The sequence below is a fragment of the Hibiscus syriacus genome, unplaced genomic scaffold (assembly GCF_006381635.1).
Source record: "Hibiscus syriacus cultivar Baekdansim isolate YM2019G1 unplaced genomic scaffold, ASM638163v2 tig00110151_pilon, whole genome shotgun sequence".
Classification (NCBI taxonomy): domain Eukaryota; kingdom Viridiplantae; phylum Streptophyta; class Magnoliopsida; order Malvales; family Malvaceae; genus Hibiscus; species Hibiscus syriacus.
In genome coordinates, this window is record NW_024062603.1 from 1063594 (window position 1) to 1135682 (window position 72089).

Below are 72089 nucleotides of genomic sequence, written 5' to 3' on the forward strand. Positions count from 1 at the left end.
TAAAAAATTATTTTGCTTCCACAAGTGAAAACTAGACTCGAATACAAATCTAACCATATAAGGCAACTCTTCTAGTTCAACTTGTACGATTAATAGAGAATTTTCAAAGTTGATTGACAGAAGTTGTTTTGAGTAGAATCTGCTCCCATATTTTATGACGTATTCACGATTAAAAATTCATATCGTTTTGTGTTTACCTCAAAATCTGTCACTGTTTATTTTAAATGGAGCTAGACTAGCATAAAACTCCAAAGGCGTAGATATCATCCTCTAATAAATTTTGTATAATATATGGTGAATTTCTAAACTCACTATTCGAATTCTAATTTCTAGAGAACTTTCCTTAGTTAGCATCCTTAGCTTAATTTCATAATTATGTAAGCTTTAATAAATGAATATTTAGGCTAGAATCATAATTCAAATAACATTAGGAGTCACTTATGACCAAAATAACTCCGTCATTAGCTAATCGCAAGCCAATGTTTGTATGATAACACAAACACGAATTAAATGCACTCACCTTTGCCTTACTGTCGAATCTCCTCGATAATCTTCTCGATTTTCTCATTTTTCCTTATTTTTTGAGTTACTTAGATCGCTAGATTTATTGAGGTTTGACGATGTCATATAATAAGATAAAATGTTCAAGGTATATGTTAGTATTAAACTAACATAATCTAAGTGTAAATATAAAATTTGATAGAAATAAAATCAATACTTAAATCGATATAAAACTAAATCGTACTTCCATCAAAATTTCAAACTTCTCAAAAATATTTCCTTAAATTCAATATATATATATATATATCCATTATCAACCCTTCAACTTTTGCTAATTACACAATCGAACCACTAATAATGAATTCTTTCTAAAATTCATCTTAACTTCCTATTAAATTCATAATAGCCTTTCACTATTATGGTCATGCCACATTTAATAAAAACTTTAACAATTAAAAACTTTTTGAACATTTAAAAACTTCCAATTTCATCCTTAACTTTTTGAAACTTTTTAATTTCAACCACCCAACTTTATAAACTTGAAATGTGATCCTAAATCAACATTTAAACTCAAAAAGCAGCACATAAATAAAATTTCCAGCAATGTACTATTTACCCAAATGGTACTTTAACATTTAAAATTTGAAATCAAGTCCCTATATTTCTTGAACTTTTCAAATTACACCACTAAATTTTAGCAAACTTGCAATTTGATTCCAAACAACTTTGCAACTTAATTTTCCAGCATCTTAATACTAAATATTATCATTGAATACTCCAAATCTCACATTTATACAATAATGTCCCACAATCCTTAAAACTTGTAAACTACCCCTTTTTCACTTTTAAAGTTCCAAATTGATCTAAATCAATCTCCAATTCACATAGAATACTTATAATATCATTTCTAAAACATATGAAATTTTGCAACATTTTTCCCTTAATATTTTCCCTATGGCCCAATATCTCATGTCACTTTAGGGGGATTTTTTGTTCAATTTCAAGCATGAATTCAACCTCCTTATAACAAATTCATGATATTATAATCATCACAACATCAAATGTAATCCAAATCCAATCATGTCTTAAAACCTTAGCCTTGGCCAAGTGATGTATAAGCACCTACACATCATTTTGGTTATTACACAAGCTTTAGAATTAATATCCAACACCACTAACATGTAAATCTTTCATTAAATCTATAAAATCCATAAACCCTAGTCATCAAATCTCAACATCCAAGCATGTTTTGCAAGAATTTCTTATACCAAAAGATAGAGAATTGAATGTAGAACATTTTTCTATTTCAAAATTTAGTCCAAAATTTGTTCTCACCTTGGAGGGGTTCACGGCAGCAAGCTGATGGAGAAAAAGAATTCTTGATTTTTCTAGCAATTTTCATGATACACATGCAATTTAAACCAATTAAATTTAATTTAAAATTTAATTAATGAAATATCCCCAAAATACAATTAATGAAACTTGATATTTACCAATTACCATTACAATATCTTCCATTTAAATATTCTTTAGTCAAAGATGAACCAATTTGACTTTAACCTTCTACTTTGGCCATTTAATTTTAAAAAATTGCATTTTAATCAATAAAATTCCATTATTCAGTCAAATATTAAAAATTACATTGTTCTGAGACAAATTTCTCTGATCTAAAATATGAAAATACCATTTCCAACCATTTTATAACATCCTTCAAATTTTCGTGAAATTTTGGTTCTATCCGATTATCCGATTCCAATATCAAAATTTTTCGCTTTATAGCTTTTAATACAAATCTCGTACCGAAAATATGATTCCCACGAAAATCCTTGTTTTAGACCAAGTTGATCATATAAGGGCTAAATAAAATATATAACTTTTCAAAATTTTATTTTTTGGTCCCTAAACTTTTTAAAGTATACACTTTAGCCACCAAGCTTTCAAAACTTACCTTTTAGTCACTAGAAAAAATTTGAGGTATTACAATCACAATATATAGAGGCATTTGTAAAAAATGCTTCAAAATGACCTAACCTATTATGACATTTGTAAAATAAACGTCGTTAAATGTCCTAACCTGTTGCGACGTTTTTTATTTATAAATACCGCTAACATTTGCGGTGCCCGTTTTAGTGGCTTTTTTACGACACTTTTTTTACGCTGGAAAGATTTTTTGCAGTGCTTAAAAATGCCACCATAGGCCTAAAAACCCCCGCTATTAAACAATTTTACCTTTGTGAAAGTGGTATTCAACGAGGGTACAAAACCATTGTATAGTACCCTAAAACCAATTTTATCATTGTGTGGAAACATGATTATCTCAAAAACTACTGACAAGCCTTGGTGATTCAATTAACGTACAAAATTTTATTATAATCAACGATGATTAAGTTAATTTTGATCAAGAAATCGAAAAGGTACAACCTTCAATATTTATTTTATGATATTTATATATTGATTATACTTTTTTTTATTAAATTCCCGTCATTCAAAATAAGTTGGTTCTATTTTATTAAATCCTGAAGTTTAATAGTTCAACAAAATGGTGTTTGACTAAACCTCGTTCTGGTTAATATGATACTGAAACGAAATTATGATTTATTGTGAACATAAGTTTTGCTTCAGGATTTTAATCCTGTTGTCCAACAGAATTCATTCCTTTACTTTAATTCTTTATTTATTTTTCTTCGTTTGATTATATAATAATATTTTTATTATTTTTTATGTCTAGCATATTATGATAACTGTGATGATGATGTATCTAAGTTTCTTTATACTTTTTATTTGTTATTATGATTCATGTTTCTAATTTATTAGTGGGTTATCAAACTTGTGTTTGATATATGTGAGATGTTTGAAAAAGATGTTTCTTGTATCATGATTATATGTAATTATACATGCTTCTGAAAGTACTCTGGTTACCATATCATATGCCTTGTGTTGTCCTATAATTTGTATAAGCATGTCACATGTCTTGTTTTATGGGTTGGGATGTGAAGGAGGAAATTTAGTGGTCTACCGCTCATAGTTTAGCAGTTTACTACTCCTGGTGGTGTAACCATTATACATTCTCACAAACTTTTTTTTAATTTTAGCAGTCACCACTCCTGTTTATGTGATTTATCGTATCATGTTTGCCGCTCAGATGACTACGGGTTCTAGGGAACTCGTCATGTGAAGCTTAATGGATGGTTGGATATTTAGGAGCTTAGTAGCTCGTGTATGCATTTTAGTTTGTCCCTAGGATCAAATTTGTTTTGTATGCTTGTATGATTTCCTGAACACTTTGTCTGCCCACACATCTTGATTGCATTGAGCTTTATAGCTCACCCCCTCTTCTCTTCTTTTTAGATCATTCCAAATTCTAGGCACAATACAGTGCTCGGAGGATTGAAGTCTCAATTTTTCTTATTTTTATTCGTATGAATTATTTTAATGATTTTTATTTATCAAAACTTGGCATTAGAGTATGTTTTGATGGATTTTTTTATACTTTAATATTTTTTCTTCATTACAAGTTTTATATTCAAATTTTTATAAGTTTGATATAATGACAAATATACGGTGGTGGCGTAACAAAGTGGTCATAAACTTGATTTTGAATAATTATTTTATTTTTAAAACTCTTTTGGGTTATTTTAGTAACCAATGTGACCATTGGGATTCGATGGTAACGTCTGGGCCGGATCTAAGGGGTTATGGTATGAATTATGATATGAAGCTTGATTTTTAATAATAAATTAAAAATAAAGAATAATGTATTGTTTTATCATTAGATTGAGATTGAAAAAGACTAAGAGTTAAAGAATATTAGTAAAAAAATAAACAAATATGATTAGATTTAATTCAAAATTAAATGAATTAACCAGAGAGATGGAGAAATGGATGAGAAATTGAGAATTTCATGAAATTGAAAAAATTTGAGGGCCTAAATTATAAAAGTAGAAATTGAGATTGAAAAAAAGTAGGGCCTCAATTATAAAGGTATAATTGAGTTTTAAAAAACTTAGGGGCCTCAATTATAAAGGTAGAAAGTGAGATTGAAAAAACTTAGGGGCCACAATTATAAAGTAAAAAAGTGGGATTAAAAAATTAGGGGCCTCAATTATAAAGGTATAATTGAGATTGAAAAACTTAGGAGTCTCGATTATAAAGGTAAAAAGTGAGATTGAAAAAACATAAGGGCTTCAGTTATAAAGTTAAAAGGTGGGATTAAAAAATGAGAGGCATCAATTATAAATGTATAATCGAGATTGAAAAAACTTAGGAGCCTCAATAGTAAAGGCGGAATTCAGATTGAAAAAAACTTATGAGCCTCAATTATAAAGGTAGAAAATTAGATTGAAAAAACATAGGGGCCATAATTATAAAGGTAGAAAACGAGATTGAAAAAACTTGGGGGCCTCAATTATAAAGGTAGAAAGTGAGACTGAAAAAACTTAATTCAATTATAAAGTTAAAAGGTGGGATTAAACATTACAGGCCTCAATTATAAAGATAAAAAAGATGGGATTGAAAAAAATTAGGGACTTCAATTATAAAGATAAAAAAGTGAGATTGAATAAAATTAGTACATCAATTATACATATAAAAATAATATTTAAAAATTTAAGAGCCTAATTATAAAGATGAAAAAATGGAGACCCTAATTAAAAAAATAAAAAGGGGCCCTTAAGCAATCGCTCAGGGCGCTCGCCATAATAGCCCGCTCTGTATACAATTAGAGCTAAGTTGAGAATTTTTTAGTAACAAAAATTGATTTTTATTAATAAAAATAGTTTTTATAATATATACATTTTTATAAAATGTTGTGGTATGGGACCATATAAGGATATTAGGGTTGGAACAAACCTTGAGCGATAGTTGAGGGTAAACTACGTATTAGTACATAAACTATTAATTTTAGTATATTTTAGTACATAAACTTTCAATTTCTCCAAAATCATACCTAACACTGAGTCTTTATTTAATTTTGGTACCCCGTCATTAAAAATGTAACACGTTTAGTACGCAAATTATCAATTTTGATATGTTTTAATACTTAAACTTTTTATTTTTTTCAAAACGTAATGTTAAATTTTGAACGGGGGTACTAAAATGAAACAAAAGCTAAAGTTTTATATTAAAATGAAATAAAAACTAAACTTTAGGCATGATTTTGAAAAAAAATAGTTTACATGCTAAACCAGACTAAAACTAATAGTATAGGTACTAAATGCATAATTTACCCAACATTATTACAATAATTTAGCCCTTAACAATTAGGCCCAAAACTCGGTCCAAGGATCAAATCTCAGCATTTAGGGAATCTCACCTCTCTCGATGCCCAACACACTCGGACAAATCAAATACTTATATACATATATAAATCTCTCAAACACGGATAAATACAAGGAGTAGTGGCATTATTAATCAGATTCAAATTGTCACATAATCGAATGTCATTCAAGAACTCAATAGACATCATTCACAGCAGGTTATGATGCTTTGAGATTTAAGAAGACAAAATAGACTCAAATAACAAGACAACGAATAACAGAGTACAATAAGGAAAAAACTTATCTACAAAATAAAATGGAAGCACAAACATATAACTAGCCAATCTACATATTAGGAGTGTTAAAAAAAATTGAAACCGTTAATCGTAACCGTTAATTGGTATAATCGTTATATTTAACATGTTAATTAATCGAACTGTTTATACTAAACGCTTTCGATTAATCGAACCGCTAAAAATGATGGTTATCGGTTAAGGTTACGGTTACAAATTTTGATAAACGATTAACTAACGGGTAACCGTCAATAAATAAAATTTATAATTATATTTGTAATTTATTATATTTTTACATAAATAACTTGATATAAGTTTATATTATTTATAATATATATATATATATATATATATATATTTAATAAAATTGTAAGCATGTGTTAAGTGTTACACTGTTTTATTTTATTTACGTACACCGGTGTAAGTATGTGTTAAGTGCTACAATTTTTTTTATTCACCTACATAGGTGTAGTATGTGTTATGTGCTACACTTGTTTATTTTATCCACTTACATCGGTGTAAATATGTGTTAAGTGCTAATTTTTTTGTAGTATGAATTATAAAAAAATTTGACAAATATTATAATAGATTAGCCATAAATTAACTTGTAACCAAACCGTTAATAACGGTTAACCATTAGTGGTTAACTATTTCTTAATTGTTAGGTTATGGTTAAAAAAATCTCATAATAATTATAACTGTTAACTAACCATTTAGGCTAAACGGTACAATCAACCGTCCATGAAATGCCTCCTATATATGTTAGTTCCCTTATTTCTAAAAACAACCTTTTTTTATTAATATTATTACTTATAGTTTTTTAACGAAATGCATTGAAGGGATGGTTTTTTGGTGCAAAGGACGAAAATGTCCCCGATTACCAAACTTTACCAACGAAGACAAACAGTTCCTAATCGATCAAAAAGTATAATTGTAGAAATCGCATTAGGGGCCTCTATAAAATCGTGAAGTCCCTCTGATTTTCTAAGAGCAAATCTAGCGAAACAGTCCGTAGCTAGATTTCCTTGATGCCAAATGTGATGAATTTCTGTAACCCGTCCCTCATTTATGAGTTTTTCAGTCTCTAAGTATGATTTCTCCTTGCAGGTCTTCATTCCTCTTTGTTTAGAGTATCAATTACCCATTTAGCGTTAGATTCAAGGATGATGTTGCTTAAACCTAGATTTTTGGCGATGAGTAATCCTTACCGAACTCCCCAGATTTCAGCCACGTCGCTACTTGTTCTTCCAATGTTCATCATAAAGCCGTGAACCCAATCGCCGTTTTCATCTCTAATCAAGCCTCCCGCTGTAGCTATTCCAGTATTTGAGCTTTTGGCCCCATCGGTGTTTAAAGTCCAGCACCCAATTGGTGGTTTACTCCATTGAATCCATTGATTGCATCATAGTGATTTGTCCTTTGTTGTAACGCTCAGTTGTAACATATTTTTTAAATGCTATTTATTTATATTTTAGATAGCTATAAATTGTTCTTGGAAATATCATTTTTACCCTCACTATTTAACCTATAAATAGTAGAGAACTTTACTCATTACATATCATCCTTAAGCAAATGTTTGTTTTAAAACACTCATTCTCTTTTGAGTGTTGTTTGAGTTGATAAAAGAACAATATTATTCAAGCCCACTCTAGTTTTTTTTGGAGAGTTGTGCTAATCTTAAGGGAATATTCGTCCATTGTAGCGATTACACATATCTAGCGAATTCTTTTCTAAGGCAGTAGATTATCACGACACAATTATTGTTTGATTTGATTATTTTATTTATTATTTTTCAGTCAGCCCTAATACCTCGTTTTGCAGCAATCTATTTTCTAACAATTTAAAAATGAATTGATACAACTACTAAAATTTCCATGAACACGATCTCTAACCTGAAATCCAATGTGACTGTTAGAGCCGACAAGACTTTCGTTTGTGAATAAGCATGACTGCTTTGATGTCAATAGAAATTGAGTGATTCAGTAAAGCAAACAAAGGAATTGATTCCATTTTTAATGGTGGTAATTTAGAAAAGTTCATAAGATATTATTAATGATAATTTATCCTTTAAATTAAATGCATGTTTGCTAAATTTAATAGGAGGTTATAATATTATATCATTTAAAGTTAATTCATAATTGTAATTTTATGAAATGGATTTTTAACTTTTTAGTATAATGTTATATCTTTTCAGTTATCATTATATGGAGTTTAATATTGGTTACATTGGAAACAATAATTGGAATTTCTATTTATAAATGGTTATTAAAGGGTTTAATAGTTAGTCTCATTAGGTGCTCATTGTTCAACATTGAAACGATAGGTCTATATTAAAGGTGTCACGGACCACAAGCCCACAACCGAGGTCAGCACAAGACAAGTAGCCCAAAATTACTTAAGTGGTGTTTTGGGCCTTCCTAGACCCATAAAGACTGACCCATTCATTGGAGATGAAAAGTCTTGCACGTTTATGGTAGGAGAATCCTTGGTTTAATGCAAAAATCCTCATGATTCTTTCTATAAAATTTTAATCGTTTTTCTAAGGCAACATATAACTATCTTTATAGAGTTTCCTTAGTTAAGAGAAGATATTGTAGATATAATTCCTTAATTTGGGGAATTTAGGAGATTATATTCGATCTAGGCTGTTGATACACTTAGATCTTAACCATTCATTGAGGGGAGCTTTCACTATAAATAGAAGCCTCTCATCCTCATTTGTACTCACTTTTTCATTTTGAGAAATCATAGAGCATTCTTGTTGAACTATATTTTGATATAACAATTTAAGGCAAAATGCTTACGGATTTGAATTGAATTTATTCCAAAGTTTTCAAAAATAATTCAAAGTCTTTAAAAGTGGAATTGAGCACAAAATGTTTTTCTAGACAAGAAGTACCAATACTATTCTTACAACATCGATACCTCATGAACAATATCGATAGTGTTCATATGGTACCGATACCAAAGGTAAGGGAAGTATAGATACTCACTAGGTAGTATCGATACTACCAGCATTGCTCAAATTCCAGAATGCAAAAATGGTACCAACATCCAAGGGGTATCGATACTACTTTGTATAGTAGTATCGATACCATAGCCATAGTATCGATACCATTAGGCGCCAATGTCTAGTAGATTTAAATATAAGCAAAGATAGTATCGGTACTCCCTTTAGGAGTACCGATACCCTCTTTTTTCGATAGTTTTATTTTGCAAAGATTTCATCCCCAAACGGCTAGAAATCATCCCCAAAGGCTAGAAATGGCCACAACAACATTCTAACATATAAATACAAGTTGAGGACACTGGAAGAAGGGTTAGAACACCTATCTAAGCATTCAAACACAAGAGAAGAGTTCTCCAATATTATATTTCTATTCTCTTGTAAATATTGTGTTTTAGTGAGCTTAAAATTATAAACACCTACCTTGTAAGGGTTTTCTTGTTTACACTATCTTTACTTTTGTAAAAGGGGTTTGGTTCTAGTTTAGCCAAGTGAAAAACTAGGGAGTGTAAATGATATCTCATGATCCTTTAAAAGGAAACAATAAATTAGTGAATTTGTTAGAAAATCCTAAGTGAGGAGTTTAGGTAGTGGAGGTAGACTTAGTTGAGAAGTCGAACAACTATAAATCCTTGTGCCAAATTTCTCTATCTTTTTCTCTCCTTACTCCCTAAACAAAGTTTTATCAATTCTCCCATTTATAAATTTTTCGGTTGATCGATTCAAACTTCTATAATCCTAAGAATTCTCTCAAACTCTCTTATCTTTGTGCTTGTGTTTGCCAAGTTCTCTTGTTCTTTGTTTCCGTTGGGAATCTAAGCAGCTTTACTTGGATTGTTTTCAAGCTGACTTAGCTGCAATCACAAAGAAAGAGACTAAGGTCGCACATTCTAGGCATTGAAGATCCAAGGGCGTGACAAGTGGTATCTGAGTTGGTTTTATAAGAAATGGCACAACAAAACCAACACGAGGCCCCATCAGTCACCGAAGTGATGGAGACTCGTGTTGTTGTGGCGAAAAAGTGAGGAAGCTCAAAGGATGTGGTAGCACCATTTGAGCAAAGGGTTGGCAGGCCTACAAACCTGCAAAACAAAGTCAATGAGACTCAGGATTTGACTGAATCTCGTTTGGAGAATTTGGAGTCTATAAAGGAAGGACTTGGACAGAAAACTCAATCACTCCTCGATGAGATGGCAGAGAAGGTTAACAAGCGTACCACAGGCCTCGAGAGCATGTTCTTGTCCATCAGGATATAAATGATGTGGGAGGTGAAGGAGCTCAAGAGTGAGCTAGTTGTTTACAAGGATACCGTTTTTAATGGGGTGACTGGGAGGTGTAGGAACCTAGGCCCAGGATCGATGTCCCTAAGCCAAAGGAGTTTAAAGGGAGTCAAACTGACCAAGATGTGGAGAACTTCATCTGGGGTATAAAGCAGTTCTTTCGAGGAATGGGTATAGGGGATGATACCACTAAGGTAAATTTTACTTTAAATTATCTTACTGATATCGCTCTCTTATGGTGGTGACGTAGGTATTCCAATGAAAAGGAAAAGGCAATTCTGATCGGGACATGAGAGGAGTTTGTAGGTGAACTCAATGAGTATTTCTATATGAAGAATGCTCCACTTGAGGCTCGAGAAAAACTGAAGCAGTTGAAACATGACCGTATAGTCTTGGAGTATGTAAAGATCTTCACTGAGATCCAGAGTAAGGGAATGACTAAACTCTCCAAGGTTTTAGATGCAGCCGAGGCCATTGGCCCATTTGAAGTGAATAAGACCGACAATCTCAAACCAAAGCCAAAACACAAAGGTAATGGTGGGGAAGAGAAGGCTAAGGGTGGATCCCACAAGCCATCAGGGGGTAATAGGAAGCAAAATGAATGACCCAAGAAGCTCTCCATTCCTTGGGAGAAGAAGGGTGACTTAGCGCATTTCGATTGTGAAGGAAATCACGAAAGGAGGGATTGTCCTTAGATGGTGAAAGTTTCTACCATCAAGGATACTGATGAGAAAAAACCTTGAAGCTTGGTTCCATCATTATTTCCATGGAGATAAAGAAGGGTCGCAAGAAAAAAGGGGTTGGTGTTTGTAGGCATCGCTATGGCAGGCTAGAAGATAAGTGCACTAGTTGACACATGTGTCTCAGAATTGTTCTTATACGAACAAACTGTAAAGAAACTTAATCTTCATGTGGAGAAAACAAATGGGTTTATTAAAACCGTCAATTCCAATGAGGTTCTGATTGTTGGGGAAGAAGAGGAATCAAGCTCTGTATTGGAAAATGGGCCAAGAAAGTCCATAAAGGTAATTCCACTTGATGACTTTGACTTTCTTATTGGGATTAGTTTCCTTGAATGCATTCCATTTCCGTTTTCTGATTGCCTAGTAATTTGTGATCCCAAACACCAATGCATTATTACGGTGAGTTGATAGTCCAGATTTGATCCCAAGATGTTGTCCGCAATCTAGTTCTCAAAGGGGGTGTGTAGGGAGGAACCCACCTTTTTGTCGTTGATACATGCACCACATGCCTTAAAGCTAAGGATTATGAATTTACTATACCTCTTGCCCCTATCACATGAGGCCGGACCAAACTTCTTAAAGATAAACCTCAAATCATAGTTCAAGCATTCATCTGTAAGGGTCTAATAGAAGCAGATTTGAAACAACTTTTTGAAGAGGATCTAGCTGTTATCCAGTCAACATGTCTTCTGGAGATACAACCGTACGTCTCTTATTTTTCCAACTATTCTTGAATCGCATCAATCCGATACCAGGAACTCAAAATACATTAATTTTACTGAAAACAGCGCATGCATAAATTCCTATATGAGATTAATACGTGATTATTGTAAATATTACGAATTTTCAATATTTATATTGATTATTTATAATATAATTCAATATAGGATGATGCATTATCTTTTAGGATTATAGTTATTATTTTATTAGGAATTAAGGATTAGAGTTGTTCTTTAACCCACCACCGCTTCCCTATCAATTGGTATTAGATTTGGGACGATTCTTGGAAAGAAGCAAGCAATCTTGCTTGTTCTTGCACACAAAACCGTCAAGGTACCCCAACGGAGCTAGTTCACAAAAGATTCATCATTTTAGGTTATTTTTATTTAATTTTAATTTAGATTCAAATCTTTCTTGTTAGTTTGATGTTTTTTTTAAAACAAAAAAAAAACAAAAAAAGGTAAAAAAACAAAACAAAAAAGCCAAAATTTAAAAAAAATGCAAAAAAAGGAATTTAGGGCTGATTTTCTCCAGATATCATATTCATCCTAATATTAATCTCCAATCCAAAATTAACCCCAATCAAATTTCATTAGAGCCTTCAAATATAACATTCAAGTTTCATCAGCAGATTCGGTCTAGAATCTTATCGAATTTCTTGAAAATTATACAGGATGAATTTCATGGTAAAAATTCTATATTGAAAATTCATATATTTAATATGATTCACACAAAAAATAAAAATTTTTGGAGATCAAGAACACCTTCGAACAAAGCGATCAAGTAAAATAGATTGTTTAAGGACTCACCGTTCAACAGAGTTTACTGGATACTACTGAATGTATTTGGTTCTGAAATTTTACAGGTGGTTTCTTGACACATCAAAAGACATTCCAAAATATTTCCAAAATTTTTGGACACCGGTAACCCCCTCAAAAACATTGTTCAAGTTGATTCAGCGTTTTCTAGGTTTCTGGGTTGGTTCTTTTTTTTCTTTGACTCTTAGTGCTTTAGGTTCTTTTGTTTTTTTCCTTTTTTATTGTTTTTTTGCATTATCTAAAAATATTTTTTTGTTTTAGTAGGACTAAAGAGTTTGCATACTTCTTCCTTCTTTGCAATCTCGTTCTCTTGGAGTCTAACCCTTGTTTGGCGTCTTAGAGCTTTTAGGTTTTTCTTATCGCCTTTGCTTGTAATCAAACTCCGATACGAACTATGGAAGACTACTTGGTAAAGTGATTTTAAAGAGTACAAAATCGGCTTACTTGCCTCTCGTTGTGTTACTTTCTTGGAGTAACTTGTGAGGTTTCTTTCTTTATTGAATTTACTTTCTTTTTTTATTCTACTTTAAAATCTTCTTTTGAGTATTATAATTGCAGGATGGTCGACAATAAAAATGAGACACTTACGGCTATCTTAGCCGCACTTGAACGACTCACAACTCAATTTGATCAACTTAACAATACCTTGAGAGAACGACAAGAACTACAACTTGATATACCAAAGTAGAATAAAAAGGCCAAACAATGCTGAACTCTTGCCCCCCAGGCGAGCACAACCACGTTTTCAAGCACCCGAACTCTTTGCAAAACCAAAGTTCACGATCTCGTCTTTTAAAAGAGACTACGATCCAAACAAGTACATCGATTGGAAATGAAAAGTTGATCTCATGTTCGCATACCATGAATGCCCCTAAACTAAACAAATTCCCCTCATCACCTTGGAATTCGAAGGATATGCTCATACTTAGTGGATGCAAACAAGGAAAAAGATCGACAACTTCCAAATTCAACCAATCACTTCTTGGACCAAACTCAAACACGCCAGGAGGAACCGATTCCTACTAACACATTATACACGAGAATTTAAACAACGACTTCGACAAGGTATAAGTTTAGTTGAAGATTACTACAAGGAGATGCAACCCTTACTCAATAGGGCTAACATAACCGAAGAGGAAGAGGACACCATGTCAAGATTCGTCATCGGCTTAAACTCAAATATCACCGATCTTCTTGATCTCCATGGATATGAAAACCTTGAAGATACACTAAAGAAAGCAAGGACAATCGAAGCACAAATCCAAAGGAGATTTGGATTCAGAGAACATTACCAAGGTACTTCATTCTCCTACCAAGGTAATCCTTCAAATCCTTCCTCATCTTCTACTCCATCTTCTAAAAAAATCGAGAGATGACAAACCAGACAAGGAGAACCAACGACCAGCAAAGAATGAGACACTTACAACCCCTAAAGGTGACACCTGAGCAAGAGACATCAAGTGTTTTAAATGCTTAGGAATAGGCCATATTAGAGGCAATTGTCCAAACACGAGGACCCTAACCATACTAGGTGATGGATCTTACAATTCTTACTCCGATGACGACATCCCCGACATTCCAACACATATCGAAGCCAAAGAAGATAGTGATGACTATGGAAGCGATGAGTACAATGGCACAATCTTGGTGATCCGTCATACCTTGAACATCCAAGCATCCAACGAGTCTGACATACAACGTTCCAACATCTTCCACACATGCTGCCTAATCAAGGAACAACCATTCTCCATCATCATTGACAATGGTAGTTGTGTCAATGTCATTAGCTCCAACGTTGTTGAATCCCTCAAACGTCATTGCCAATGACATCCAAAATCTTATTGCTTACAATGGCTTAATGAGAGTTTTGTGACGACGTATGGTGTGATGTAATTCTGATGCAAGCATCCCACATCCTTATAGGACGTACTTGGAAATACGACAACAACGACACATATTATGGCTGAAAGAACACTTACATAATTCCAATAAAAGGTAAACCATCCCGACTTAACCCTCTACCCCCCAAAGAGATTCTCATAGGTCAACAACGAATTCTCAAAGAGACATGGAACTTAAATCAAAAGGAAAAAGAGGTCACAATCGATAAAAGCCAAACAAATGACCCACGGGTGGTGAGTGACCCTCAATGTGAAAATAGAAGAGTGTCTCAAAAAATTTATGTAAGTGCAAAAGACATGAGAGAGACCCTTTTTAAAATAGGTCATGCATGCTAGTCCCTTTTAAGGACTCTGTTTAATCAACTATCACTAACATCAAGATTTTCCTAGTGTATTTTCTTCTCTATTGCAGGATTTTCAAGATGTCTTAAGCAACCCACCAGATGGTTTACTACCTACAAGAGGAATCGAACATCTAATCAACTTCATCCCTGGATCAACCATACCAAACCGCCCTGCTTATCGATGTAATCCTGAGAAAATGAAGGAATTGGAACGACAAATAGATTCATTATTACAAAAAGGACACATCCGTAAGAGTCTTAGTATTTGTGCGGTTCCCGTCACCTAGTTCCAAAGAAAGATGGCACATTCCAAATGTGTATAGATTGTCGACCTATCAATCGGATAACAATCAAGTATAGGCATACTATTCCATGCATAGATGATATGTTGGATGAACTACATGGTTCAAGTATCTTCACCACAATTGACTAGAAGAGTGGTTACCATCAAATTCGAATGAAAGAAGGTGACGAATGGAAAACAACATTCAAGACAAAGTTCAACTTGTATAAATGGCTTGTTATGCCCTTTGGACTCACAACCACTCCAAACACCTTCATGAGATTAATGAATCACGTTCTTAAGGAGCTTATAGGTAAATTTGTTTTCGTTTACTCTGATGACATTCTTATATACTCATCTTCTATTGACTCTCATGTCATTCACATTTGAATGGTTCTCGAAGTTCTTCGACGACAACATTTATATGTTAACATGGATAAGTGTGTGTTTTGCAGTGATAAGCTTATGTTTTTAGGCTTTATAGTTAGTGTATAGGGTATCCATATAGATAAAGAGAAGGTCAAGGCAATTTAAGAATGGCCCACACCTACTTCCATCACCGAGGTAAGATCTTTTCATGGTTTGGCAAGTTTCTACCGTCACTTTGTTAAAGATTTCTAAACCATTGCTACACCATTAACTGAGATCATAAAAAAGTCAGTTGAATTCAAATGGGGTCCCCTACAACAAAAAGTATTTGAATTTCTTAAAGATAAGTTATGTTCTTCCCTTATTCTTCGTCTTCACAATTTTTCTATCACCTTTGAGCTAGAATGTGATGATTCAGGCATAGGCATTGGTGTTGTCCTCATGCAAGAAAGACAACCTATCGCTTACTTTAGTGAAAAGTTAAAAGGTGCACAATGAACTACTCTACCTACGACAAGGAACTTCTTGCACTCGTCCGAGCACTCGAAGTGTGGCAACACTCTCTTCTCCCTAAAGAGTTTGTCATTCACATAGACTATGAATCACTCAAATGGTTAAATGGATAAGGTAAGTTAAACAAATGACATGCTCGATGGGTTGAGTTCATTTAATATTTTCCTTACATTATCAAATACGAACAAGGGAAAGATAACATCATAGCTGATGCATTCTCTCGACGATACACACTTATTACTCAAATGCATGCTACTGTTCTGGGTTTTGCACATATCAAAGAACTTTATCCTAATGATCCAGATTTTTCTGAGATTTATAAACAATGTGTAAAAGGTGCTTTTAACAAGTTTTATCTTGTAGATGGCTTTCTTTTTCGCATAAACAGGTTGTGTATACCACAAGGCTCTTTGAGAGAGTTCTTGGTTCATGAGTCACACGTCGGAGGACTCATGGGACACTTCGGTGTTCACAAAACTCGATATGGTCATGGAACACTTCTTTTGGCCGCACATACGTAAAACAATGGAAAAGATTTGTACATCATGCATCACGTGCAAACAAGCAAATTCAAAGGTAAATCCTAATGGTTTATACCTGCCTTTACCGATTTCTTCTTCTCTTTGGATCGATTTATCGATGGAGTTTATACTTGGCTTACCCCGCACTAAGAAAGGACGAGATATTATTTTTGTGGTTGTGGATAGATTCTCAAAGATGTCACACTTTATTCCTTTCCATAAAACGGACGATGCCACACACATTGCTGATTTATTCTTTCGAGAAATAGTCTGCCTTCATGGCATTCCTCGCACCATTGTGTCCGATCGTGACACTAAGTTCATAAGCCATTTTTGGAAGGTATTATGGGGTAAGATTGGCACAAAACATCTTTATTCCACTTCTTGTCATCCTCAAACCGATGGACAAACCGAAGTAATAAATTGGATTCTAGGATCTTTGCTAAGAACTTTGGTAGGTAAGAATACTTGTAATTGGGAAGAATGTTTACCTTTTGTTGAGTTTGCTTATAACCGATCCATTCACTCCACAACAGGTTATTCTCCATTCGAAATAGTTTATGGTTTTAACCCATTACCTACTTTGGATCTTATTCCCTTACCTTTAGATCAGGTTGCCAGTGTAGATGGTGTAAAGAAGGCCACCCTTGTGAAAGACATTCATGCCAAATCCAAACTCAAGATGGAGAAAACCTACGAGGCAATTACAAACCGAGTTAACAAGTGCCGAGGACGTGTCACCTTTTAACCAGGAGATTGGGTATGGGTTCACATGAGAAAAAAGAGGTTCCTGACAAAAAGGAAATCCAAGCTAGACCTACGAGGAAATGGCCCATTCCAATTCCTTGAACGAATCAATGACAATGCATACCGTATTGATCTTCCCGGTGAGTATAACGTGAGTGTATCCTTTAATGTTTCTGACTTATCTCCTTTTGATATTTCAGATTCGTGGATGAATCCTTTTAAGGAAGGGGGAGATGACACATGCACTACATGCCCTAAAACTAAGGATGATGAATTTACTATACCACTTGGCCCTATCACACGAGGCCAGACCAAACTTCTTAATGATAAGCTTCAAATCGCAGTTCAAGCATTCATCCGTAAGGGTCTTATAGTAGAAGATTTACAACAACTTTTTCAATGGGATCAAGTTGTTATTCAGTCAATATGTCTTATGGAGATATAACCGTATGTCTCTTATCTTTCCAACTGTTCTTAAATCGCATCAATCTGATATTGGGAACTCAAGATACATTCATTTTACTGAAGATATCACATGTGGAAATTCCTATACCAGATTAATACGTGATTATTGTAAAAATTACGAGTTTTGAATATTTTATTGATTATTTGTAATATAATTCAATATTGGATGATGCATATCTTTTAGGAATAGAGTTATTATTTTATTAGGAATTAAGGTTCAGTTAAAACATTATTTTTAGTTATTATTATTTTATTAGGAATTAAAGTTTAGATAGGTTTAGTTTGTTATTATTTTATTCCTTAGTTATTTAGGACCTTTAGAACTCACCCCCTATATAAAGGAGGCTTCACTCAACTTTTTAAATCAGATTTCTTTGATTAATAATACAACGAGAGTTCATTTTTGCAAGTGTTGATTGCCTTGTGCCTTCGAAGCTTCTTCTCCGAGAGTTCTTTCAAGTTCTTGTGAGGGAGATTAATCTTCACACTCTAATTTGCCTTTTTATCGTGACTAGGAGGGTTGGTTAGAGCCATATTATTGTGTTTTCCTTTTCATTACGACTAGGAGGGCTCAATAGGACATTATTCATTGATTTTCCACATATCCATCCATACCATCAATCATCTTTACCGTTCACCTTAATAAGGGAGATTTTTTTATTTCCCCTTTTCATTCCCCATTGTTCTTCATCAAGTCTAGAGCTTTTCTAGGTTTGATTCTTCAATAAGAGCAACATTCTTTAACCCACCACCGCTTCCCTATCAGTCGTCATTGGTGGGAGATGAGCTCACAATGACCGAGAGAGTCCTGAACGAAGTGGGATAAGTTTTGGCAGAGTTTAGGGATATGATTCCAACTGACTTGATGAAGTGTTTTCCACCAAAGAGAGAGATGGACCACAAGATCGAGCTCGTACAAAATATGAAGCTACCTGTTAGAGCACCCTACCGTATGGCTCCACCGGAGTTAGATAAGTTTCACCAACAGTTGAAATATCACCTAGATGCTGGGTATATCCGACTGTCAAAGGTGCCTTTTGGTGCACCGGTGCTATTTCAGAATAAGCATGATGGCTCCCTCTGAATTTGCATTGATTATCGAGCTTTAAACAAGCTTATCATGAAGAACAAGTACCCGATTCCATTATTTACTGACTTATTCAATCAACTTCATGGTGTGAGGTGGTTCCCAAGTTGGATTTGCGATCCGGATATTACCAAGTTAGGATAGCCGAAGGTGATGAACCAAAGACTGCTTGTGTGACGTGTAATGGTTCGTATGATATTCTTGTGATGTCATTTGGCATCACAAATGCTCCCGCTACCTTCTTCACTTTGATAAATAAGTTACTATAACCCTTCCTCGATCGTTTCATTGTAGTTTACCTTGATGACATTATGGTATATAGTAAGACCATGGAGGAACACTTTGAGCACTTGAGAAGAGTATTGCAACTAATACCGACGGTTCGTGAAGGGCTATTCCAAGATTTCTATACCTTTGACCGAGTTTCTCAATAAGAACAAGGTATGGAGTGGAGCACAGAGTGTCAGGAGGCTTTTGAGTAGATTGAGGAAGCCATGGTGAGTGAGCCCGTAGTGGTCTTTCGAGATTATTCCAAGTCTTTTGTAGTTTTCACCGATGCATACGATGTTTCCATTAGTGGAGTCCTTATGCAAGAAGGACATCCAGTTACATATGAGAGCCTAAAGCTCAATGAGACTGAGAGGAGGTACTCTATTTATGAGAAGGAGATGACCGTAGTGGTGCAGTGTTTACGCACTTGGAGTCACTATTTGATTGGTTCCAGGTTTGTGGTTTTTACCGACAATGTTACAAATAGTTATTTTCTCATCCAAAAGAAGCTTTCTCCCAAGCAAGCTCATTGGCAAGAGTTTATTGCCCAGTTTGATTTTTCCATGGAGTACAAGCCAGCGAAGGTGAATTGTATTGCAGATGGATTAAGCCGAAGATATTCCATCGAGACTGTCGAGGGTAATTTTCTTGAAAGGATTAAAAAATGGTAACCTCATGACCTTATGGCTGAAAAAATCATTGATGGAGCCAAGGAGGGGCGAACTAGGGAGTTTTGGATCTAGGGGGAGTTACTTTATTATCGAGGACATCGTCTCTTTGTGCCTCGATATGGAAAGTTATACAATAAGCTCATGAGAGAATGTCATGACTCCAAGTGGGCGGGACATCCAAGAGTTGATCGGACTTCGACACTACTTTCAAAGCAGTACTATTGGCCACACATGATTAAAGATATGAGCCCTATGTGAAGACTTGTCTTGTGTGCCAACAAGAAAAAATCGATGTGAAGAGACCAACGGGATTACTGCAACCTTTGCCCATTCTTGAGCGCCCATGGGAGAGTGTATTTCCATGGATTTTATCACTGGTTTGCCCAAGACTGGTGGACTTTTGACTATACTGGTTGTAGTTGATAGGTTTTTAAAGTATTGGACGTCTATTCTACTGTCTAAGTTGTGTTTTTCCATGGAGGCGGCTCAAATTTTCCTAAAGCAAGTGGTGAAGTATTGGGGGATGCCGAAAATCATCATTAGTGACTGATACACACGGTTCACGTGAAGGTTTTGTTTAAGCTGATGGGATTGAGCTTGAGCTTTTCCACCGTAGTTCATCCACAAACTAATGGCCAAACTATGCCACTGAATGCTCTATTGGAGATTTACTTGAGGCTTTATTTGAGTGCCAACTAACGTGATTGGCCGAAGTTGTTGGATATGTCCCAATTTTCCTACAAGTTACAACGGATTGAGGTTACAAACCAGAGTCCGTTCGAGATCATGACAGGGTAAAAACCGTTGACACCCAACATAGTTTCCGAATCCATCAATATACAGGGTTGCCAAGGAGTGGCATGAGGAACATGACTTAGCCCGAGCTTGTTTATACAAGGTGGGGAAGCGGACCAAGAAGTGGTATAATTAAAAACGTAGGATGTGAACTTTGAAGTTGGTGATCTTGTCCTTGCAGAATTGACCAATGTTTTGTGCAATTCAGCTGTGCACAATGGTCTTGTGCGGGAGGTACTAGTTCCATTTCAAGTTATGAAGCGGGTAAGCACCATGACCTACAAATTGGAGTTGCCTTCAACCATCCGAGCACATCCCATTATCCATGATAGTCTAGTCAAGCCGTAATATCAGGATACAGAGGATGTGAATCGAGGTAAATCACATCGAGCGCTAATTGGAGTGAAGATCTCTTATGACAAGGAAAATCAAAGACATACTGGTGGAAAGAGTTCTTCGGCAACAAGGACACCACTTGAGGCCTCAATACTTTGTTATGTGGAATGAACAACCTGTGTGTGAAGGGAGTTGGGAGCATGCTGAGGGACATTGGCAATTCAAGACCATGATAGACCAGTTTCATGGCAGACGAGTGATGAGGGCATCATCAAAACTAGCGGGGGAGAATTTCACAGACTACGAGCCCACAATCGATGTTAGGACAAAAGAAGTAGTCCAAGATTACTTAAGTGACATTTTGGGCCTTTCTAGACCCATGAAGACTGGCCCATTTCGTGGAGATGAATAGCCTTGCAAGTTTATGCTACAAGAATCATTGGTTAAATGCAAAATCCTCTTGATTTTTTTTCCATAAACTTTGTAATATTTTTTCTAAGCTAACATATAACTAGCTTGATAGAGTTTCCTTAGATAAGAGAAAATCTTGTAGATGCAATTCCTTAATTTGGGGGATTTAGGAGATTATATTCAATCTAGGTCATCGATACACTTAGATCTTAAACTTTCATTGAAGGGAGCTTGCACTATAAATATAAGCCTATCCTCCTCATTTGTACTCACTTCTTCATTTTGACAAATACTAGAACATTCTCTCAAACTCTCTTATCTCTGTGTTTGTGCTTGCCAAGTTCTCTTGTTCTTTTCTTCTGTTTGGGAATCTAAGCATCTTTGCTTGTATTGTTTTGAGGCTGACTTAGCCGCAATCACAAAGAAAGTGACTAAGGTCGAACGTTCTAGGAGTTGAAGTTCCAAGGGCATGACAAAGGCACTGAATTAGATATTTACCTTTATATTTTATAGACTTTAAGATGTTGTCTTACTTGAATATTAAATGTGTATTCAATGTGTTGTAAAATAGTTATCTCTTTTTGATATGAGTATGTGTTTAAATATTATTATGTGTCCATAATTAAGTATTAGATAGTATACAAAATTTGCATGTAAACATAAAACATTGTTTCGGTTTTAGTTGAAATTTATTATAATATTATGAACATTTGTTAACATTTTTGGTATCTGAGATAATATTTGCTTGACCAACTGGGGTTGGTTTAAGTGGTAAGCAGCTTGATATCACTTAAGCATGGTCACGAGTTTGTGTCCTCCTGTATGCAAAAAATCCCTGCTAAGAGACTGATACATGCACCACACGCCCAAAGGATGGACTTACTTTGCCTCCATGCTCAATTACCAGATGACAGGCCAAACTACTCATTGATCAACTCCAAACGACAGTCCAAGCCTTTGTCAGCAAGAGACTTCAAGCCCACATGAAATTAAAATAGCTCAAGGAGGGAAAACCATTTCTCATTTCCCCTTATCAACTTGCTTTTTCAAGTCCCCAAATCATTTTCGGGCTTAATTATGAAGGCCATGAAGATATTCTCAGAACTGAGTTTGAACCACCTTAGCCTAACATTTTTGTAAAGTTACCCAGTGTTGCATATATAAAACCTGGGCTAACTCATCAATTAAGTAATTATTTGTTTATTTATTTTATTTAGGGTTAATAAGCCATTGAAATGCAACATTTTGTAGCTTATCATCCTTTTTCAAGCAAGGCCATCACGCGAAAGCCCTTATCAAGACCCATCTGCCTTAATTATCACGTGATTGGGTTCCTATCAAGAGCCCATATCACAATTACCACCCATCATCTTTTAAAAGGGAGATATGGACCATTCATCAAGTTCAAGATTCATTTCAAGTCATCTTTCATCTCCACCGTCACATCAAAAGCTTCAACAATGGTCACCATTCAATGCTTCCCTTTGCACATGGATTTAGGAGATTTTTTTTTTATTTTTGATGTTGCTATTATTATTATTTTATTACCCAGTCATGTTAGAACAAGGAATCTCAAACCCTTATATAAGGAGGCCATCCCCTCTTATTATTGTAACACCCATCTCCCGTATACCCTTTCGTATACGAGATACAGATGTCACATCAGTATTATTACTAATCCTCATTCTAAAAACCCATAAAATTTTGTTTCATTTTATAAAACACTTAGTTTACTTATAATAAAACATGCATTACTTAATTAGACTAACAAAAAGAGATGTTTAAACACTTCACCATTTTACAACAATTTAATCAATATACTATTCAGAGCATTTTTACTAAACCCTATTACATGTCGACTAAAATAGATCAAAAGTACACAGGTATGTCATACAGTTACTGATTAGGCGGCTCTGGCTTAGATGTCCAATGATCTCCTTAGCTTGTATTCAACCTACGCGTGAAATAAACACACGTTAAGTATTACTGAGACAAAAACTAATCATACAATGAAATCCATATATATTAATTTTTTTATCGATCAAATACCAATTCATTATTTTTTATTCATTATCATTTCTTTTTATTGCACCCGTAGTGCCCGTATGGTCATTCATAAACATATTATGAATCTCGTGAAATGTACATTTAGTGCTGAAATCGTTATTCATACACATAAGATGAATTCCATGGAATGCACACTTAGTGCCGAAACGGTTATTCATCCATATAGGATGAATTCCTTGAAATGCACACTTAGTGCCGAAACTGTTATTCATCCACATAGGATGAATTTCGTGAAATGCACACTTAGTGTCGAAACGGTTATTCATCTACATAAGATGAATTCCGTGAAATGCACACTTTGTGCTGAAACAATTATTCATCCACATAGGATGAATTCTGTGAAATGCACACTTAGTGCCAAAATGGTTATTCATCCACATAGGATGAATTCCATGAAATGCACACTTAATGCCGAAATGGTTATTCATCCACATAGGATAAATTTCGTGAAATTCACCCTTAGTTCCTATTTGGTAATCACCACATACATCTTAAACAACCATACATATATGATTAGTACAAAATATAGTGACATAATTAATTGCACTCACCTTACTTTCCTCGCTATGTAACCAAATGTTATGCTGATTACTCCGACGCTTTACCTTTTCCCTTAGTTTTGCTTGTTTCGGGAGCTTGGTTCAGATCTACTCAAGCATCCATAAAACTTGTACCATACCCAAAGTTAGAATATTTCCTAACCATTATACTTAAAAAATACTAAAAAAAAATATATCATTAACTTTTTATACCTATATCAGCATATTTTAACATTTATGGCTCCATAGTATCGATAGTATTGCCCTAGAACTGATACTTCTATACTATGGTATCGATACCCCCTTCGGGTATCGATACCAAAAATAGGTTCGATGTTGCTTGGTATCGATACCCTTACCATGGTGTCGATTCTACCCTACTATGGTATCGATACCCCCTATCGGTATCGATACCCCCTATCGGTATTGATACCAAAATTAGATTTGATGTTTCATGGTATTTATACCTTTGCCATGGTATCTATACTATCTCTTCGGTATCGATACTGATTGAATCAGTATTGATACTACTCAACAAATTTTATCCCATTTTAGCCTATAGTATCGGTACTATTATAGCAGTACCGATACCCTTGCCCAGAATTTCCAGTTTTTAACCCGATATTTACCCAAATGGGGTCAATTTCGTTATATTCACACCTTACACGTACTATGAAACTCTTCTTTAACTATCCATACTAATTTTCCTTCATTTTATCTCTTAAAACATCTAAAATCTTCCAAGGATATTCAATTCTAAAAATGACACCACTGTTCCTAAGGTATTTTTAATCATACCCAATGTTTCTAATCTCTCATTTACCTTTGTGAGAAGTTAAAACCACCATAAAACATCCATAAACCCTCATTTTTTAACATATCGGTCAAAAACCCATTTTCTTTAAACTCTATTATCTAATCCATAACTTAGTTTTAATCCCATTTAGTCATTCTTTGAGCTCCCCACATACTCAAAGTTTCAATAACCAACCAAAAATGAAAGAATAAATTAACCATTTGAAATCTTACCTTTGAGCTATGGGGAGAGTTTTTTTCAGGGCAAGAAGAATCAATAGATAGAGAAATAGCCTGTATCTCTTTTCCCCTTTTTCTATTTTAAATACATTATTAAAATATGTATTAAATTTATTCCCCCACTAAAGGACTAAATTGTCCTCTCTATTCATATATAGTTGCAATCTAGTCTAAATCACTATTCCAATCACTTACCCATATTTTATCATTTAATCACTCAAATCCTCCATTTTGAAATCTTTTCAATAAAGTCCCTAATTCGACATTTGGGGCATTACAATTCTCCCCCTTAAGGAAATTTATCCTCAAATTTAAAGAAGTAACTGAACTGAAGAGATGTGGAAATGGCTTTTTCATATCCTCCTCTCTCTCTAGGTAGCTTCTTCCACCTTATGATTTAACAAAAGTACTTTAACCAACATAATCTTTTTGTTACGAAATTCTTTGGTTTCCTTAACCAAGATCCATACTAGTTCTTCGTCATAGGTTAGATCTCTATTTCTTCAGAAGTGATAACATGCGAGGGATATGATTTGTACCTCCTAAGCATCGATACATGAAAAATATTGTGGATCTTATCCATATCCGAAGGTAAATCTAATTGATAAGCTATGGGTCCAACCCTTTTTAATATCTCATACGACCCAATGAACCTCGAACTCAGCTTTTATTTTTTCCCAAAACGTAATACCTTCCAAGGTGATACTTTCAAAAATACTTTATCTCCCTCTTGATATTCTACTTCTTTTCTTTTCAAATCTTCATATTACTTCTGTTGATCTGAGGCTATCTTTAGATTACTCTGGATAATCTTCACTTTATCCTCCATATCTTTCATCAAATCTAGGCCAACCAATTCTCGATCTTTCAATTCAAACCAATTTAATGGTGTTTTACATTTTCTCCCATATAGAGCTTTATACGGGGCCATCTTAATACTTAATTGATAACTATTGTTATATGTAAATTATGCTAAAGGTAAATACCTTTCCCATGACCCCTTAAATTCAATCACACATTCCCTAAGAATATCCTCAAGTATCTGAATAGCTCGCTGCTCATCTGTCTGCGAATGAAAAGTTATACTAAAGTTCAATTGAGTACCCAATGTCTCATGCAAAGACTTCTAAAACCTTGAAGTAAACCTTGGGTCTCGATCGGACTCTATCGATATCGGTACTCTGTGTAGTCTAACTATCTTTTTTATATACAACTTCGTATGTTTATCCATCGAATAATCTACTCGAACTGATATAAAATGAGTGGTCTTGGTCAATCTGTCTACGATTACCCAAATCGAGCCTTTTTTTACCTTGTGACAATGGTAGCCCATAAACAAAGTCCATTGTTACTCGCTCCCACTTCCACTTAGTAATAAATATTGTCTACAATAATTCGGATGGCACCTGATTTTCAACTTTCAGTTGCTGACATATCAAACATTTGGTAACAAACTCTGTAACAGCTCTTTTCATGCTAGACCACCAGTAACGACTTTTCAAATCCTGATACATCGTATTTACAGCCGGGTGCATGGTCAAAGGGTTATAATGTGCTTTACCAAGAATATATTTTCTCAATTCATCGTCATAAGGAATGCAAAGTCTTCGTAGGTAGTATAAGCATCCATTATCCTTAATTTCAAAATCTTTCATTTTTCCTTTTTTGATTTTGACAATCTCATTAAGTTTTTCTTTTCTCTAACTTGCAGCTCTTTAACCCGATCCAAAAACATCGGCCTTGACTTTTATTCAGCGATCAAAGCACCATCTTTTTTTTAAATACATACTTGCATCTAAAGCCTTTAAAGCTACAAAAGTCTTTCGATTAAGTGCATCTGCTACCACATTAGCCTTTCCAGGATGATAGTCAATAACCAAATCATAATCCTTTAGGAGCTCAATCCATCTTCTCTGGCTTAAATTCAACTCTTTCTGACTCAACAAATACTTTAGACTTTTATGGTCTGTGTAAACATGGTAACGCTCACTATACAAATAATGGGGCCAGACTTTCAAAGCAAACACTACGGCTTCTAATTCCAAATCATGAGTTGGATAATTTTTCTTATTAATCTTCAACTATCTTGAGGCATAGGCCATGACTTTACCCTCTTTCATCAGTACACATCCCAATCCATTATGGGATGCATCACTGTAAATAACATATTCTTTACCTGACTCAGGTTGCACTAGTACTAGATCCTCAGTTACTATTCTTTTGAGCATTTCAAAACTTTCTTGGCATTGATATATCCAAACAAAAGGCATATGCTTCTGTAACAACTTAGTTAACAGAAGAGTTATCATCAAATTTTTTCCACAAATCGCCTATAATAACCAGCAAGCCCCGAGAAGCTCTGAACCTCAGTAACATTTCTTGGGGGTTGCCAATTCATTATGGCTTGAATCTTTTTGGGGTCCACTCTTATGCCTTCTGCATATACTATGTGACTAAGGAAAACAATACCAGATAACCAAAACTCTCATTTAGATAATTTCGTGTAGAACTTCTTTTTGAGAAGTATCTGAAGAACCACCCAAAGATGAGCATCGTGTTCCTCCCTTGACTTGGAATATACCAAGATATCATCTATAAACAGCACTGCAAACTAATTTAAGTACTGTTGTAATACCCTATTCATTAAATCCATAAATGTTGCAGGAGCATTTGTTAAACCAAATGGCATTACTACAACTTCATAGTGTCCATACCGAGTTCGAGAAGCCGTCTTAGAAATATCCTCCTTTTCGATCCTTAACTAATGGTACCCCGACCTCATATCTATTTTAGAGAACACTATTGTGCCTTTCAACTGGTCAAACAAATCATCAATCCTCGAAAGAGGATACTTGTTCTTTATCACCTTGTTCAATTGACGATAATCAATATATAACCGTATAGACCCGTCCTTCTTTTTCACAAATAACACATGCACTCCCCAAGGAGAAATAATGGGTTAGATAAATCCTTTACCAAGCAGTTCCTACAATTGTGCTTTTAGTTCCCTTAACTCCGTTGGAGCCATTCTATACGGAGCCATAGAAATAGGTTTGATACCCGGGTAAACCTCAATTTTGAATTCTACTTCACGATCGGGAGGAAAACCCAGTAACTCTTTTGGAAAAACCTCTATAAACTCCCTAACTGTAGGGATATCCTGTAATCTCACTTCTAGAACTCTAGTATCTATAACGTTAGCTAGAAAAGCTACACATCCTATTGACATCATTCTCTTTGATGTCATGGCTGATATCACGATGGAGGGTGTCTTCACTTTATCACCAATCACTATAATCTCATAACATTCCAGATCCTTTAAAAATAATCATTTCTGACAATAATCGACCCATACATGATGTGGAGACAACCAATCCATACCCAAACTAATATCAAACTCATCAAAGGGAAACTACATTAATTTTGCCAAGAAAACAACCCCTTAAATCTTAATTGGACACCTTCTACAAACCCCTGTTACCCTTGCACTCTGACCCATAGGGTTTACCGCTATAATTTCACTAGAAATTGGTTCTAAAGGAATTTCTCTAGTTTTAAACAACTTTGTACTAATATAAGAGTGCGTAGAACCGAGTCAACTAAAACAAAAACATGCTCATCAAATAGGTTAAATGTACCTGTTATGATCTCTGGATCAACCCGATCATCATTAGTCTTTATATTATAAACTCGAGCCACTCCTTGAGTCACTTGTCTTTTGTCAGCCTCAGATTGACCGCCGGAGCTTCTTCTTCCTCTATTTTTACTAGGTGCTGCTACTGATCTCTCAAATTATACTAATTTATCCCGTGATATCTGCGGACAACTCCTAGCATAATGACCCGTTCCTCTATAAATAAAGAAAGCACCAGAGAGCACACTACATATTCCCAGTGAACTTTACCACATGTGTGACATGTGTTATTTTTTTTCTCCAAAAACTCTACCCGAGCTCGCAGCAAAATAATAAGACTACTTAGATTTTTGTGTAACTACAGCAACATCCATTCTATGATTATATCAGGACCCATATCCTTTTCCTCTCTTAGCAAAATGAGTAGATGAAGACATCCCACTCATTTTCCCATCTACATACTCTATTCTGTAGTTAAAGTCTCCTTTTGAGCTCTTTCAATCGCCTTAGCTCTATTTATCACTTCCTGTAAACAAGGCAAATTCAAGGCCAATATCATCTCTGTCAACTTTGGCCTCAATCCCTCAATAAACAATCCCGTCGAGCTTTGTCATTAGGGACCACCTTAGTAGTGTAACAGCTAAGCTTGTTGTATTCAGCTTCATATTCATGCATCGCTCGGTCACATTATTTTAAATTGAGAAACTTCAACATCATTGATCTCATGAACTGCTCCTCAATATACTTGTTTTTAAACTCCTCTTAAAAGAACTGCCAGTTCACTTGCTCTGGCGACGCATACATTGTCGTGTTTATCCACCAGACCCTAGTTAAACCTCAGAGTTACGATATAGCTCCGCGCAACTTCTCATAATCAGAGAACAGAAGGATTTCCAACATCATGATAACATCATTCAACCATAAGTCTGCATCCATAGGACCTTCACTCTCTTCTTCCATGAACTTAGGAGCTTCTAAACTTCTTAACTCCTTTGGAATTAGTATTCGCGTTACTGAAGGAGCGGGGGAGAGGCTGAGGAGGTTGAAACCTTGTTAAAATAGTATATAGAGCATGTATAAATGCTCTAAACTCCGGGACAGGCGTACCCTGAGGTACCGGTGCACTGGCATTATAAGATGGAATCGGATGTTCGCTATTCTCTTAATAGCTTTCACTACTCGATTCGTCTCTACTCTAATGACCAGCCGCTCTCCTTGAATTAGTAGATTCTGACATCTATCACAACATTCATAAGAATCATAAGTTAGTAAGGAGAGACATCTTTTATATTCATTCTATACCCTATCAGTAACCTTAACATCTTAAAGGCATGTAAACTCTTTTTACATACACTTGATTCGACCGAGAATCGACTAAACCTGTAGCTCTGATACCAATAAATGTAATACTCATCTCCCATATACCCTTTTGTATACGAGATATAGATGTCACATCAATATTATCACTGTTCTTCATTCCAAAAACCCGTAAAATTTTGTTTCGTTTTATAAAACATTCAGTTCGCTTATAATAAAACATACATTACTTAATTAGACTAACAAAAAGAGATGTTTAAACACTTCACCATTTTACAACAATTTAATCTATATACTATTCAGAGAGTTTTTACTAAACCCTATTACATGTCGACTAAAATATATCAAAAGTAGACAGGTATGTCATACGGTTACTGATGAGGCGACTCTAGCTTGGATGTCAAATGATCTCCTTACTCAACTTGTATTCAACATATGCGTGAAATAAACACACCTTAATTATTATCTAGTGAGGCAAAAACTAATCATACAATGAAATCAATATATATTTATTTTTTATCGATCAAATTCAAATTCATCATTTTCCATTCATTATCATTTCTTTTTATTGCACCCTTACTGCCCATACGTTCATTCATAAACATATTACAAATCTCATGAAATGCACATTTAGTGCCAAAATGGTTATTCATCCACATAATATGTATTATGTGGAATGCACACTTAGTGCCAAAACGATTATTCATCCACATAGGATGAATTCCGTGAAATGTACACTTAGTGCTGAAACGATTATTCATCCACATCAGATGAATTCCGTAAAATGCACACTTAGTGCTTATTTTGTAATCACCACATACATCTTAAACAAACATATATATATGATTAGTACAACATATAGTGACATAATTAATTGCACTCACCTGACTTTCCTCGCTATGTAACCAAATGTAATACTGAATACTTTGACACTTTGCCTTTGCCCTTAGTTTTTCTTATTTCAAGAGCTTGGTTCCGATCTACTCAAGTATCCATAAAACATGTACCATACCCAAATTTAGAATATTTCCTAACCATTATACTTAAAAAATACTCAAAAGAACATATCATTAACTTTATATACCTATATCATCATATTTTAACATTTCTGGCTCCATAGTATTGATACTACTACCCTAGTACCGATACTTAGTACCGATACTTCTATATTATGTTACCGATACCCCATTCGGGTATCGATACCCTTACCATGGTATCGATACTACCCTACTATGGTACCGATACCCATTACCGATATCGATATCCAAATTAGATTTGATGTTTCTTGGTATCAATACCTTATTGAATCATTATCGATACTACTCAGCAAATTTTATCCCATTTTAGCCTATAGTATCGGTACTGTTCTAGTAGTACCGATACCCTTGCCCAGAATTTCTAGTTTTTTACTCGATTTTTACCCAAATGGGGTTAATTTCATTATATTTACGCCTTACTTATACTATGAAACTCTTCTGTAACTATCCATTTTAATTTTCCTTCATTTTATATCTTAAAACATCTAACATCTTCCAAGGACATTCAATTCTAAGAATTACACCACTTTTCCTAAGGTGTTTTTAATCCTATCCAATGCTTCTAATCTCTCATTGACCTTTATGACAAGTCAAAACACCATAAAACATCCATAAACCCCCTTTTCAATATAGCAATCAAAACCCCATTTTCTTCAATCTCTATTATCTCATCTATAACTTAGTTTTAATCCCATTTAATAGTTCTTTAAGCTTCCCACATACTCAAAGTTTCAACAACCAACCAAAAATGAAAGAATAAACTTACCATTTGAAATCTTACCTTTGAGCTATTGGGAGAGTTTTTTCCACAGTAATAAGAAGAAGAAGATAGCTTGTATCTCATTTTCCCCCTTTTTCTATTTTAAATACCTTATTAAAATAATTATTAAATTTATTCCCCCATTAAAGGACTAAAATGCCATCTCTATTCATCTATAGTTACAATCTAGTCTAAATCACTATTCCAATCACTTACCCATCTTTTATCATTTAATCACTCAAATCCTCCATTTTTAAATCTTTACATTAAAGTCCCTAATTTGACATTTAGGGCATTATAATTATAAACAACAATTATCTTTTCTTCTTTTATATACAATACAATGAGAGATAGTTTTTGCAAGAGCTGATTGCCTTGTGCCTTCAAAGCATCTTCTTTTTTAGTTTTTTGAGTTCTTGAGAGAGATATCTTTACACTCCGGTTTGCCTAGTCCATTGCGATTAGGAGGGCTGTTAGAGCCGTATTATTGAGCTTGTCTTTTTATTTCGCCTAGGGGAGTTCAATAAGAAAAATCTATCTATCTATCTTATCACCTCCTCACGCCATCTTCATCATCAAAGATAATCCACATGCCAGCTTCCACCAAATCATTAAGTTAGTTCATCATCATACTACCGAGGGTAAAATTTTAATTGTGATTTCTCATCGATCCAACCATTGAATTTAACTCCGTATTCTACATTGAAATCCTTATCAATTACTCTTTCCAATGACTAACCACATCACCATAACAAGTTCTCCAACAACTCCATAGTTGCCCACTTCCATTAAAATGCTAAGTCCTTCATTTTAGTTTATTACATATTTTACTATTGTCTTTAATTCTTTGTTTATTTATTACCCTTATCATTATTTTCTTAATATATATTCTCCGTCTATTTTCCAACAACTAAAATTCTCCATAAAACCCTAATCTTTCCGCCACCTACCAAAACATCCATTCAAAGCCTTCGTTTCTTCATCGAGTCTAGAATATTCCTTGGTTTGTTCCATCATTGAGAGCAACGATCACATCATCTGCTGCCACATCTCTATCATAGACTCACACACAAATCTAATTGGAACTAGAGGGGAAAAAGATAATGATTACTTGATAGTTGATATGTGGAGACGTGCAACCTTTTATTTTTATGTGGGTAATATTAATTAGCCTTGTAAATTTAAGGTCGAAATGATTATGGTTTTATTGTACTAATAATTTCTTTTGGGAAATTTATTAAGACAACAAGACAATTTCAATTTTGAAAAAGTATGAAACCGATGATGCTGACATGAGAAAACTCTCTAAATCAAGTAGTTGCCAAATTATGGTTTGATTCAAGCAATCACTCGAAGATAAGGATTGTATTACTATCTTTATTTTTATGAAATTTGTTACTATTATTAAATTTCAAATATCGATATTATTGAATTTATTATGATTCAAAGTTTGCTAGATTCGGAGATCATCCTGATTAATAGATGATTGTGCAAAGTGTGAAGATTGAAGTTACAGACATGGTGAGAGTCAACAAGTCTATTTGGTAATTATGATTCTACTTGTGTGGTCATACAATGTAGTCTTGTTACCTCTTAATTCATGTTTATTTGGAACTGGAGGGTAACCAAAAAACTAAAAAAAAAGAGATAATGTTTGCTTATAGTTGATATGTGGATATATGAAACCTTTGATTTTTTATGTGGGTAATATTAATTAGCCTTGGAAATATAAGGTCGAAATGATTGTGGTGTATCGTACTAATAATTTCTTTTGGGAAATTTATAAAGACAACAAGACATTTTCAATTTTGGAAAAGTATGAAATTGATGTTGCTGACATGAGAAACCTCTCTAAATCATGTAGTTGCCCAAATTATGGGTTGATTCAAGCAAACTCTTGAATATAATGATGCATTTCTATCATTATTTTTTATGAATTTTTTTTTATTGTTAATAAATTTCAATGACCAATATTATTGATTATTCTAATTCGAATATCGATAGATTCTGAGATCATCCTGATTAAGAGATGATTATGCTAAGTGTGAAGATTAAAGTTACAAACATGGTGAGAGTCAACAAGTCTATTTGGGAATTATGATTCTACTTGCGAGGTCATACTATATAGTCTTGTTACCTCTTAATTCATTCATTTTAAATACACGAAATAGAATAAATGAGCCTTTAAGTATAAATATAACACCCCTATCCCGTATACATACCTAAATACTAGTTAGAGATGTCACATTAACTATTTAAAAACATTTCATATTCAAAAATCAATGAAATTTTGTTTTTTTTATTTCTAAATTTAACATTTATAACAAAACTAATTAACCGTGTAATAATAATAATAATATGATATTTTGACATCCATTTCAAGTATGATTTTAGGTAACAACTAGGAAGTTCAATATTGTTTTATATCATATATAACACTGTCTAATTTAAATATAACGTCATAAAGTCTTGTCTGGTGGTTAGGGTTGGGTCAATTTCTGGATTTCTGATAAAAAATAAGAAAAAATTATAAAATTTATATTTTGGTTTTCAAATAATTTTAGAAAGGTTTTAAGTGATTTTAGATGATTAATTTTAATTATGAAAGTTAATTAAATGATTTGGTGACTGAATTGAAGGAATTGGAAATTATAATTTCGGTGATCATTTTGTAAATTTTCACAATGTCCAAAGTCTATGAAGTAATTATACCAAGGCTTATGTTTAGAGTTTTCCCTCCTAACTTAAAATGTTTTAATTTTCCTCTTTTACCATTTTTCCATCTAGATTCATTTTAATCTAAATTATATTTCCTTATTTACTTGTTTTCATTCACGTGCTTTTCATTTCCTTCTCACTTTGCATTTTAGTAACTTCCTGTAAATTCCTACATTTTCTCTCATTTTCTCTTAAACAAGCTGATCAATTCTTTCTCTTTTTCTTCTTGATTTATAAATTCACTCATCTCAATCTTGATTTTAATTCTCAAGTTTCTATTTTATTCTCTTCTCTTCTTGTTTTTAAAGCTTGATCATAATGGATTGATGATCTTAATTTCAATCTATTTTCCAGTAAGGTAAGGATATTTTCCTTGGTTTTCTTTCAATCTTCTAGGGTTAGTGACTAAATGTTAATGATTCTATTGAATTGTTGATTTAATTGTGAAGGATTTCTAAGTTTTCAATTGATTTTTGTAGCTAATTAATGTGTTGATTTCTTGAATTGATTTTGAGGATTTCTTAATGAAATTTAGTTTTTTTTGGAGCGATTATAATCATATTAAATTAGTTTTTTGATTGCAAATGATTTGTATGTTAATTTCTTGAAAACAATGTCGATTTTGGTATTTATGGGATTGCAGGAATTTAGGTTTATAGATGTTGATTGGTGTGTTCTAGCTAAGTTAGATGTTGATTCTAGTTGTTTTTTATCATCTTTTAGTGTGGAGATTCATGCATCTCAATTTGGAGCTTCGTGAGTGACGTTTCGGTAAGGTTTTTGTTGTTTTCAATGTTTGCTCTTTGTTTTAGAAACAAAGGATTTTGCTTTGTTTTAGATTAGATTTTGATGTGTTAATTTGCTTTCCAAGGTTTTTATTGTGTTTTTGGTTGAGGAAACTTGGTGCTTTGAGTTTGGTGAACATTGAGGTAGTGTTCGAAAGAATTTTTTATTTACGGAAAACAAGGTGAGTGACTCTCATTCTTAGGAATTGAACATGATTCAAAGTTGAGGTTTGTGTAGTGTTGCTTTTGTTAATTCTGATATATTGTGTTATTTGGTTAATTATGATGATGGAATATAAATTATGTTGATTTACATATGATTCCACTTATGTTGGAAATGAGAATGTGAATGTGATATGTTGCAAATGATGCATAGGATTTTAAAAACGGTTTGTGAAAATCTATATATATTCTGAATGTGAATTGGATGAGCTGAACTTTCTCACTGTCCAAATATGTGGATTGATCATGAAAACTAAATCCTTAAGTGTGTTTCAAAGTGTATTTGAATCAATATGTGAAAACTATGCATCATTGACAATCGCTCTTGGTTAATTGGATTAATTGGCTATTGTTCTTAGTATGACCCTTTGATATGAAAGACATGCCTAGAAAAAAGTACTCTATGTATTTTGTATTAGGGTGTGATTTGATATTATATGGGGTTCTGATGATACATTGAGCTTTTATCTGAGATGATACGGGGTAAGGTTGGATGTTGAGTTTGCTGCGTAATGAGTGGTTTTGGATCTATGTATGTTTGTAAGCAAAATGGGAGTTGTATGGAGTTAGTTTATCCAATGAGTGAGTTGTGTTTTGAAAAAAAGTCGTTGATTGGTCTTAAAATGGAAAAATGTGTGTGATTGTGTGATTTTCCAATGAAGGTAATTGTGTATGTATGTATGGAATATACATTATGTTGATTTACATATGATGCCACTTATGTTGGAAATAAGAATGTGAATGTGATATGTTGCAAATGATGCATAGGATTTTAAAAATGGTTTGTGAAAATCTATATATATTCTGAATGTGAATTGGATGAGCTGAACTTTCTCACTGTCCAAATATGTGGGTTGATCATGAAAACTAAATCCTTAAGTGTGTTTCAAAGTGTATTTGAATCAATATGTGAAAACTATGCATCATTGACAATCGCTCTTGGTTAATTGGATTAATTGGCAATTGTTCTTAGTAGGACCCTTTGATATGAAAGACATTCCTAGAAAAAAGTACTCTATGTATTTTGTATTAGGTTGTGATTTGATATTATACGGGGTTCTGATGGTACATTGAGCTTTGATCTGAGATGATACGGGGTAAGGTTGGATGTTAAGTTTGCTGCGTAATGAGTGGTTTTGGATCTATGTAAGTTTGTAAGAAAAATGGGAGTTGTATGGAGTTAGTTTATCCAATGAGTGAGTTGTGTTTTGAAAAAAAGTCATTGATTGGTCTTAAAATGGAAAAATGTGTGTGATTGTGTGATTTTCCAAGGAAGGTAATTGTGTATGTATGTATGTGAATGCTTTTGAACTATATGGTCCTTGATGTTTGAATAATCTAAAAATAAAATAATTTGGAAAATATTAGCTGATCATTCAAGTATGATATTTTGAATTATATTTGTAGAGTAAATAAAAAGTTATATATGAACATATAAGATTGATCTTTATCTTGGTTATGTGCATTACTTTGAATTTTAGTCTTTCAATGGGCTTTATAAGCTCACACTCATTGTTAACATTTTTTTAGAGGATTAGGGATGAGTTTGGAGGCGAGGAGCTTGGCATCGGTATGATCAAGAAAGGCTAAGGCATAAAGCTATACATTTATGGTTTTCAGAAACTTTGTGTGGAAATTCGAGGATGTTTGGGACTTAGACCTATTATTCACTTTGTAAGCCTTATAATGATGGATTTTGGTTTGTAATAAGTGGATTTAGATTTTGGACTTCTTGTTGGATTTTGTGATTTGTTGACATTGGATTTATAAGTATAAATTTGTTGCTTGAAGCATGAGATTCCTCAAATGTTGATTTAGACTCTTAAAGAAGTGTATGGAGTATTTACTTAAGTGTATATTGGTAAACTAAATGTGGTAGACTCTTATGTTGCATGAAACGACCTTAAATGCCAAAAATGAGTAGGTAACTTGTGCTTGAAATGAACTTTTATGCAATTGTTAACTTTTGGTGCCAAATCCTTGATTAATGTGTTGACTTGTGTTATAAAGCATGCTACACCTTTGTTTTGACATGTATAATGTGTTTGAATAGTGTTCAAGCATGTTCCTAGTCCATGATTAATTTTATGTGGCTGATTAGTTGACCAAATATGCATGTTGTTAGCAAATTTGCCTTTTTTCTTAAAAATGATCGATCCCAAAGTTTCTATTTTGGAAATAATTGATTCAATTTCAAAAGGATCGATCCCCAATGAAAGAGGATCGATCCATTTCAATAAAAGATCAATCCCTTCGCTGTTTTTCTCAATGGAAAATGGTGAAATTGCATTCATTAAATATCTAAAGTGTTCTTAAATTCTAAATAGCCCCCTTAATGATTATGTGAGTTCAAGTTAACCCAGAAATTGATTTGCTTAATTACTTAAACTCTTAATTTGGTAATTTGATGATATTTTAGTGATCACTGCTTAATCATACTTAATTAAATAATGGAACCCTAAATTATATGTCACTATTTTGTACGTAAGTGTTGCATATTTATATTTAGGTCCTTAATCTTGTATGATCAATTGAGTGATTGTCTAATGTCCGATTAGTATGCAAATTTACATGATGCTTCCTTATGATGATGTTTACTGTGCGGTAACTTTAATTGATTATTTTATTTATTTATTATATTATGTGAAATGACCAAAATACCCCTAAATGTTTATATGTAATGTTTGCATGTTTAATTGAGATTCAATTACATGTTAGTTACATCGAATGTGGTGTGTGATGAATATTAAGAGATTTTAATTTGTTTTCTTCTTAGAAATGTCTGTAATGTGGATCTTGATTCGCCCAATATGATTGGAACCTAATGTATGCTCAGGTATTTGGATTGGACTCTTGGACCGGGTATGGGACAATATCAATTTAATATTACAAAACCATTTTATAACTATCATATCAGAGCAACTAGAATATCTATTATACACATGCCACTAATTAAGTCAAAAGTAACAACATAAGATATTCTTAATGATACTGGATGTCGATATGATTCCACAAAATAGATTCTCGTTATGCTCCTCACACTGTAGCTTTCTCCTTTACTTTACCTAACTGTGAAACAATTACACGCTAAGTATATACTTAGTGGGGCATATACAAACTAAAGTAAGGCATTTCAACATAAATATATCATAATTAATCAATGTAGGATACTTATCATATAAATTATATGAACATATAAAATTGACCAATTAAAGTCATTTTCTTTTATAAATAACTTGTAAATCTTTATTTCACATACCAATTAAACATATAATTTCCATTTTATTTCAATCAACAACCCAAAGTATAATAAAAGATAATGCATGGTACACGAGTCATATAAACGAGTGTACTATATACAATATAATAACCTATGAATAAATTGCACATTTAGTGACATGTGAATCAATTGTACCATTGATACCATACAACTAGTTTGCACATATAGTGCCATATGAGTGTACAATACTATAGAACACAACAACATTGTACCTATGACTAGGAATACATTGCACTATCATTATATATGTGCAGAAAACATATCACATATGTGTCATAAAGTATATCTTGTTTCTTTCTGTAACATACATTAATGTACCTAAGTAAGATCGATCGATAAACACTTCACCTCATGGCATGCTAATTGTACAAATAAATATCAATACACATATAATGGGCTTTGTAACAAATTCATATATTATTCACTTATCAGAGTCTCATACATTGATGTATTAGGCAATTCATACCCTAAAATCATTTGTAAACACAAAACCATTTCTATTAAAATGTTATAGAAATATACCATAATATAATTCAAACCTTTTTTTTAGTCATTCAAGGTTGACTTGCTGCAAGTCGTCCCCATATCATATATATTAAATAAGTAAGAATGCACTCACATTTAAGCCTCACTATCAAACCTTTAATGTCGATAAACTGTCACTCCAGTACTTTTTCCTTCCCTTTTTACTAGTTTTGATTTTTTTACCATTGTGATCTACACGAGAACTAATTACACCACATACACATTTCAAAGTACATGATAGGTGTAAAACCCATTTCCGTATAAGTTTTCGTACACAAGTCACAGATGTCACATGACTGTTTAAACATTTTCATTTTTTTTAAAAACGAGTAAAATTTTGTTTCTATGCATAAAACCTTTTTATGTAATAATAAAAAAACGTTCATTAACTTTTAATATGTAAAATAGTCTTAAAGTTCCAACATATTAAATATTACAATCATCATAAGTCAAATACATTCCAGAGCATTATCATAAGTCTATTACATGCCATCTAATAATATCAAAAGTATACATAATTGTCATGCAGTTACTGATGAGCAAACCTTTGATTTACGATGTCAGCTGCACTCCTTACTTCACTCGTACTAATACCTATGCGTGAAACCAACACACGCTAAGTATTCACTTATTGAAGCATAATAATATAAATGAGGTGTAACCAAAACATAAGTATATAATAAAATATCAAAATACGAATTAAATTGTATAAATCATAACAATACTTAAAACTAGCTTGGTAAACCAAATTTCTTTCACATAACCTGCGAAAAAATATTAGTATGCCTAGCATACCTATCAATCAATATTGTTTCCCAAATTATCCTTTTATTTACCCAATGTATGTTCAAGGAGAATGCAAGGTACTTGAGTTACACCTAAGTGCTGAAATGGTGATTCACAAACTCGTTATGAATTCCATGGATGCACACATAGTGTCGAAATTGTAATTCACAAACTCATTATGAATTCCTTGGATGCGCACATAGTACTGATAGTACACATAGTACTGATACAAAAATACAACATATGCATTAAACAAAATTAATCGATAGCCATCTGTCAACACACCTTTTCGTCCTACTAGAATTCAAACTCCTAAAGATAGGATAGAATTTTGCTAGGATTCAAAAAATAGGATAGAGTTCTACTATGATTTAAACTCCTAAAGATAGGATCCACAAGCACTATAAATAGCCATTGTAACTCACTATTGTAAGACACGATTTATACACAAAACATAGAGGAAAGCACGGGAAGATACAAAGGCAAAGCTATTGTAAAGGATTCGAAAAGGAAATAAAAGGTAGCATTTTCTTTTTTTTTTCTTTTGCATGTGCACGTTATTTTTCTTGAGATTTGGTTCGAATAACCCAAAACGTGGGTTGCGCCGATGACCAAAATGGGTGGGGTTTCGAAGTTTCGAACCTAGATCTACCCCGAGGCTTATTTTTAAAAACCGGTTTGATTTTCGGTTAAAGGAGGCAAAGAGCTTTTTAAAAATCTATATTAGTCCCTTTATTTATTATATGGATATTTTATTCATTTATTTTTTATTCATGTTATTATTATTATATGTATATATATATTAAATTATTTTCATTTGATTTTTTACTATATTTTTTTATTATTATTATATATATTTCTTTAATATTTTACTTATAAGTCTAATATTACTATATATATATATAAATTATCTTTATCTAGTCGTATATATTTTTATATTTTAATAGTTTATTTATATACATATTATTAAATATATTCTTAATTATTTTTATTTGATTATTTCTTTATTTATGTAATATATCTTATAACTTTATAACTTTATATTATTTTTTATTATTTTCGTTTTTTTATTCATTATTATTATATTTTTTTTAAAAAACTTGTGTCTTTATCATTATCATTATTAAACATTATATTATATACTACTAACCTAGAGGGCCCATTTTTTTTGTCTTATTTCTTACTAGAGCCCCTCATTTTCGGTGAATTGGGAGGGTAGCTTTTCTATTTTTAAGTATTTGGTGTACATATAGCTTATTTATTTTATTAATACTTTGATATATATATATATATTTTCCTTTTTTCAAATATTACTATATATATTATTACTTTACTATTTTTTCTTATCTTACTTACTTATTTTATTTATTTTATTTTTCCCTTGTATCTTATTTGTTTTCTTTACCTTGTTTATCTAACACATTTCTCGATTTTTTTTCAAATCAATCAAGGGTAAGTAATTAGGATCGAAACTTTACCTTTTAATTTAACTTGTTATTTTTCTTAATTAAGACAACTGGAAATTACGTAGTACCGAAAGGGCGGTTCAAGGGTGCTAATCCTTCCTTGACCGTAACTGACTCCCGAACCCGACATATTTCTGGTAAGACGCAAATCATGTAAGAAATAGGGTATCCGATCAACCCATTTATTTTTAAATAAATGATCGGTGGCGACTCCAATCCACATTTTCAAGTCGAAGCCCAATTCCGGGGCCCAACCGAAAGACGGTTGCGACACCATCATACACAAAGTATATCAAAATGCACCCATGACTCTCAATGCACATACAATAGGCCTTTAAGTCAAATTCGCAGATTAAACATTTATTTGAAACATTGATTGCTGTTAAAATAATAGAGAAGTACATACATCTATTTTAGAGCAGTTCATACTCTAAAATTTATTCGTAAAATCATTTCCTTAAACTTTATGAAAATATTTTAAGATATGGTAAAACATCCTTTTATCAAAACATTCGTGGTTGACTCATCGCGAGTCATCCTCATATCATTTAAGTATATACTAAATGCATTCACCTGGTATACCTCACTATTATGCCCTAATATAGTTTGACTATTCTACGACTTTATCCTTGCCTTTTTGTTTGCTTTACTCCGGAATTGGATTACGATCTAATCAAGCATCCATAATCACACATACAATACAAATGTTAGTATACTTTCTAACATTTATACAAAATAATAGTACTCAAAAGTATTATTATTTTTTTGAATTCTAATAAAATTCATACCAACTTAAAATTTCAAACTGACTAGTATTGATACCCATCCTACAATATCAATACTTCTCTTCTATGGTACCGATTCGGTATCGATACCATTCTAGCATTCTGAAATTCCACTTTTGATTATGGTATTGATACCTACACCTCAATATCTATAATTCTTTATACCGGTATTGATATTGTTCTTCTGAAGCCTATACTATCTTTCCATTTTTACGTTATAGTATTTGTACTGTTCTTCTAGTACCGATACCCTTACCCATATTTTACCTCTTTTACTTCGAATTTTACACATACCTTACCTAAATCTTAAACTTTCAGCTCCAATCATGCCCCCAAACATCATATCATTTATTCTAGCTAACTTACCCCTATAAATCCCCTTATAACATCCCATTTCCTTCAAAGAAAACTTAAAACTAAAAATCACACCAAAATTTCAAACACGTTTTCAATCACTTCTAAGGCTCCAAATATATTATTTACATATTTGACAAGTTAAAAATGCTTTTAAACTCCAATAAATGACCATCTTTCATCAAATCACTAATTTCTTAGTTTTATTCACTCTTAAACTTTCTTTAAGCTTCTATATCACTTAATGCTTCAAAACAACCTAAAAATGAAAGGAAACCCCAACTTGAAGAAATATTACCTTTGTTTTAGAGGTACATGGATGAGAATAAGAAGAAGAGTAGAGAACCAAAGTTTTCAGCTTTATCATTTTTCTCCTACTAATCCCTTAATAAATATCCCTAAAATAATGAATAATAAATTCATTTCCTTCTAAAATATCATAATACACCTCATTTCTTCCATTCTTAATAATAAGTGTTAAACATAATTTCTTAAATTAATCCTTGTACTTTTCAATTTATTCAAATTAACCCACCAAATTTTAAATCCTTTCACTATAGTCGCTAACCCGATGTTTGGGTATTATAATTCTTCCACATTAAGAAAAATTCATCCTCAAATTTTAAGACGTAACTGATGCTAAGAGGAATGGATACTGCTTCCTCATGTCCTCCTCTCTTTCCCAACTAGCTTCCTCGACTTTATGATTTTTCCAAAGCACTTTAACTAGAGGAATCTTCTTGTTACATAGTTCTTTGTTTTCTCGAGCCAAGCTTTGTACTGGTTCTTGTTTGTAAGTCAAATCTGGTTGAATCTCTATTTCCTCTTGTGTGATAATATGTGATGGATCTGATCGGTACTTCTTGAGCATCGACACGTGAAAAACATTATGGATCTTGTCCATATCGGGAGGCAAATCTAATTGATAAGTTATTGGTCCGACCCTTTTTAAAATCTCACAAGGTCCAGTAAATCTCGGGCTCAACTTTCCTTTATGCCCAAACCACAATACTTTCATCCAATGTGATACTTTAAAAAATACCTTATCTCACACTTGATATTCAATTTCTTTTCTCTTTAGATCAACGTAAGACTTTTGTCAATCGGAAGATATCTTAAGATTATATTGGACAACTTTCACTTTATCTTTCATTTCTTTCATTAAATCTGGGCTAACTAGATCTCAATCTTTTAACTCAAACCAATTTAATGGTGTTCGGTACTTCCATCCATACAAGGATTCATACGAAGCCATCTTAATACTCGATTGATAAATGTTATTATAGGCAAATTCTGCTAAAGCAAAATATTTTTCCCATGATCCTTTGAATTCAATCATGCATCTTTTATCATTTCCTCCAATACCTGAATAGTTTGCTCTGACTGACCATCTGTCTACGGATAAAAGCTGTGCTGAAATTCAATCGAGTACCTCCTCTTCAACCTTATGATTTTGCCAGAGTACTTTAACTAAAGGAATCTTTTTGTTGCTCAATTCTTTGATTTCACTAGCCAAAATCCGTACTGGTTCTTCTTCATAAGTTAAACCCGTTTGGACCTTTATTTCCTCTGGTTTAATAACGTGAGATAGACCGTATTGATATCTTTTGAGCATCGATACATGGAAAACATTATGGATTTTGTCCATATCCAGAGGCAAAGCTAGTTGATATACTATTGATCTGACTCTTTTCAAGATTTCATAAGGTCCAATGAATCTCGGACTCATCTTTCCCTTATGCCCAAATCTCAAGACTTTCTTCCAAGGCGACACCTTTAGGAATACTTTATCTTCCACTTGAAATTCAATTTCTTTTATTTTCAAATCAGCATAAGATTTCTACCGATCGGAGGCTATCTTGAGATTTTTTTGAATAATCTTTACCTTCTCCTCTATCTCTTTAATCAACTCCGACCCAATTAGGTATCAGTATTTCAATTCAAACTAATTTAATGGTGTACAACACTTTCTTCCAAAAAATGCTTCATATGGGGCCATCTTAAAACTTGACTGGTAGTTGTTATTATACGCAAATTTGGCTAAAGGAAAATACATTTCCCATGATCCTTTAAACTCAATCACACATGACCTTAGCATATCTTCAAGTATTTCGATGACTCGCTATGACTGCCCATCCGTCTATCGATGAAAAGCTATGCTAAAGTTCAATCGAGTACCCAATGCCTCATGCAACAACTTCCAGAACCTTGAAGTAAACCTTGGGTATAGGTCAGACACTATTGATATAGACACTCCATGCAGTCTGACTATTTCTTTAATGTACAATTCCACATACTTATCCATTGAGTAATCTACCCGAACTAGAATAAAATAAGCTATCTTGGTCAATCTGTATACAATAACCCATATGGAATCCCTTTTACCAAGCGATAAAGGTAGCCCCGAAACAAAATCCATGGTAACTCACTCCCACTTCCACTCTAAAATAGATATCGGTTGAAGTAATCCAATGGGTACCTGATGTTCAGCTTTCACTTGCTAACATGTCAAACATTTCACCCCAAACTCTGATATAGTCTTTTCATACCAGTCCACCAATAACGACTTTTTAAATCCTGGTACAATTTATTACCTCCTCGATGTATCGTTAATGGGCTATAATGTGCTTCATCGAAACTATCTTTCTTTAAATCATCATTATCTGGGATGTAAAGTATTCCTTTATAATTTAAACACCCATCCACTCTTACATCAAAATCTTTGGTCTCATTCCTTTCGACTTGTGCCATTCTTGCCAAACATTTGTCATCTTGACTTTGTAGCTCTTTAATCCGATCCACAAACATTGGCTTTAACTTAAGCGCAACAATTAAGCCACCATCTTCCTTTAATGACATGTGCACATACAAAGCACGTAAAGTTGTAAAAATCTTTTGCCTTTCCAGGATGATAATCAATAATTATATCATAATCCTTTAGAAGCTCAATCCACCTTCTTTGCCTCAATTTCAATTCTCTCTGAGTCAATAAATACTTTAAACTCTTGTGATCAGTATAGATATGGCATCGTTCCCCATACAGATAATGACGCCAGATTTTCAATGCAAACACAACTGCTGCCAATTCCAAATCGTGTGTCGGATAATTTTTTTCATGATTCTTCAACTATCTTGAAGCATAAGCCATAACCTTTCCATCTTGCATCAGTACACACCCCAATCCATTATGGGATGCATCACTAAACACAATATAGTCTTTTCTCGACTCTAGTTGTACAAGTATTGGGGCCGCTGTTAGTATTCTCTTGAGCCCTTTAAAACTTTCTTTCCATTCAGACAAATGGATATCCTTTCATAACAATTTAGTTAGCGGAAAAACTAACATTAAAAAGTTCTTCACAACCCGTCTATAATAATCAGCAAGTCCCAAGAAACTCTGAACCTCATAAACATTCTTTGGAGATTGCCAATCCATTATAGCTTGGATCTTTCTTAGATCTATTAGTATGCCTTCTTTATAGACTATGTGACCAAGGAAAGTAACTTCGGCTAACCAAAATTCGCAGTTTGACAATTTGGCATACAACTTCTTCTCGCGGAGTGTCTGAACAACTACTCGAAGATGAGCATCATGTTCTTCTCTTGATTTGAAATATACCAAGATATCATCTATAAATATTATCACAAATTGATCCAAGTAGGGTTGGAATACATAGTTCATCAAGTCCATGAATTTCGCTGGTGCATTAGTCAAACAAAATGACATCACTACAAATTCATAGTGCCCATACCGAGTCCGAAAATTGTCTTTGAAATATCATCCTCTTTAATCTTTAGTTGATGGTACATCGACCTTGGATTTATCTTAAAAAACACCGTTGCTCATTTCAATTGATCATATAAGTCATCAATCCTTGGAAGAGGATACTTGTTCTTTATTGTGATTTTATTCAACTGATGGTAATCGATACATAATCGCATAGACCCGACCTTTTTTTTCACAAATAGTACAAGTGCTCCCCAAAGAGAAACACTAGGTCTTACAAACCCCTTATCGAGTAATTTTGTAGTTGACTTTTAATTCTCTCAATTCAGTCAGAGCCATTCTATACGGAGCCATAAAAATAGGTTCGGTACCCAGATAAATCTCAATATTGAATTCTACCTCACGATCTGGAGGCAATCTCGGTAAATCCCCAGGAAAAACATCCAGAAATTCTTTGATCGTGGAAATATCATTTATTCTAACTTCCAGAATCCATGTATCTATCATATTGGCTATAAAAACTATACATCCTTTCGACATCATCTTCTTCGCAGTCATGGCTGATATCACATTTGATGGTGATTTCGATCTTTCACCGATTACTACAATTTTTAAACCTTCGGCATTCTTTAAAAACAAACGTTTCTTACGACAATCTATCCATGCATAATGTGAAGATAACCAATCCATGCTTAGAATAATTACAAATTCATCGAAGGGAAATTTCATTAAGTTTACCAAAAACACAATCCCCTAGATCTTTATAGGTCATTTTCTACATACTCTGGCTACTCTCGCACTATGACCCATAGGATTTACCACTATCATCTCACTTACAATTGGTTCTAAAGGGATTCCTCTAGCTCTAACCAACTTTGTACTAATGTATGAATGTGTAGAACGAGGGTCAACTAAAACAAATACAGGTTCATCCAAAAAGATGGAAAATACCTGTTATGATTTTAGGGTATTCCCGATCCTCATTAGTCTTAATGTTGTAAATTCTAGCGACTCCCTGAGTCTCTTGTCTCTGCACTGAATCTGATTATCCCCTGGATCTACCCCTTCCCCTGTTTCTATTTGAGGCAGTCACCGATCTTTCAGACTATGATGAATTATTCCGAGATTTCTTAGGGCAATTTCGGGTAGAGTGACCCATATCGCCACATAGGAAACAAGCTCCATTGGTAAATCTACATACTCCACGATGCAATTTGCTACATGTTTGACATGGATTCCTTTCCCTAGAGGCTCTACCTAAGCTAACGACAAAAGAATGGGATTGTCTATTTTTCTGTGCAGCTACTGCAAAACTATCTCTATCAGTGTATCTGGAACTCGAGTCTTTGCCTCTTTTAACATGATGGGGAGTGGAAGATATTCCCACTCTTTTCCTAGTTTGAACACTTTGCTCTGCCGCTAATGTCTTCTCCTGAGCTCTTTCAATAGTTTTCTGTTTGTTTTAGACTTCTTGTAGACTCGACAAGTTCAAGGCCAACATCATCTCTTTCAACTTTGGCCTCAAACCCTCTGTGAACCAATCATGTCTTGTCTTGTCATTTAGAACAACTTCAATGGAAAAACGTCTTAGCTTGTTGTACTCAACCTCAAATTCATGTAAGACTCGATCACCTTGCTTTAAATTGAGGAACTTTAATAACATTTCTCGTTTGAACTGTTCACCCACATACTTGTTCTTGAATTCTTCCAGGAAATATTGTCTGGTAACTTGCTCTAGTGGTGCATACATTGTAGTGTTGGATCACCATACTTGAGTTGATCCTCTAAGTAAAGATATAACTCCTCCCAACTTTTTCGGATATGAGCATTGCAGACTTTCAAACATTAACATTACATCATATAACCATATACCGACCTCCATAGGACCTTCACCCTCTTCTCCTCAGAACTCTGGAGCTCCCAAACTCTTCACCTTTTTTGGGACCAACATTCTAGGTACTGGAAGAGCAGGGGGAGGTTGAAACTGAGTCAGTATGGCATCAAAGGTTTGCATGAAAGTTCCAAACTCAGGAACCGGAATCCCTTGAGGTGCAGGTGTATGAAAGAGGTTGTGCAGTATTATCCTAATAGCTTTCACTACCCGTTCCTTCTTGCATTTCTTGTTCCCCACTCTTCACGAGTTCAAGGATTCTAACTTCTATTAAAACATACATATTAATAACAATACAATTAGTAAGGAGTGTCATCAATTTCCCTATAATGACACAATCTCAGTAACATTGACAACCTTATTGGCATATAAGCCTTTTTCTATTTTAAAAAAGAAATAGTTTTTGCTGAGAATCGACTAAACCTGTAGCTTTGATACCAATAAATGTAACACCATATCCCATATACATTTCCGTATACAAATACAAATGTCACATAACTTTAAAAGATATTTACTCATTTTGAAAAGCCTTTAAAATTTAGTTGGAAACTTAATTCAACATAAATAAGTATTCATTTAGACATATTACAAAATATTTGTTAAATTTAATTACATACCAAACAAGTTTCCAAAATGATTACTATTGTCCTAATGTTACAGGTGAGTCAACCTTAGTGGATGATATCTACTGCTACGACTTCAATCCATACTTGATTATTCTCTGTTGTTACCTACGCGTGGAAACACACACGTTAAGTAAAACTTAGTGAGTCATAATATTGTAAAGTAAACCTTATGTATACATAAATATTTCATTCACAATTATCATTATCATTGGTCATTTTTTTTTCTTTTCATTTATAACCTCCATTCATGTTTATAATGCACCATTATTCATTTTCAACAATAGCATACTTTTATGTTGATAATGCACCCATATGCATTTCAACTATAGTATACTTTTATGTTGATAATGCACCCATATGCATTTCAACAATAACATACTTTTCTGTTGATAATGCACCCATATGCATTTCAACTATAGCATACTTTTCAATTTGATAATACACCCATATGCATTTCAACTATATCATGTTTTTCTGTTGATAATGCACCCATATGCAATTCAACTATGACATCCTTTCATGCCAATAATGCACCCATATGCATTATTATTTTCATTTGTTTTAGAGCAGTTTATACTCTAAAACTCATTCACAATATCATTTCCATATATTAAATAAAAACATATTAAATACAGTAAAACATACATTAAAAATTTAAATATTACATCTTAACTAATTTCTAATCATTTTCGTCTAGATTGCATACAATAAATGTACTCACCTGGCTCGCTTAGCTTTGGTATACAAAATGTAAAGATGATTACTCATGAACTTGGCCTTTGCCTTTTGCTTTACTAGACTCGATTGCTTGGTTTCGATCAATTAAATATCTATTAAATACATGTTCAATATCAATTGTTAGTATATCTCCTAACAATTACACTTAAACATTACTTAATATAACTTATTATTAACTTTTCTATGACATTTTCAGCGTATCTCAAAATTTCTGGCTTCTCAGTATCGATACCCATACCATGGTATCGATACTACCATACTATGGTACTAATACTATACTATAGTATCGATACCGTTTTTGCATTTTGTTTTTAAATGGTATCGATACCTTCCCTTTAGTATCGATACTCCCCCTTCAGTACCTATACTACTAAGCAATTTCATCTTATTTTAGCCTATAGTATCGGTATTGTTCTATCAGTAACGATAGTTGTGCCCCCAAATATTTTAGTTTTAACCCGATTATCACACCAAATGGGGTCAAATTTCGTTATACTTACACTATATAATACTAATATTCCTTCATTTATCCTCTTAAAACATCAAAAATCTTTCAAAAACCGTAAATTCTAAGAATCACACCACTTTTCCTAATATGTTCTTAATCCTATCCAATGCTTTTAATCTCTTATTTACGTCTTTGACAAGTCAAATCTACCAGTAAACATCAATAAACACTCATATATTAACATATCATTTCAAAACCCACTTTTCTAAAATCTCCCTTAATTCATCCATTTCATAGTTGTTATATCCTTTGCTACTTCATTAAGCATACATATCACTTAATGTTACATATCACTTAATGTTACCAAAGCAACCTATGATTTAAAGGTAACACTAGCTAATGGAAATTTATCTTATGCTAGAGAGAAGAGTACACCAACGTGAATAATAAGAAGAAGAAGTGTAGGAATGCTTTATTTTCCTCTTTCTTCCTATTAAAAATCCCTAGTCTATTTTAAATTCATTTTCCTCTTAAAAGACCAAACTGCTATGTTAACTTATCTATTGATACAATTTAGTCTAAACACTATTCCAAATCCTTTTTCTCATCTTTCACCACTTATTCAATTTAATCTTAAATTTTCAAATCTTTTCGATATAGTCCCTGGTCTGATATTTGGGATATTACAACTCGTGAGTCTTCAGCTGTCTCGAGGCATAGGCTACAACTTTCCCTTCTTGCATAAACACACATCCTAACCCATTGTGAGATGTATCACTAATTACTACATAGTCTTTACATGACTCAGGTTGTACAAATATTAGTGCCTCTGTTACAATCCTCTTTAGCATTTCAAAACTTTCTTGACATTTCTTTGACCAAACAAAAGGCACCTCTTTCCATAAAAAATTAGTTAGCGATAAAGCTAACATCGAAAAGTTCTTCATAAACCTTCGATAATTACCAACAAGACCCAAGAAAATCCAAACTTCATAAACATTCTCTGGGGGTTTCCAATGCACTATAACTTGAATCTTTTTGGGTTCTACTCTTATGCCTTTTGCGGAGACAATATAGACAAGGAAAGCAATCTAAGCTAACCAGAATTCACATTTGGATAGTTTGGCATACAACTTTTTTTCTCGAAGAGTCTGGAGAACAATACGAATATGAGCATCATGCTCCTCTCTTAACTTTGAATACACCAAAATATCATCAATAAATACTACCACAATTTGATCCATGTAGGGTTGGAATACTCGGTTCATCAAATTCGTAAATCTTGCAAGAGTATTTGTCAAACCGAATTGCATCACCACAAATTCGTAATGTCCATACGGAGTCTGAAAAGCTGTCACCGAAATATCCTCCTGTTTAATCTTCAATTGGTGGTATCCTGACGAAGGTCTATATTAGAGAACATTGTTGCCCCTTTCAGTTGATCAAACAGATCATCAATCCTCGGAAGAGGATACTTATTCTTTATTGTTACCTTATTCAACTGTCAATATTCTATGCATAATCACATAGACCCATCATTCTTTTTCACAAAAAGCACAGGTGCCCCCAAGGTGAAACACTGGGTCTAATAAATCCCTTATCAAGTAGCTCCTACAATTGGACCTTTAATTCTCTTAACTCATTTGGAGCCATTCGATATGGAGCCATAGAAACATGTTTAGTACCCGAGTAAACATCAATATTAAATTCCACCTCACGGTCTGGTGGTACACCAGTAATTTTTCAAAAAAACATCTGGAAACTCCCTGACTGTTGGAATATCCTCTAATATCGCTTTCGATATTCGAGTATCTATTACATTAGCTAGAAAAGCTATACACCCATTCGACATCATTTTCTTTGCAGTAAGTGTTGACATCACATTAGATGGTGATTTCATTTTTTCACTGATAACTATGATTTCTGAACCTTCAGCATACTTTAAAAATAATTGTTTCTTTTGAAAATCAATCCATTCATGATGTGGAGGAAACCAATCCATGCCCAAAATAATTTCAATTTCTTCGAAAGGCAATTCCATCAAGTTTGTTGGGAACACAATCCCTTGAATCTTTATCGGGTATTTCTACATACCCTTGCACTATGAATCATAGGGTTTATGTAACACCCATATCTTGTATACCTTTACGTACACGAAATACAGATGTCACATCACTTTTAAAATATTTCCTATTTTAAAAGTACCCGTAAAATTTTGTTTCTAGATTTTCTTAAAACATAACATTTTTAATATAAAACAAAACATTAATTGCAATATGATAACAGGTTATACTTAAATACAATTCAGAGCATTTTATAGAGCAAAATATTATCGGCTCCTAATCTCGTATTTACTTCTTTGACAAATAAAATATGCTTTTAAATTCCAATAACTGACCCTATTTCATCAAATCACTTTAAAACAAATTTTATTAAATCACTAATAAATCACTAATCTCTTAGTATTAATCATCATTGAACTTTCCTTAAGCATAATAAATATTACATTTTCTATGGAGGGTACAGGGAATACGAGAAGAAGAAAAAGACGAAGAAGAAGAAGAAGAGAACTAAGTTTTCAACTTATCCTATTTCCCTTTTCAAACTTAATAAATATCCCAACATAATAAATATTAAATTAATTTCCTTCTAAATGACCATAATACCCCTCAATTCTTTAATTCTTACTAATAAGTCTTAAACAAAATTTCCTAAATCATTCCTTGTACTTTTCCAATTTATTCAAATTAAACCTTCAAATTTTAAATCCTTTCACTATAGTCACTGACCCGATGTTTGGGGTATTACGATTCTACCCTTCAGAAAATTTGTCCTTAAATTTAAAGACTTTATAATTTTACCAAAGCACTTTAGCTAGAGGGATCATCTTGCTATGCAGTTTATTGATTTCTCGAGCCAAGGTTCGTACTGGTTATTCTTCATAAGTCAAATCTCGTCGAATCTCTATTTCCTCTGATTTAATAATATACGATGGATCTGATATGTACTTCCTAAGAAAAGAGACATGAAAAATATAATGGCTTTTAACCATTTTGGGTGGAAAACTAACTCATAAGCTATTGGTCCGTCCCTTTTAAAATCTCATAAGGTCTAATAAATATTGGATTTAGTTTTTCCTTTCTTCCAAAACTGCAATACTTTTTTCCAAGGCTACACTTTCTGGATAACTTCATTACTTTCTTGAAATTCAATCTCCTTTCGCTTCAAGTCTTCATAAAACTTCTACTGATCAGATGTCATATTGAGATTGTCTTGAATTATCTTCACTTTATCATCAACCTCTTTTAATAAATCAGGGCCAACCATATTCTGATCTTTTAACTCAAACCAATTTAATGGTGTTTGGAATTTTCTCCTATATAAAGCTTCATATGGAGCCATCTTGATGTTCAATTGATAATTGTTATTATAGGCAATATTTACTAAAAGAAATTATTTTTCCCATGATCCCTTGAAATCAATCACACATGCCCTTAGCATATATTTCAATATCTGAATAGTACACTCCGACTGACCATCCATCTGTGGATGAAAGATTGTACTGAAATTTAATCAAGTACCCAAATCTTTATGCAAGAAATTCAAAAATCTTGAAGTGAATCTTGGATCTCTTTCATATATGATTGATATTGGCACTCCATGCAGCTGAACTATCTCTTATATGCATAACTCATCATATTTATCCATCGAATAATATGTTTGTACCAAAATGAAGTGAGCTATCTTTGTAAATCTATGAACAATCACCCATAATAAGTATTTCTAGCTAGGTGTCAAATGTAGCCTTGTAATAAAGCCCACAATGACTCATTTCCCCTTTCATTCATGAATTAAGTTCATTTGAAACAATCTGAAAGATATTTGATGTTCAACTTTCCTCTATTGGTACGTCAGACACTTTACCACAATTTTCGTGATGGATCTTTTCAAACCAGTCCATCAAACTGACTCATTAAAACTTGTTACATCTTGTTTCCACATGAATGCATAGTGAACTGACTTAATGCCCCAAAAAGAATATATTTCTTTAGATCTTCATCGTCAGAAATACAAAGTCTCACACGATAGTATAAACATCCATCGGACCTAACCTTAAAAGTCCTTAATCTCTTCATTTTCTACTTGTGCATTTGTTACCAAGAATTTTTCATCTTTCTTTTGTAATTCTCTTATCCAATCTAAAAACATCGGCTTTACTTTTAATTCATTCAACAGTTCTATTTCTTTCAACACTAGTCGCACATCCATAGCTCGCAAAACAATAAAAGTTTTTTGAATAAGTCTATATGTAACAATATTTCCCTTCCTTGGGTGAAAATCAATGATCACGTCATAATCATTTAAAAGCTCTATCCATTTTTTTGTCTCAGGTTCAACTCTTTTTTGAGTTAATAAATACTTTAGGCTTTTGTGATTTGTAAAATCATAGCATCACTCACATGCAGATAATGGTGTCAAATCTTTAAAGCAAACTCGACTGCTACCAACTCTACATCTTGTGTATGGTAATTCCTCTTATGATTCTTTAACTTTATCAAGGCATAGGCTAGAACTTTACCTTTTTGCATAAGCACACATCCCAAGTCGTTATAAGATACATCAGTAAAAACCTTATAATCCTTAGCCAGTTCAAGTTGTATAAGCATTGGTGCCTCTATTAAAATGCTCCTTAGCATTTAAAAACTCTCTTGGCACTACTCCATTTAAACCAAAATACACATCATTCCTTAAAAACTTGGTTAACAGTGAAGCTAACATCAAAAAGTTCTTCACGAACCTTCGATAGTAACAAGCAAGCTCCAAGAAACTCTGAACTTCATAAATATTCTTTGGGGTTTTCCAATCCACTATATCTTGAATCTTTTTGGGATCTACTCTTATGCCTTATGCGAAGACTACATGGATAAGGAAAGCAACCTCTGTTAACAAAAAATCAAATTTGAATATTTTGGCATACAACTTCTTCTCTCGAAGAATATGAATAACAATACAAAGATGAGCTCCTCTCTCGACTTTCAATACACCAAAATATCAATAATAAATACCATCACAAATTGATCCAGATAAGATTGAAATACTTGGTTCATTGAATCCAAAAATATTGCAAGGGCATTATTCAAACCGAATTGCATCACCATAACTCGTAATGTCCATACCGAGTCTGAAAAGTTGTCTTTGGAATATCCTCCTCTTAATCATTAATTGGTGGTATCCTGATCAAAGGTCTATCTTAGAGAACATCGATGTGCCTTTTTTTTTGATCAAACAGATCATCAATCATCAGAAGATGATACTTGTTCTTTTTATTGTTACATTCGTTGACTGTCGATAATCTATGCATAACTACATAGATTCATCTTTATTTTAGCTAATAGTACAAATACTCCCCAAGGTGAAATACTCGGTCTTATGAAACCTTGAGCAATCAACTCTTGTAATTAAGGCTCTAGTTCTCTTAATTCCATCAAAACCAATCGATACGAACCCATAGAAACATGCTCAATACCCTGGTAACCATCAATATTGAATGCCACCACTCGGTCTTCAGGTAACCGAGGTAATTCATTTGAAAAGATATCTATAAATTCTCAAGTTGTGGGAATATCATAAAATCCTACTTTAAATACTCAAGTAGCTATCACACTAACCAGAAAAACTATATATATTTATGACATCATTTCTTTGCAATCATTGCTGATATCAAATTGGGCGATGATTTTGTTTTTCCTCCAATAACTATGATTTCCAAATCCTCCGTATCTTTCTAAAATAATCGCTTCTTAAGAAAAACAACCCAACAATAAGGTGGAGACACCAATCTATACCCAATATGATCTCAAACTTGTCAAATGATAATTCTATTAGATTCACCGGGAACATAGCCCCTTGAATCTTTATCGGATGTTTACTACATGTCCAACTCACACTTGTACCTTGACCCATAGGGTTTACCTATATTATCGCACTCGAGATCAAGTTGAATAGAATACCTTTATTTTAAAATTTCTTATGTCCTTCTTGAGGTAATCCGTGTAACTTTTTCAGATACATTGAAAATATTCTCAAGCAGTTGAAACATTTTCCCTCTCAACTAGGAAAGTCGAAATATCCACATCATTTAATAAGAAGACTTGACAACTTCGTAGCAATAAATTCATAGCGGTTAATGCTAAAATGACACTAGTAAACAAATTTGCGCTTTTTCCTATCATTACGAACTTGACACTTTTCAAGTCCTTGAGAGTCAATCTCAATCTAAACATTAATTCATTGTAGCATAAAATAGTTAGACAATCCACTTTCACAAATTTAGCTTCAAAAGGTAACTCTATCAAGTCCCTAAAACGTAACATCTATTCTCCTACAAACTCATAATCATTTGATTCACTAATAACTCAGTTTTCTTTAATTTTTTGGTGGATAACGTATTTACCGCTTACTCATTTCCTCTTACTCAACTCAATAATGCTTTAAACCATTTAATGATTAAATTAAATATTTCTCAATTATTTAAGCTTACCTGAAGAAACCTCAGAGTCATCACTAGATTCTAAAATCTCCTCTGGATCCTCATCTGATTCAACTTCTCTTGTAAATCATTCAAACTTTTTAATGGATTCCTTAAATGCAAAAAAGTTGTTAAACGCTGGGGAATTTCTTCCACATAATGGAGGAAAATCCCTAACAGCTTCTACCCTTCTAAGGCGTGATATTGAAGCCATGTTGGATTCTTTTGTGTCGATTTTGATCCCGACCTTCTTTTCAACATTATCAACTTGCTTACTTTTATCATTAGTTTCCGACATCTAAACACAGTCAAAATCATCTTACATTAGTAAAGAGTAACTTTACTCCCTAATAGGCTTTATCACATTATATATATATACAACTATCAGTAAACTTTTGACATCCTAGTGGCATGTATACATTCTTAAAAAAAATTAATACTCATTTCATGTCTAGAAACGGCTAAATAGGTAGCTCTGATACAAATAAATGTAACAACCATTTTTCATTTATGTTTCTTTACACGAGTCACATATGTCACATGACTTTTTAACATTTTTGGTACTTGAAAATCAGTAAAATTTTGTTTCTTTAGATAAAACAATTTAATAATATAGATTATAAGACATTCTTCAATTATATATATATATATTAAACATGTCTACTCAAATTAGTAATACTAGTTCATATTATCCATATTTAAAATTAGCATAAAACGATTCAGTTAATTTATTACAAACCATTTCCAAAATAGTTAATTAGAGCTAATAGGACTTTCATAAGTACATGCTACTAAATTGAGTCAAAATTTCATCATAGGATGTCTTACTGATATTGTAGTATATTCCTTGATGCTTGGAGTTTTATGTACTCTTTACTTATAATCATGGCTTTTAACTACATGTGAAAATCCTCACACGCTAAGTATATACTTAGTGAGTCATAATAATAATGAGGGGGAATCAAAACATAAGTATATCATAGAATATCAAAATATGTATTAAATCATATAAATCATAAAAATACATAAAGCTGGCTTGGTAAACCAAGTTTCTTTCACATAACATGTGAAACAATATTTATTATGCCCATCATACTTTTCAATCAAATTTTTTATTTATTCTTTTATTTGCCCAATACATGTTGAATGAGAATGCATGGTACATGAATTTGCACCAAAGTGTCGATACGGTCATTCATACACTCATTATGAATTTCGTGGATTGCACACATAGTGCCGATATAGTCATTCATAAACTCATTATGAATTCCTTGGGTTGCACACATAGTGTCGATACTGTCATTCATAAACTCATTATGAATTCTGTGGGTTGCACACATAGTGCCGATACAGTCATTCATAAACTCATTCTGAATTCCGCGGATTGCACACATAGTGTCGATACGGTCATTCATAAACTCATTATGAATTATATGGGTTACACACATAGTTCCTATAGTATACATAGTACTGATATAAAAATGTAGCATATGCATTAAACAACATGCCTCTATAACTCTCAATGTACATAGTAAATGAACTCACCTAGTATACCTCAATATTATGCCCTAATGTAATCAGACTATTCTGCAACATTATCCTTGCCTTTCTGTTTGTTTGATACAGAAGCTTGATTACGATCTATACAAGTATCAGTAATCACACATACAAATATGATGTTAGTAAACTTATTAACATTCATCCAAAGTAATAATACTCAAAATTACTATTAATTTGAAATTCTATTAAAATTCACCCTAACTTAACATTTCAGACTGAATTGTATTGATACCCCTCCTATTGTATCAATACTTCTCTTCTATGGTACCGATACCCACTTCGCTATCGATACCATTCTAGCATTTTGGAATTTCATTTTTTTGATTACGATATCGATACCTTCCTTTTGGTATCGATACGTACACCTTAGTATCGATACTTCTTTAAATCAATATCGATAATGTTCATCTGAATCCTCCAATTTAACTTTATAGTATCGGTACTGTTCTTCTAGTACTGATACCGTTACCCAAACTTTACCCATTTTTCTTTGAATTTTACACAAATTTCACCTAATTCTCTTACTCTTTTCTCTAACCATACCATTAAACTCATTATCACTTATCTAAACTAACTTACATCCATAAATATCCTTACAACATCCATAATCTCCAAATAACACTCAAAAATAAGAATCACACCAAATTTCCAAACATGTTTTTAATCACTTCTAAGGCTCTCAATCTTTTACTTACTTCTTTGACAAGTAAAATATACTTTTAAATTCTATTAACTGACCATATTTCATCAAATCACTTAAAACCTTATTTTATTAAATCACTAATAAACCATTAATCTCTTAGTTTTAATCATCCTTGAACTTTTCTTAAGGCTCTATATCACTCAAGGCTTCAAAACCAACCCCAAAATGAATGGAAAACCCCACTTGAAGAAATCTTACCTTTGCTATTAAGAGTACGGGGAAGACGAGAAGAAGAAGAAGAGAACTAAGTTTTCAGTTTATCCTATTTCCCCTTTTCAACCTTAACAAATATCACAAAAGAATGAATATTAAATTTATTTCCTTCAAAAGAATCATAATGCCCCTCTATTCTTCTATTCTTACTTATAAGTCCTAAACACAATTTCCTAAATCAAACCTTCTACTTTTCCAATTTATTCAAATTAAACCTTCAAATTCTTAATCCTTTCACCATACTGACTGACCCGATGTTTGGGGAATTACATTCAAGCTTAACTTTTAAATCAAAAGTTTGTTTTTCAAAATTTTCACTTTTTACTTTTGAAAGCTCTAAATCATTTTTCAAAATTCTATTTTGATTTTCAAAATCAAAATTTTCTTTTAAAATAAAATCATTTTCAACTTTAAATTTTGAAATCAAATTCTTGTATTTGGTGTTCATGGTCTCAAACTCCAAAAATAATCCATCATATGCATCTTGAAACTCATTAAAAGAATATGAATTTAATTCATTTGAGTTTGAAGACACCTATTGCTCTTCAAAAGCCGTAAAGCACACCACATTTGGATTGAGGAGGAGATTTGAACTTAATGGTTATTCTTTCTTTTCACCATGAGGTTCTTCAAGCTTATCCCACAACTCTTTGGAATTTGAATATGAAGAAATCCTTTCATATACATTGTGACTAAATGCACAAAATAAAATGTGCATGGCCTTGGCATTTTGTTGAAATTTCTTACGTTCTTTGTTACTCCACTCCTTCATCTTCTTTGTTGGAGAAGAATAACCATTAATGATCATCTCCCATGCTCCAATATCATTGGATTGAATGAATAACTTTATTAAGTTCTTCCAATAACCATAGTTATCTCCATTAAAGTATGGAGGCTTACCGATCGGTTGTGAGTCCTCCATGTAGAATTAGTTAAAAGTGGAAGACATCTTTCTCGGTTGATTAAAGAAGTTGATAGAGCTCTCCTAAGACTTTTAAATTCCTTGGATTTAAAGCCCCAAAAATATACTAGTATTGGTATAAAGCATCTCAATATCGATACTAAATCTAGAGTATTGATACTCCACCTAGGGTATCGATACTCATCAGCTGGTTTTAACTAGGAAATAAAGGGTAGTATCTATATTTCCATCCAGTAACAATACTCCCAAGCTAAGGTATAGATACCAAATTTGTATTTTGGAATTTGGATTGAAATCTCGGTATAAATACCACCCCTTGGGTATCGATACCAGCCTTGTAGTATCGATACTCCGTTGATGAGTATTGATACTCCTTTTTAAACTTAGGCTAAGTTTACTCTGAATAAAGAACAATACGGATAATGTTCTTACAGTACTGATACCCCTGCTCGAAATTGCCCTACGTGGGCTTGAAATTTACACTCAAACTCACCCAAAATGTTCTATTGACGTTCCCAATCATTATTGGTGTTTTATGGAGTATAAAAAGGTCATAAAGAAAGCTTTAAATGTAAAATATCTTTCCCTTATGTGTTCCCAAACACGATTCAGAGATATCACATGGTTTTAAAAATAGTTTTCAAATTCAAAAAACAATAAAATGTTATTTCTTCAAACAAAACAATTTACTAATAAGATATATAAAACATCATTTAACTACTAATAAGTAAATAGTTTTTATATATATCATATAGTAGTTTAAATTCACTAAAAAATATATATAATATTATTAAATTATATTTTAAGTTTTCCTACCATAGCATCATAACATAAATAAATACATGGCAACATGTAATATCAAAAGAACATCTAAAGATTTCATATTATTACTAACGAGGTAACCCTTGATAGATTATATCAGCTGCATTCCACACTCCAATCGTACACTATCACTTACGCGTAAAACAATCACATGCTAAGTATTCACTTAGTGAGGCATAATAAATTATGTAAAGCATTTTAAAGACAAAGGTAAATCATAAAAGATCAAAACACGATTTAAATAGTATAAAATATATAAACGCATAAAATTGACTTATTAAGCCAATTTTATTATTCTCACAACCTACGAAACATTATTTCATATATATGCATAGCATATTTTTCAATTGAGAGTATTTGAAATCTATTTACAACCGAATGTATGACAAATGAGAATGCAACATACATAAAATGCATCTACGTGCTAAACGGGAGTATAGATACCATAGTACACTGCTATAATATGCTAATACATCAAAATAGTGATTCACTACTTAGAATAATTATGAACACCATCATCGCACACATAGTGCCAAGAGTACTAAAATGTACTAATATAATAATACAATGATGCATTAAACAGAATCGATCGATAACATATTACTCAATGATTATCAAGTGCACCTATGACTCTCAATGTACATAAAACAAGCTTTTATATCCAAATCGCAGATTGAATATTTATTCAAAAACATCAACATATGCTAAAATATTATAAAAACACATCCATTTATTTCATGTCAGTTCATACGTTGAAATCCTTCATAAAATCATTTTCATAAAACTTTATGAAAATAATAAAATGCACTCACTTGGTATGCCTTACAATTATACGTTACTATCGATATTCAATTGCTCTTTAATTTTTTCCTTGCCTTTCGATTTGCCTATATCACGAGTTTGATCATGGTTTACACAAGCATAAATACATAGCACGTTCAAATATGAAATAATGTTAGTATTCTTAATAATATTTTATACACAATACTGAAACTCAAAAGTACTACCATTTACGAATTCTTTTAGAATTCATATTGACTTTTCCTTTTTACTCATAATGGTCCTTGCAATTATTTCTTCATTTCAAGTCTCAAATAGCTCAAATAAAATTCCAGCATTTGGTTTCCAGCGGAATACCTCAACAATGCCATTATTACCACTTAAGCCACTAACTTTCTCAATATTTACCATTTGATGCTCAAACTTTGCTAACATCTTAAAATATCCCAATTTCACATTCTAACATCATTTTCAACCCTTTAATATAAAATTCCAACAACGTACATCATTATTGGTATTTACACATTAACTATATAACTTTTTAAAATTATAGAATAGGTCCTATGACTTATAAAAATTATATAATGGTCCCACAATTTTTACAAGGCTTGTAGAAACTTCCAAAAATCATTTCTAAGTCATGAGAAAATTTTCATAAAGTTTTACCATTCCTTTCCTCAAGGTCGAACACTATAGGGGTTTGGATTTCATGATTTTCACTTGATTCAAGCATGAAATCAACCTCTATTCAATATTTCAAAGGCTATACAATCAAACCTCTAACTTAATATAATGAAATCACAACTTTTCCCTAAACTTAGGGTTAGGCCGAAACTACTATAAGCTTGTATATGCATTTTAATCATTAATCAAGCTTGAAGATTTAACAAATTTTTTGGTGTTTGGCACTTTCTTCCATATAGGGCTTCGTTCAAAAGCATCTTGATGCTCGATTGATAACTGTTATTATAGTAAAATTCTACTAAAGGTAAGTAATTTTCCCATGATCCCTTAAATTCAATAACACATGCCCTTACCAGATCTTCCAATATCTGTATTGTTATCTCCGACTGATCATCCATCTACGGATAAAAAAATATGTTGAGTTCAATCGAGCACTCAAGGTTTCAAGCAAAGACTTCCAGAATCTCAAAGTAAACCTTGGATCTCTACTAGATATTATCGTACAGACACTTCATAAAGTCAAACTATCTTCTTTATGTACAACTCATCATATTTATCCATCGAGTAATCTTTCTCAACTGGAATGAAGTGGGATGTCTTAGTCAATCTATTAACAATAACCCAAGTGGAATCTTTCTTATTGGGTATGAAGGGTAGCCCTATAAGGAAGTCCATGGAGACTTGCTTTTACTTTTATTCAGGGATAGATATCAGTTGTAGCAATCTAGAAGACACTTAATGTTCATCTTTAACTTGTTGACACGTCACACACTATGCAACAAACTCAATGATAGCTTTTGTCATACCAAATCACCAATATTGAATCTTTAAATCTAGATACATATTATCTCCACTTGGATGCATGATCAACGAACTATAATGTGCCTTAGAAAGAATATATTTCTTCAAATATTTTTCATTTGAATTGCATATTCTTCCCCGATAGTACAAACATCCATCATTCCTGACTTCAAAGTCCTTAATCTTGTATTTTTCCACTTGTTCCATCTTTACCAAGCACTTTTCATCTTTCCCTTGCAACTCTTTTATCTGATCTAAAAGCATCAACTTTATCCTTAACTCATTATCAAGGCGCAATCATCCTTTAAAGATAAACACGAATCAAAATGTCGTAATGATGAAAAAGTATTTTTGGTAAGTGCATCAACAACTACATTAGCCTTCCCTAGATAATAATTGATTATCACATCATAATCCTTTAAGAGTTATATCCATATTTTTTGTCTCAAGTTCAAATCTTTTTGAGTCAACAAGTACTTTAGACATTTATGATTCATGTAAATGTAGCACCGCTCACCATAAAGATAATGACGTCAAATCTTTAGAGCAAACACAATGGCTGGTAACTCATGATCATGTGTTAGATAATTTCTCTCATGGGTCTTTAACTATCTCGAGGCATAAGCCATACCCTTACCTTATGGCATAAACACACATCCCAAATTGTTATGAGATGCATCACAAAAGACCACATAATCTTTACCCGATTTTGATTGTGCTAGCATGGGTGCATATGTTATGATATTTTTTAACATTTCAAAGATCTCTTGGCACTTCTCTATCCAAACAAAAATCACATCTTTTCTTAAAAGTTTTATTAACGGTAAAGCTATCATCGAAAATATCTTCACGAACCTTCGATTGTAACGAACAAGTCCCAAGAAACTTTGAATCTCTGAGATGTTCTTTGGTAGTTTCCACTCCACTATTGCCTGAATTTTCTTGGTATATACCCTTATGCCTTCTACCAATACAACATGGCCAAGGAAAGAAACTTCTATCAACCAGAATTCACACTTTCACAGCTTGTCGTACAACTTTTTATTCTAAAAGGTCTGAAGAAATATACGTAGATGGGCATTATGCTCATCATTCATATTTTAATACATCAAAATTTAATCATTAAATACCACCACAAATCGATCTAAGTAAGAATCAAATACTCGGTTCATCAAATCCATAAATGTTGCAAGAGCAATAGTAAAATAGAACAACATTACCACAAACTCATAGTGTTCATACCGAGTCTGAAAAGTTGTCTTCAAAATATTTTATTCTTTAATATTTAATTGATGATATCCAGATCGAAGGTCAATCTTAGAGAACACTGATGCACCTTTCAGTGGATCAAACTGAAGTTATCCTATATGAAGTCATAGAAACATGCTAGTACTCGAAAAACATCAATCTTGAATTCCACCTCTCTATCCAGAGGTAACCGAAGTAATTCATGTGGAAATACATTTGGGAATTCCTGGACTTTTGGAATATCATCCAACATAACCTCAGATAATTGAGTATATATCACATTAGCCAAAAAAGCTATACACCCTTCTGGAATTAATTTCTTTGTAGCCATTATTGATATCACATTGTTGATCTCAGGGTCATTAAAATCCTCATTAGTTCGAATATTATAGACTTTGGTTACTGCACGCATCTCTGATCGCTGAGTCGACTCAAATGGTCATCTCGTTCTAGCCTTTTCTCAGCCTCTATGTGACATTGGTTATAATCTCTCAGTTTGCACAGATCTATCCCAAAACCTCATAGGATAATCTTGAACAAAGTTGACAATGTCACCATATTTGAAGCAGGCTCTGCTGATAGCTTTGCATACTCCACCATAAAACTTGTCGCAAGTCTGACATGGCAAAGATAGATCCAGAGGTGCTCTGCTCGATCTAGTAGCAACTGACTAAGTTTTTTTCCTTATGTGAAACTCAGTAGAAGTTAATCTATTATTCTATTGGGAACCTGAAACCTTGCCACTTTTGACCTGATAAGAAGTTGAGGTTGCTCCCAATCTTTTCATTGTCTGCATGCTCTTGTCCGCTGTTGTTGTTTCCTCTTGAGCTCTTTTAATTACTTTTTTTGGTTTATTACCTCCTACAAGGTAGCAATGTTTAATGCCAATATTATTTCTTTTATCTTAGGACTCAAACCCTCGATGAACCAATCATGCTAAGCCCTGTCATTAGGAACCAATTCAATAGCAAATCGGCTTAGCTTGTTATTCTCAGCCTCATACTCATGTATTGCTCGGTTACCCTCTTCAGATTGAGGAATTTTAGCAACATTGCTCACATGATTTTCTTGCCATTATACTTGTCCTTGAATTTATCCTAAAAGAATTGTCATGTCACTTGATCAGGCAACACATAAAAAGTGGTATTCGTCCACCACGCTCGGGTTGATCCTCAAAGAAAATATACAACTCCATCAAGCTTTTCATAGTCTGAGTAATGAAGATTGTCTAACATAACTTTGATATCATTTAACCGTAAGTCTACATCGATAAGACCTTTATCTCTTTTTCTCCTAAACTCTGGTTCTCCCCAAGCTTTTCAACTCTTTCGGGATTAACATCCGGGCCGCTGGAGGAAGAGGGGTGGTGGAGGAGGCTGATATCAAGCTAAAATCGCACCCAAATCCTGAAGAAAAGATCCATGATCTTGCACTAGAAAGTCCTGATATCCAAGAAACTTGAAAGGAAAGGAAAAAAGTGCAAAATTTAGAAGAATATCGTAGAGTAGGTTCGATAGTGACTCAAAGATGAATGCATATTTAATTTATACTTATGTTATCGAACGAACATTGGCTTGCGATGAGCCAATGATGGTGTTACTATGGTAAGAAATGATTCCTAAATATTATGTGATTTATGATTCATGCATATATGTTCATTTGGTAAGCTATTAGAATTATAGAATAAGCTAAGGATGCTAATTAGGAAAAGTTGGTTAGAAATTATGGCTTGAACGGTAAGTTTAGAAAATCACTATAATAGAGGATGGTCTCTATACTGCTGGACTTGTATATCAGTACAATTTTGTTTAAAATAATCGGCTGCTGATTTTGAGGAGTATACAAAAAGATATAAATTTTTAATCAAGGATAGAATAGAAAACAGGGCAACAGATTATGCTCAAAACATTTTATGTAAGTCAACTTTCAAAATTTGCTATACATTGCACAAGTTGATCTAGAAGAAGTTTCTTATATGGTTAGATTCATATTTGTGTCTAGTTTCCAGTGATATAAAAGGAAAAAAATTAAGTATGTATATTAATACAGAATAATACTTCTTTTAAGGTAGTGCAGACGACTAGAGTATGAATTTTTGATCAATAATGTAGTTGAAGCAATTAAAAGCAAAGAATTAAATCTAAAGCTTTGTGAGGCTTACATTTTGACGTATAAATAAAGTTTCAAAGTGAGTGTAGTTTATTTATTTGTTTAATTATTATGATCGAGGATGACTTGCGCTAAGTCAACATCATATTATTTTAAAGTATGCTTTTTTATTTTAAAACTGGATTATTTGCATGATGTTTTGTAAAGTTTTATGAATGGTTTAGGGTATGAACTACCTAATTATGATTTTATGATAATGAATATTAAATGATTCCAAATTATGAAATGATGATTGTTAAATGAATAAGATATGATCTGAAAGACCACTGTATGTTGCATTGAGAGTCGTAGGTACAATTGGCATGCCATGAGGTGGAGTGATTGTGATTAGATCTGGTACATTTTTGTACATTATATGTAAAACCGTTGGTGTAAATGATATGAATGCAGATGGAGTGCATATTCTATTTACAATGATAGCATCATGAAGTGCTTATTGCGAACACTCATCTAACTCACCTACCTTACATTCCCTTACATATACATCGGGCTATAAAAGTAAAGGTGAAAGTTATGACAAGTATATGAAAAAAAGAAAATATAAATAAAATAAAAGTTCTGAAATTTGTATGAATAAAAAGAACATGAAATGTTTGTTATATTTAATGTTGATTTACATGGTTTTTGATAAAATCATGAGAAGATGATTTTCAGGTTTAAAGAGGAAAACAACTTTAAAAGCTAAATTTGGAAGTTTTAATGTTTTTCTTTAAATTATAGATTTATGTTTATAATACTTTATGAAATTTGTGTTTTATATCACTTTAGCTATGTTTCTGCCTTACTAAGTTTTTACTTAGCGCATGATGATTTTAATGTGTATGTAGAGAAAGGAATGTGAATTGAGGAGCCTCTTGAGCCTCTTTTCAGAAAAGCATACCTATTATCAGTAACAGTAAGACATCTTATCTTTAACTTATTAGTAACATGTATATTATATTTGTACGTTGCTTTATCAGATTTATTTTTAAATGATATCCAAATTCAACAGTGTTTAGACAATTTTATATAATTTATGAAACAACACTAAACTACCTAATTGCTGCCTAAATTTGGATTTGTTTTGAATGTTCAAATTTTATTTTTATGATTTTACAAGATTAATGAAGTATTTTTAAAGCTGATAAAGAAATATTTAAAAATGAAATAAAATTTGAAGTGTGTATGATTGATGAATATTTGTAATGTTGATGTAACATCTTTAACTCGTATTTTGAGACGTATAAGGGTTATGAGTGTTGCATTTATTGGTATCAGAATTGCAGGTTTAGCCGATTCTCGGCATAAACCTAGCTTATTTTAAGTAAAAAATGTGTACATGCCACTAGGATGTTGGTATTACTGATCTGGTATGGTAAGTGATTTTTATTTATGAGGTTGTTCTTTACTAACATAATTTTGAAATGTATATATGTCAGATGTCAAAATTTAAGAACTAGAGTAAGAAAGTTGATCATGCTAAAAACAAGATCGAGGTTGAAATTGATTAAAATGGACCTGAGAGGACTTTAGTATCTCGTCTTATAATAGTTGGACCATTAAAGAATTTTCCTCTATTATGTGGAAGAAATACCCTTAGTTTATTGAGGTTACTGAATTAGACGAATCTATTAAAAGTTTAAAAGGATTACAAGAAAAGTTAAGGTCGATGAGGATCCGAAGATTATATAATTTACTTGTGATTATGGGCATTTTACAGGTAAGTTAAATTTTGATATACATATATATATATGTTAAGCATTAAGTTTCTTATAGAAATATATTTTTTGAGTTAATATAAAATGATAGATTAAAGATTAAATCCATTGGATCAAAGAATATGAGTAAGCGGTAAGTAAATTGTCCTCTAAAAGTTTAGAAAAAGCTTATTTTTAGTGAAATTAATAATAATTATGTTATAATTCGAAAAGATTTAAAATGTGTTTGAATGAGAGTAGTTGATGATATAAAAAAACTTTAAGGGTTTCAAGATTATAGTAATTGGAGTAGGATTATAGAAATGAGAAAATGTATAAAGAATAATTGCCAGTGGCAAAGTACCAATTTATCGTTAAGAGTAGAATATATGAATAAGTAGATTTAATAAATGATTTGTTAACCCTGCAACATGGTTGGGCAGATTGTTGCAAGAAGCAATTATTTATAAAAGACGTAAAGGTTTTCAAAATAATAGTAATTGGAGAAAAAGTGAATTTTTTTCAATGTGATATTTGTAGAAACGGTAACGAAATTGACTTTAAAAGGGTTGTTCAACTTTTCTGGTAAAAGTAATGGACAACTGAACATATAGAGTTACATTGGAGGATATTCTGATAGTTTGGAAATTTCTGAATGTATTCCCTGACGAATTACCGGGGTTACCTCCTGATTGAGAAGTAGAGTTTAAAATGGATATTTTTTGGGTATAGTGCTTATCTCAATAGCTCCGACCCAACTCAGAGTGCAAAAGGCACAATTATATGAGTTATTTAATTTGGGTTTAATTTGACCGAGTGTGTCTTTATGAGGTGCATCGGTACTTTTCGTTAATGATAAGATGAATTGATATAAATATTTATAGATTACCCTTAACTAGATAAAGTGATGGTGAAGAATATATACTTCTTTCTAAGTATTAATGATCTATTTGATCATCTAAAAGGTGATTTAGTATCATCAAAGATTGATCTTTGATTTGGGTATTATCAGTTGTTGATTAAAGAAGAAGATATTTGAAACACGATTTTCAGAATCTGATGTGATCACTATGAGTTCGTAGTGATGCCATCTGGACTGACTAATGCCTTTGCATATATTTGATGAATCAAGTTTTCAATCGTACTTGGATCAATTTTTGGTCATGTTTATTGATGATATTTTGGGTTTATTTTAAGACTAAATAGGAACACGATACATGATTTAGACATTGCAGAATAAAAACTTATATGTTAAGTTGTTAATTTGTGAATTCTGGTTGACGTAAGTTGCTTTTCTTGTTCATTTGATTACAGTAGAAAGAATCATAGTAGATTCCATGAAAGTACAAATTAAAGTAGATTGAAAACTTTGAAAGCTCAAAATTTATTGGGATTAATTGGCTATTATCAGAGATTCATGAATAATTTCTTAATGCTTGCTTTTCCACTTACTAAACTACTTAGAAAAAATGTGTAATTCATTGGGACTGAAAAATACCAAGAAAGTTTCTATATGTTAAAGAAGATTCTCACAAAAATATTGGTTTTAGTGTAACCAGAATCAGGAAAAGATTATGAAATTTACAGTGATGCAACTCATAATGGATTGGGATGCATAATTATGCAAAAAGACAAAGTGATAACCTATGCTTAAAGTTAATGATTAGAAATTAGCAGTTATAGTATTTGCTATAAAATATTGTGCCACTACTTATGGTGAGCAATATTATATTTATACAAGTTATAAAAGTTTGAAGTATCTGCTAACTTAGCAGAAATTGAATATAAGAAAAAGGAGACGAAATGAGTTTTTGAAATATTTTTATGTGATTATTGATTATCATCTAGGGAAGGGTAATGTGGTATCTGATGCACTTAGCCGAAATATCTTCTCTTCTTTGAAACATTTAGATGCTTGATTTTTAGTGAAAAATGTTGGTGCGCTTGTTGCAGAGTTAAATCTGAGACCTGCATTGTCATATTAGATTAAAGACCTTCAAAGCAAAGATAAAAATTATTAAAAAGGATTGAATAAATGAAGAAATGAGATTGAATTTAAAGGAGGTAATAAAGTATTTCTCAAAGTTTCATCTTAGAAACAGTTCTAAAATTTATACATAAAGGAAACTTAAATCCGAGATTCATTGGTTGTATAAAAGTATCAAGAGAGTGGGACAGGGAGCTTACCAGCAAGCATTGTCTCGAAATTCATAATGTGTTTCAAGTATCGATGTTTCGAAATCATCGATCGGATTCATCATATGTGATTACACTAGATGAAATTAAGATCAAACTAGATTAATCATATGAAGAGGAACCTGTAAAGCTTCTAGAACATGTAGTTAAAGAATTGAGAAAAAAGATTATTCTACTGGTAAATGTTATTTGGTAAAATCATAAAGTTACGGAAACGATTTGAGAACGAGAAGAATATATGAAAAAGAAATTTCCTCCTATTTTTACTTCAAGTGTGCAAATATGTATAGAAAATTTGAGGACAAATTTTCTTTAAGGGGGAGAATTATAATATCCCAAATATTGGATAGTGACTAAAATACATGTTTTGAAAGTTTGGTAGGTAAAGTATAACTTTTGTAAAAGTTTAGGGACCAAAAATTTAATTTTGAAAAGTTATATAATTTAGCCTGTAAATGAACAATTTGGCCTAAAACTACTGATCAGATTTTCAGTACATGATTTGCGTTGAAAGCTATGAATCGATAAAGTTTGATATAGGATTTGGATATTAGGATCCAACTGGAATTTTATAAAAATTTTAAGGATGATATATAATGGTTGGAAATATTATTACCAAATTTTAGATTAGAATAAATCAGTGTAATTTTCCAGATTGGGTCAAACAGTGGAAATTTAGTGATTAAAATACAACTTTCAAAAATTGCATGGCAAAAGTACAAAGTCAAAGCTAAATTGGTTCACCTTAGACTATGGAATATTTTAATGCAAGATATTAAAAGTGCACATTGTAATTATCCAATTTCATTAATGGAAATTTTGGAAATTCTCATTAATTGAAGTTTAAATTCATCTAAATTAGTATTAATACAAGTGTGTTCAAAAAAATTACTTGAATAATCAAGATTTGTTCATCTTCAAGCTCTCCAAGCCGTGACCTCCATAGTAGGTAAGAAAAAATTGTATATTTTGTTTTTACGCTTACATGTTTGATTTTTGGACTAAGTTGTGAAATGGAGAATTAATCTACATGAAATTCTCTATCATTTGATATAAATATTACATGGTGAACAAGATTCTATGTTGAGATTGAAAATTAAGGTTTATGTAGGGCTTGTTGATTTTGAGGTGTTGTAACCGTCTTTCGGTTGGGCCCCGAAATTGGGCTTCGACTTAAAAAATGAGGATTAGAGTCGCCACCGACCATTTTAAAACGAATTTAGGTGGGTCAGACATCATCTTACCTGATCTGCGTTTTTACCAGAAATGTGTCGGGTTCAGGAGTCGGTTACGGTCAAGGAAGGATTAGCACCCTTGAACCGCCCTTTCGGTACCAATTAATTTGACGGTTGTCTTAGTTGCGAAAATTTGAAATTAAAATTAAAATTTAACAGACCCGATTCAAATTACTTACAATTAATTGATTTGAATACCCTTAAAAGATAAAAACGTTAGATTCGTAGCGGAGTATAAAATTAAATTAGGATAGCAAGTGTGCGAACGTGAGAATAATAAATAAAACAAGAAAAAATGAAAAATAACAAAACACGTAAAAAAAATAATAATAAAAATAAACAAAATAAATAAAATGTAAAAAAAAAGACACAGGTAAAGGGAAAAAAATTAATGGAGTAAAAAAAAGGTAAAAGAAATTAAAAATGAATAAAAATAATGTGTACTATAAAGTAGTATTTACTAAAAAAATAAAAAAAAACT